This window comes from Lactuca serriola, chromosome 7, assembly GCF_051521515.1.
Source record: "Lactuca serriola cultivar US96UC23 chromosome 7, Lser_US96UC23_V15, whole genome shotgun sequence".
Lineage (NCBI taxonomy): Eukaryota > Viridiplantae > Streptophyta > Magnoliopsida > Asterales > Asteraceae > Lactuca > Lactuca serriola.
In genome coordinates this window covers 66,193,845-66,265,933 of record NC_136414.1, presented here as the reverse complement: position 1 = coordinate 66,265,933, position 72,089 = coordinate 66,193,845, and the positions used below count along the sequence as shown (strand labels likewise).

Below are 72,089 nucleotides of genomic sequence, written 5' to 3'. Positions count from 1 at the left end.
GTTTTTTTTTTTTTTTTTTTTAAACAAATCTAGTTTGTTTTGAAATTATTTGTAAATCTATGTTTCGCTTGAACTTTGACTTTAAAGAGAAAGGATAATACATGATAAGCTAGAAGCCCTTTGATAGATCTACACTTATTTGAATATGAAATATTAGTTATCAAGCGAAATATTAGGATAGAGTTGATTTATTTTTTGAAATTAAGCTTTTGATATAACATAATAGCAATGCCAATATTTTTTTTCCTAATATTTATTATCCTCCAGAGTTTTAAATTAAGAATTACAACTAATATATAAGAGTAGCAGGGCAAGTAGAGGTGCACAAACTATGGGGTCCTTTCTAGGACCAATGTTTATTTGGATCGGTTCTTTTTCTGACCGTTTTTTTCGAACCAGTCTCATCGGTCTTGTTATAGACCAATATGGTCTCTTGGTCTTTTCATTCCATTTATTCGCTTTGGTTTAGAGTAATTTCCGGTTAGGTTTCGGTTTGTTTGCTTTAAACTACTTATAAATTATATTAAAATAATTAAACATAACAAATTATAAACTAACGAGTTAAACTACAATGAAACATAACGAACTATTAAAGCAATAATAATAAAAACTTGGCCACGCCAATTACATTTAGGTGCTGTTTGTTTTTTCGAAACAAAAATCCATAAAGTTTGCAGACCACCTCTACAATCCTCTGCAGTAGAAGAGGTGGACCAAACGACTGCAGACTGTAATAAGAAGCGTGTTTGTTTTTTTAACATCTGCATGCTGCTGCAGATATTAAAAAATTAAAATAAACTGATTTTATAATCCGAAAATAGTTTTTTAATACCGAAAATTTAATAATGTATAACATTTCGGCAATATTTCAGCAAAAAATAATGATATTTTAATAAAAAATAAACATATTTAGCATAAAATAATGATATTTCATCAACAAATTATTATTATTCAATATAAAAAAAAAAGAATAAACAATCAACAAGAATAAACAAAAAAAATGAAAAAAAAAAATGTGAAATAAGATTTTAACAATATATAATCAATATTTTAGCAAGAAAAAAGAAGAAGAAGAAGAAGAGGTTGGAAGAGGTAGGAAGAGGTAGGAAGAGGCAAAACAAGTGTTGTGCCAAGAAGAACACACACAATGTTTTTTAATCCGGAGACTTCTGAAAAACAAACAACTGCGAGATGAAAGGTGATGCGCGTGTGCTGCGTCGCGCAACAATAAAAGGTCTGAAGAAGTTTTTTCCAAAAAACAAACAACACCCTTAGTGAACAATTTATTTAGTTGTAGTTGCATAAAGTATTCCAAATTCAACGCGCTACAATAATAAACTACAATAATGTAACACTACATCAATTGACTATTAACAAAATATCTTAAATATTAATAAATGCTTATTAATAGAATGTCTTAGAATAAATAAAATAATGTAATATTGCAAACTCAATCGTTAATGGTGACATTCAGAATGTACATAATTCTATATATAAATTTATTGGAAAAAAAAACTTATAGCTTTTATACGATATTTTTTGTCTATATAAAACCGTCCCGATGTGCACCCTTAGTACTATGAAAAGTGCCTAAGTATGTGTAGGGGTGTTCAAAAATATCTGCATCCGAAAATCCGATCCGAAATTATCTGAAATTTCGGATATCCGGATTTCCGATTTTTCGGTTTCGGATACGGATAGTGAATTTATAAAGTTTCGGATATCCGATATCCGAAAAAATAAATTTTCTTTATTTTTTAATATTTTAAAATGAGAAATTAGAAACATTGACATGCTTAATGGAATAATGTTCCCCACCATTTTCAACTTTTTCGTGACCATTCTTTCCAAACTTTTAATGCAAACATTTCCATTTACAATTGTTATATATTTGTTTGTTATAATCTTGGTTCGTTGGCTTATAATAAAAAACTATTAAGTAAATGCTACATATATTTATTTGTTGCTATCGATATCCATCTATGTCGCAAGATTTAACATAGTTGCTATTATTAATTTTAAGAGTTGCGGTGATTTTACGGATCAGATGTTCAGATGTGGATATTTATTTAAAATTAATAAAATTCGGATATCCGGTTTAATATCCGAATCCGTATCCAAAATTTCGGATACGGATTCAGATATCAAAAATCAACTATCCGAATTTTCGGATATCGGGTTTTGTACACCCCTAAGTATGTGTACTAGTATTATTGGAAAAAGCCAATAGTCCAATAGATACGAAACCAAGTGGGCCCTTTTAACAATAGTCCATGTGATAAAGAAATGGACTCTTTTTGAACCAAGATAAGGCGCCCATGCAAGCCGGTGGTCGATGAGATGTGGCACAGTCATGAATTCTTGTAATTTTATGTTGGTCTATTTTTTCAAAATTTGTTTTTATATGGAACTTGTTTCTTTTCGATTCTGACATCGTGTCATATTTTATATATTGTACAAAGAATTAATTTGCAACATAGGTTTCTTTTGATATGTTAGGTGCAGGTTGTTCTCCCGGTCAAGAGCAGATTGATGTTGCATAATTGTGTTAGGTCTTAGCCGAAAAAGATAAAGGTGTCGTGAGTCAAATGTGATATGGTCTTAGCCGAAAAAGACAAAGGTGGTTTGGATATTAGAAGTTTAGCAACTTTAAATTATTCATTATTGAAAAAATAGCATTTCCTTAATAGTAATTAAATGATCTCGGTGAAGGTCGTTAAAGATTTATATGAGGATCGAGGTGGTTTTGATTTGGCTGCTAACAAAGTTCGAGGAAATGGGTCATGGGTTCGAATTATCAACTCTATAAATCTTAAGAAAAATACATTATTAATAATCCGGTTTTAAAAAGAAGACTTGGTAATGGTTCTCAGATAAATTTTGTAAATAAATTTGGGTGGGTGACCGGGTTTTGTCAGAGAAATTTTCTCGTTTGTATCAGCTTGAAACAAACCGTGATTGTTTAATTATGTGTTACGTCCCAATTTTTACAATAAAATTTTGATTTTTAAAATCAAGATAAATTCTCAAATCTCATTAAAGGGATAATCAAAGCAAAACCATTGTTCCCAAACAAAATTTCAAGATCAGACTATTCATAGAAAACAAAGCAGATCTCAAAACATAGTATGCTGATGAATGTGTATAGTCATGCATTTGCCTTCCCACGATTCTAAGAAATACCTGAAATATTTTAATCCACAACTGTAAGCATAAGGCTTAGTGAGTTCCCCAAAATATCACATACATCACATATAACTAATCATAATAGTAACATGTCTGTTTCAACCCAATATGGATGATTCAACCGAACGAGTATGTTTTAACCCAACATGTATATTTCAACCGAACATATATGTTTCAACCCAACAAGTCTTTCAACTGAACGGGTCTGTTTCAACCCAACATGTCTTTTTTAACCGAACGAGTATGTTTCAACCCAACATGTTTATTTTAACCGAACGGGTATGTTTCAACTCAACATGTCTTTCGGGCCTGTTTCAACCCAACATGTCTATTTCAACCGAACACGTCTGTTGCAACCCGACATGTCTATTTCAACGGAACGAAGCATGTAAACATACAAGAAATAAGCAACAACCAAGACCATACTAGTCTAGCTAAGAATATATCATATCAACTATGTTAGAAGTATACAGGGAGAAAACTCACCTCGCAGAAATCCAAAGATCACAATTGCACGCGAATAATGTAAAGGTCAGTCTCATGAACCACCTAGACATTAAATAAAGGTCAAACCTGAGTATATGACCTAAAACCCTAAAGTTTGACCCAAGGTCAAACTTAGTCAAAAAGTCAACTTTTTGTCAAAAGGCACTCTTGATCAGTCGGTCCACGATGACCCAAATACCATTGAATCCCCTTACAGTTTGTGGTAGCTTAGTGATGAAATCCATGGTGATCTACTCCTATTTCCACAATAAGATATCCAACGACTGGAACTTACCGTGAGGCCTCCGATATTTGGCCTTGACCTTCCGGCAACAAGCACCTCTCGACATACCAAATTACGTCCCTCTTCATGCAAGGCCACTAATAATCATGTCTCAAATCCCTATATCTTCACGGCAACCAGACGGATCGAAAATTTAGATTTATGGGCCTCCTCCACCAAAGTATGTTGGGCCCCACTCGAATAAGGAACCCAAACTCTACCATGCAGAGTCGATAAACCCCGATTATCTATAACAAATGTTGAGACCTGATCCAGTATCCTCTCACTTTTCTAGTTCAATTCCTTAATTGCCTCAACCTACGCTCCCTTAATAATTTACAGTAATGGATTCATAACAGTCATCCTCAAACACAGATCCCATATAGGTGTGCCAGCCAACTTGCAACTTAGTGTATCAACCACTGCATTGGCCTTTTCCAGATGATACAAAATCTCACAATCATAATCTTTCACCACATCAAGCCATGTACGCTGCCTCATGTTCAAATTTGGCTGGTCCATTGAATATCTCAAACTCTTGTGATACGTGTATGTGGTACAAAAATTTGTAATGCCATGATTTTCACCCTTTTTTTAAAATATCATTTAACGTTAAAATGCAATGGAAGAATTTATTAAAATGTTTAACAATCACCAACGTTATGTAAAAACAACCATGTCCAAAACCATAAGAAATGGACTAGTTCAAAATCCAAAAAAAAAAAAAAAAAAAAACGAACTTGATATGTCCAAGTGGTATCAATACTAAGAGATAACAATTACCCAAAAAGTGCACCCCAAACTCACCATACCTTACTTCTTAGCTACATGTACCATCATAAGGCAAGCATGGAAAAACACAACAAGACCAAGTGTTGGAAACAACACAACGAGTCAATCTCAAATACAATAGGTATGGAAACATGCATATTTCATACAATGCAATCATTCACGCATAAAATCACACAACATCTTTCATACGAATTACATTACACCGTTTATTATTATCAATGTATAATGTATATATTAACCGTTGACATTTCACCATTGTAAATATTAATTGTTTATCTTCGTTATAATTACTTTTAATGTTAACCGTTATCTTGGGTCTAAAACATCACTAATCCCCCACAAAGACCCCGTTCGCTACTAGTGTAACCTGAAGACCCAGTGCACCAAGTGAGGTGCGACTCTCACCCGTAACACTATCTCTGGTTCTCTGCATTCACTAATAGTGTAACCTGAAGACCCAGTGCACCATGTGAGGTGCGACTCTCACCCGTAACACTATCTCTGGTTCTCTGCATTCACTACTCTAACGTGTCCCAATAGGTTGCCGTTCGAGAGTGATACAAATTAGTATTTTCACCATATATACCTTACACTTAAACATGATGCTTAATCTGACATCTCCATATAGCCAACATCATTCCATCCCCCTCACGTTGTAACGTCCCAAAAAACCAGGCACAATTTTTCATTTTTAAAATTATATAACAACCATTTTTAATAAAACCATATCCACGATAAACCATTTTTTCACAAACCATTATTGAAAAACCAAAGTTATAATGAAGACAATGCGGAATCTCGAATCATAAAACAATCGATGTGTGTGTACAGTCCCACCTTCGCAATCTGGTAAACACCTACAAAATGGTTAATCCACAAAGCACAAATCTTAGTGAGTTCCCCAAAATACCACATACAATACAACATAATAATTAACTAAGGGTTATTAGCAGTCATGGGGCTATCAGTAGTCCTGAATATCACATACAACATAACAATATAAACAATTGTGGGTTATCAGCAACCCTAGGGACTATCAGCAATGCCAGTGAGCTAACAATATGCCTCACGGGTTATCAGAAACTTTGGGGACTATCAGCAGTCCATGAATTAACATCAACTCAGTTCACATATAACAATAATCAACAAATAAGACCTAGCCGGTCAACATGTATATTCTTCCACACAAGCAAGTATAGCGAGAAGACTCACCTTGCAAGTAGTAGCTAAACACCACAACTCTCATCCATCAAAGACTGATCCTACCTGGCACCTAATAGAAATAAAGAGTATCCTTTCGGTCTACACTCCAAAACCCTTAGTTTGACCAGAAGTCAAGCCAGGTCAACAAGTCAATGGTCAAAGTCAAAGTCAACGACCAATAACTTCAACCATTCGGCCTCATGTCGTGACCAGCCCTTAGTCACGTCGTGAGAACTCACCCACTCTGATCCCAAACTCGTTTCGTTCCAACTTAGCCAACTCTTCACGAACAACTCATTGAGAAAACATCACAACATGAACGTTCCTCTGTCACATCGTGAGCATAAAAAGAAAAAATAGTCATGGACTCCTTTCTTGGTCACGTTGTGACTTCAGTCTGAACCATCCCTTAATGACTTGAGTCCTTAAACCATTAAGTCTCCAACCCTAACTTTTCCAAAAGCTTAAGGGGACTCCAAAGGTCCATAACAAGGTTTACTTTATGTACATGCATGCTCCGTGCATGTCCTCAATCCATTTAAGGACAAAAGTAAAGAGATAACACCAAAACTCTCATACATGACTCCAATATTTCACCAATTTCTAGATCTAGACTCTATAATACTTAAAGGACCCTTATAATCCATATATTTGCCAACTTTATGGATCTCTTCAATTCCAACTTGATCAAACATGAAGAAAATGGGACAAAAGCCTAGATCTAGCAACACAGGGTAATAAAGTTTGAGCCTTTGACACTTACAAAGGTCTAGAAAGAATATGAGAAGATGATGATGGTAATTCCTTGGAAGCTCCGTTAATAAAACCCCTTCTAATCCTTCTTCTATACTTTTTCAAGATAATAATTGCACCAAAAGGCCAAGAACCACCAAGGGAATTAGGGTTAGGGTTTTTCTGAGGTTTGAGGGTGATTGTAACACTCAATCCTACATGTATAATTTTTCCTTGAATTTTTTAAGCCCTTATTTCTATTTTGAGTCTTATGTGGGGCATAGGATGGCCTTCTACGCTTAACGTAGGAGAAAGATTCCTCGTGGGTAATTAATGACTTATGTTGGGCGTAAGTCCAGCTACACAACGTGTATTTCGTAGAAGCTCAAACCCTATTTTCGGGGTTGTAAGCCTAGTTAAAGGCTCTAAACCTCTTGAGAGCCTCTTCATACCAAGCCTCCATCCCCCCATCCTGTCCCTTCGAAACCTTAGCCATTTATGTGAGATCCTTGAGGTTTTAAATTGTTTTGCATGTGCTCTTTTGAAGAAGAAGACTTTATAGAAGCATCTAAGAGTTCCATAGCTTGTAGATCCAAATCATTCATCTTATTGTCAACCTTTTGGAGGTATAAAGTTTCCATCTTGGCAAGCTCTCATGCTAGATCTAGCTAGTGATGTATTATGTAAGCCTTTTGTCCCTTAGCTTTGATTCTTTTAAGTGTGTTCCACTCCAAACCATTTGATGACCATTTCCTTCTATTTTTGGGGTTTAGAGACCATAAAGTTGAGAGCTTGAGCACTCCCATCTACCCCATGCATGTGATCTTGAGCATTAATGCATTTCTTGGACATAGGCTTTGGTTTATTTCTCATTCAAGGCATGAAAATGGATAAAGTTAGAGACTTTATCCATTAAGTCGTCCCTTTGATTCAAACCTTGAAGTTTGAGGAGCTAACTTTCTGTATTAAGAGCTTAATGGGATTTTTGGCATTCCGATCAGTACGCAGGGCATAAATTATGTTACGTTGGGCGTAGCGTGGTTTCAGCCTGTAATATCTATATATCTCCACTTAAGAATGGTGGATATTATCATCTTAGAATTACTCATGACTATATCCAGGAAGTAATATCTTAGTGTGGGTTTATCCAATACTTAAAATCCCTATTTTGAAAGTACTCATGAATATTGTAGTAATTCCAATTGCAATGTCTTAACCTCAATCGACAATCTACAATAAATTCATGATAGTCTTAATTCACTACTTACATCAAAACGTAGGAACGACTGTGGAGTTTGAATAATTCAAAATTACTCAAGAAGTATAAACATGCAAAAAGAAACACAAGAATAAATAATCGAATAAGGCAGTACGATACTCATAAATAATTATCTATTATTCATTCACCAAAACAATTACATTTATTTTGTTATAAGTTTCAAAAATATCACCTAACTACTAAAACTAATATCGTCTCTTAAACATATGCTCCTATCATGTTGGTAATGTTTGACTCTTCTTAGAGCCTTTGTGAAAGGATCTGCAACATTATCTTCTAACTATACTCTCTTCACTAGAAGGTGTCCTTCTTCTACCCGATGTTGAATATAATGGTACTTTCTGTCAATACATTGCGATCTTACATGATCCTTTGGTTCTTTTGTCAAAGCAACCATGTCTTATATATCACATAATAGTTCCACGGGTTCCTAAATAGTTGGAATGAATCCAAGATCTCCAATAAAGTTCTTTAGCCAAACTGCTTCCCTCACAGGTGGAATCAGTTACTGTGTCTTGCTTGGAGCATTTCCATGTAACCGCTCCCCCATTTAATAAGAACACCAAGCTAGAAAGTAAGGGATTCTAGCCAATTGAAAGGATCTTCTGATCACTCTCAGCCCTTGTATTATGCCTTGTTCTTTTCGTCATTTTTTATAATTTTGGGGTAACTCGAAAAAAAGTTGTCTCCGTCTGTTTGAAGGTTGGCGTCACTGTAACCATTCAATGTTAATGTATCACTACCGCCAAGAACTAGGAACATGTCTTTTGTTTTTCGTAGATACTTATGAGTATTCTTCACCACAATCCAATTGCCTCTGCTAGGATTTCCCTAAAAACGACTAACCATGCTTAAAGCATAAGATACATCAGGTCAAGTACATGCCATTGCATACATGATCGATCCTACAGTCGAAGCATATGAGACTTGACTAATGTCAGCTATCTCTTCATTAGTATTGCGATTTTGAGTCATACTTAAGTTGATAGTACTATGAATAGGCAATTCTCCTTTCCTTGAATTCCCCATACTAAAATTCTTTAGTATTTTATCCAGATATGTACTCTGGCTAGGACCAATAAGACGATTCTTTCTATCCCGATGAATCCTTATTCCCAGAATATATGTTGATTGCCCTAGATTCTTCATAGCGAAACACTTTCCAAGACAAGACTTAACTTCTTGAAAAGTTCGAATGCTGTTTCCTATTAGGGGTATGTCATCAACATACAGCAGTAGAAAATTCACTATACTCATAATAGCTTTAACATATACACAAGACTCATCTTCGCTTATAGAGAAACCAAAAACTTTGACTTTCTCATGGAAGCAAAGATTCCAGCTGCGAGATGCTTGTTTCAATCCATAAATGGATGTCTCAAGCTTCTAAAATCTATCAGGAAACTTGGCATGTACAAAACCTTCTGGCTGACTCATGTATATGTCCTCAGATAACTTCCTATTAAGGAATGCAGTTTTGAAATCCATATGGCAAATTTAATAATCATGAAATGCAGCTATAGCAAGCATAATCCTAATAGATTTTATCACAACTACTAGTGAAAAGTTCTCATCATAGTCAATCCCTTGGGTTTAAGTAAAGCCCTTTTCAACCAACCTAGCTTTGAAAGTATGTACTTTCCCATCTATGTCGGTCTTTTTCTTGAAGATCCATTTGCACCCGACTGTCTTTCGACTAGGTACATGATCAACCAAGTTCCACACTTGATTATCATATATGGACTAAATCTCGCTCTCCATTGCCCCCTTCCATCTAGCAGCCTCAGGGCCTGCCATTTTGTCCTTTAAGTTAGCTGGTTCATCCAAATTTACCAGTGTTTGATCACTGATAAACGTATCGCCATCCGATGTAATATAAAAACCATAGAATCTGGGTGGCATGCTAACCCTACTGGATTGACGAAGAGGTAATAAGTTGTCAACTGGATCAACTGGAATTTATTCCTCAAGTTGAGTGCTAGTGTTGTCAGAGGTTACTTCATTGGTTGACTCTTGACTTTCTTCAAGATCAATAACACTCCTACTGTCCTATTTGAATATGAGCTCTCTCGCGCGAAAGACTCCTCTTCAATCTACAAAGACCACACTCTCACTAGGTATGTAGAACAAGTATCCAAAAGAATTTTTTGGGTAGGCAATGAAATAATACTTCTTGGCTCTGGGTTCAAGTTTGTCACGAGTCTCTCTTCTTACGAGTGCCTCACAACCCCAAACCTTGATCTATGCGAGCGATGGAGCTTTCCTTATCCACATCTTATGAGGTGTTTTGGCAACCTTCTATGTTGGAACAAGATTCAAGATATGGGCGACTGTCTCTAAGGAATATACCCAGAAATGAATAGGAAGAGAAGCTCGAGTCATCATGGAATAAACCATATCTAGTAAGGTTCAATTATGCCTCTCAACCACACCATTAAGTTGTGGTGTTCTAATAGGATTCAATTTTGAAAAAATTCCACATTCCTTGAGATGGTCGTGGAACTCAATACTAAGATACTTACCACCTTAGTTAGATCTGAGCATCTTTATCTTCCTGCATAATTGATTTTCAACTCCATGCTTAAACTCTTTGAACTTTTTAAAGGTTTCCCATTTATGTTTGATTAAGTAGATATAACCATATCTGTTATAATCATCCTTAAATGTCACGTAATATCGATTAGCATCTATTGTGGTTGATCTGAATGGGCCACATACATCTATATAGATGAGGTCCAATAACCCTTCGCATCTATTCACATGATCCAGTGAAAGGTGACTTTGTCATATTGCCCAAGGGACAAGATTCACATTCATCATTTGTCCTAAGATCAAATGATTCCAACAATCCATCTATTTGGAGTTGGGCGATGCTTTTCTTGTTTATGTGCCGAAGACGACAATGCCACAAACATGCTTTGTCCACACCATTGGATGAATCAATATGAAACACATTATTACCTAAGTTATCAACACAAGTCACGGTTTCATACACTACAGTACAAGTTAAAGATTTAAACATAAAAAACCATTTTTGAAAGAAGAAATTGAACCAATATCATTATCAAAAGAATAGTTAAAACCTTGTCTGAACAATGCATGAAATGAAATAATGTTTCATGTCATATCTAACGAGTAGCAAATATTTAATAAGTCAATCCTAACATCACTACTAAGCACAAGCCATAAGTACCAATCTTGGTAACAGGTGAATATCACCAATTCCCCATGATCAGATTGAGCTTCCCATGCTCCACATCCTCACTTTCGCTTAGTCCTAGCAAATAAGAACAAACGTGGAAACCATATCCTGTATTAAGAACCCATGAATGAGAAAATTGTGTATTATTGACTTGGATAGTGTAAATACTCGACGAGGACGCCTTGATCTTTCCATCATTGAAGTCCACCTAGTATTTAGGGTAGCTTTTTCTCCAATGACCCTTTTCACCACAATGGAAGCAAATGGCCTCTTTTGTATCACTGATCACAAGAAAATCAAAGTTAGGCTTCGTGTTAGTCCTACTGCCTGACTGTCCAGCATGGGCCTTCCCTTCTTGGTGGATTAGGAAAGAGACTTCATCTTTTCCCTTTTCCAGATCCAATGGATGGGACAGGAGCATTTGTTGCAGAAGTGGCATGATTCTTCTTCATCCCCGGCTTAGTAGTTTAAAACAAGTTATTGAGTTGGGTCAATGTCGTCTCTGTGTTGTTCAAATGATAAGTTAAGACAAACTGATCATAACTAGGAGGCAAAGAGTTTAGGACCATGTCAATGGCTAACTGATCATCGAACGACACATTGAGCCTATGGAGTTGCTCCACGTACCTTTGCATCTTCTTTTCGTGAGCGTAAACCGATTCTCCTTCCTTGAGCTTGCATGCCATAAGAGATTGACCACTTTATAGCGCTCTTGTTTAGCCTTATTGTGGAACTTTACAACAAGGTCAAGACTCATCTCATATGGCCAGTAGTACTCATAGAACTTGGCCAGGTTAGGTGCCATAGTGGCCACCATGATGCAAGCGACCTTCATGGTGTTATCAAAATGCTTGTTGTAGGAAGCAATTTCCTCAAGAGTAGTGGTGGAATGATCAATTTCAACAAGAGGATTATGAGGGCATATTCCTTTCCCTCGTATCGAAGAGTCATCTTCAAATTTCTCATCCATTCCATGTAGTTAGGATGAGTGAGCTTCTGTTTTGAAAAAAATTGAGAGTAAGGAGAAATTTGAGTTTCAGGAGCTGGTTTGAGTAGTTGCGAGATCATCGTTTCCAGACATCTTTATAAAGAGACATAGTTTTTAGTTATTGATATAAATCTTTAATATTTTTAACCCAAAATTAATATTCAAGGCTAGGATCCAAAAAATACAATTCACAACAAAGAATAGGGATGTCGTAATCTAATTGTGAATTAATTAAGGTAGGTATACAAATTTACCAATTTTAATCTATCATGAAATTAGATCTTTTGAGATTCATTGAATCTTAGCAATGACATGTTTAATATCAGATTATGCTCTTCAGTTCGTGACAGGGATGCCGAAGATCACAAATAAGATGTGAATAACCATCCAAACCCACTTCGCAACATCGATGTCATTTATCATCTCAAATTAATGTGTCAATTAACCACACACACTCCATTAATAATGATAATTTTCGATTTGTCCACACTCAACTTTATAGTCCCAAATTGGTGTGTCGTTTAACCACACACACTCCACTAACAACTTATAAAGAGTGATGTGCATTTTCATGGATTAGCATACATTTCACATTTTGTCCTAAAGTAACTAGAATTGGGATTTGTAAAAAGTTTAGTTTCTTTATAGTATCATACTTTTAGAGGTTATGTCCTATCAAATTTGTTTGGCTAATGACCCTCTACCATACAAGGGAGCGGTGGCTGAGAGTGGACACCCATTCAAAGGTTATTTTATAGGACGTTATCCTTATACCCCCTTAGAGTATGGCTTCGTGAATGAGTCCTACTATTGATTTGACTAACTTATCTTATACATATAGTATATTAACTTTTAATTGTATATATTATAAGGTGTATTCTAAATCTTTTCAAAATCCGAGGTTTAAGTACTGATTATCTAAATTATCATATAATTAATTAATCAATTTAAACATGCTATATATTTATAATTATCTTTTAATTACGTTACTATTAAATTAATTATTAAATTCATAAGAGATAAATCAATTTAATTTTATCTAAATAAAAATTATCCAATAATGATATCTCCTAATATTTAGGGTTTTATGGATGATCACACAAGGCATTGAAAATTCAGAATCTTACATAATTAATATTGGATAATTACCAAAATTAACACATAAATCTGATTAGGAAGATGAAAACCCGAAATTATGGAAAACTCTGAGCTCATGTCGTTGGATCGATCTCTCACGTCGTGAGATCAATATTTCAAAAAAAAAATTAGTTCGATTCAAATCATGTGCAATCAATGTTTTATAAACTAGGCTCTGATACCACTAATGGGTTTTATAGATAACAAATATTTACAATGCAGAAAACAATTAACAATTAATAGGGTGCATGCATCCTATATAAGATCTATGTCATACACCTTGATAACAACATACAATGAAAAACTAAACAAGCCTGAACCTACTGTAAACCAAAAATTACAAAGTTTAGGTTACATACCTTTTGATTTGTTATAGAAAATAAATCAAACCAATCCTTGTAGTTATAAAGCTTGGAAAGACTAGCATCAAAGAGATGACGCCTCTAATGGTTTGTACCCAAACCGTAGCAATAAGAACACAAGAGGAGAGAGGAGGAGGGTAAGGAATTTCGGCTCTAGAAGGGCTTGAGAGCATGGACAAAATAATGACCCTTAAGGCCCTATTTATAGGTGACCAAGAATCCTTGGATAACAATTGAATATAGTAGTAATATCTCAAAAATAGGCAGTTATCTAAATCCTTTACTTATCCTCAAAGGCTTACTATAAGCCTTAGGAAGCTCTACAAAACCGTCCCCATGAGGGGGGCTCTATAATCTCTTCATTGCTCAAATTTTGAACATTGTCACCATTAGTCCTTGCACTTCTAATTAATTTAATTAATTCCAATTAATTTATAATTAATTCAAAATAAATCATTACTGTTTCTAATTAATATATTAATCATATAATATATTAATAAATTATCCTCTCTCTCTCTCTCTCTCTCTCCAAATGCAATTCTTTTCAGTTGCTAGTTCTGAGGGCAACCCAAAAAGGACTTCACTTTTATTTCAAGAATATACCAATTTATGGCTTAGACACCTAAACCAACATTGACGTAACTGGGATTTTTCATGACTTGGTTTTTGTTACACTTGCGATTTTCCTATGATAAACATGAAAAAATTTGTGGTAAACACCGGTATGTTACAAGTTGGTATCAGAGCCCTGGTTTGAGAGAATTGGATGAACATTCATGGGATTCCAGACTCAAACTAAGTATCTAAAAGTTTTACAAACATTTTTACAAAATAATAAATATCACGGAAGGGAACGAAGGAAGAAGAGTGTACACTCAGTTGGAGCCCGGGGAAGTGATCTCCCAAAATATTCATATATGTGTTATATGTTGTATTGTAGTTGCTGTTATTGAGCTGATAAAAGTACTTGCTAGTTGGTAGGTTAAGGTTCCTCAGGAGTTTCAGGATAGGGTTACCTGACTTTGTGATGGATTATAGCTTATGAGATTATTTGTGGATGCCTTACTAGGGTTGAAGCTAAGATTGCTAATTATTTTATGTAAATTGCATGGTTGTACATAGTTAAGATCTTATAGCCTTAGAATGATTGGTTTGTCCTGACTTCTTGTTCCTTGTTTGGTTGTGGATTTGGGGTGGAATCTTTAATTCAAATATCTATTGAGTATGGATTATGTAAAATTGGATTACATGGAGCCATTGGTCAGGTTAGCGGAGACTTCTTGCGGATTGGAGCAGTAGCTGGGTAGGGACCTAAGATGTGTATCTAAAGGTTTAGATAAGGCTCTTCGAGCACCTAGGTGTATGTATACTGCTTCCTTGGAAGTAGGGTGTTTGTGTCTAGCGACCTCATGAGGGAATCTCAATCAACTATAGATAAGTGTGGAATGTAGTATGAGCTCGTACTACTTAAAGCACAAGATTTGTATGTGGTTTAGAAGGAGTCCGGAGGGTACCAAGGAGTTGAGTGGGTTATATGCTTGTCTTGCTTTTATTCTAGTTTTGACCTTTTTCCTTGTGTATTTCAGTACGGTATTTATCCGAGGTTCAATTTCCAGTAGCCCAAAGAGACAGGGTATCCATAATGATATGATTCGTAGGATCATTATTACGGAGGTGGAAATAACAGTTAGGGAGACTATCCTGGAGGTATTTGGGTCATTCAAAACTAAAATAATTGAGATATTTGATAAGCTCTATGCGGCTGTCACTAAGGTTGTTGCTGTTGCAGCCACCACAGTTGTCGTTACTGCAAGATCCCGTAGGGGTGATTCGATGCAGTACCGGGTGTTCAGTAATACAAATCCTGCAAAGTTTGATGGAGTCCATGATCTAATTGCTACTATGAGGTGGAACACCGATGTTGAAGGATGATTTTATTCCTGCTCCTGTCCAGATGATCTGAGGGTTCACTTTTCGCTGAACCTACTTCGCTTGGGACCGCAGGACTGGTGGAAGTTCGTGACTGCTGATTTATCACATGTGGAGAAGGATGTAGTGACCTGCGAATAGTTTGTTGAGATGTTTCGATAGGTATATGTTCCTTTGGTGGAGAGGGAACAATTGGCTTAGGAGTACATGTCGCTCCAACAAACGACAGAGATGGTGACTGAGATCACCAGGGTGTTCCATGAGAGAGGCTTGTTTTTTCCAGAGTATGCATCAACTGAAAAGGCACGATGACCGGATACTTGAGTATGCTCAAGAAAGACATTAGAGAGTTCGTGACGAACTACCAATACATGATATTGGCTGAGATGTAGTCCAATGCCACGAAGAGGGAAATTGAGTTGGTGTTGCAGGAGAGGGAGACAAGGCCAGATACTAAGAGGAGGGATTAAAGACCAGACTAGTCGCAACCCACGACTAAGCAAGAAAAGACCGCTGATTCGAGAGCAAGGAGTCAGATGAGCCGCACTTACAGTAAGTGCGGAAAAGGTTATGAGGATAACTTTTAATTAGGATGAATATCATACTTATGTTGCAAGGACGGACACTTTGTGAAGGAGCGCCTGAAAGGTTTGAGAGTTTGTTTCAGCTACAACCAGGCAGGCCAAGTGAAGGCAGAATTTCTGCTTCTTGTAGCGAAGTCGGTTCTAGCTCCTACTCCTGTGACACTGTGCACCATTGATGGGCATCGGGGGAAGGTTGAGGCCCTGAAGGCTAGGGGTCGAGCTTTCAAGTTGACTGTAAAGGAGGCCAAAACAATACTTGTTGTCGTCGCGGGCACTTTTCTTGTGAATTCTATACCTGGCTTGATGTTATTTTCCTCGGGTGCGAGTCGGTCTTTTATATCTACAATCAGTATTTCTCATGAGGCCTTGGATCGACCTTTGAAGGTCGCTATAGTTGATGATCATATGGTTTCAGCTTCCAAGGTTTACCGGGGCTATGTATTAGATATTTGTGGTGTTAGATTTTCTATTGATCTTATCCCTATTATGATGGAAGATGTCTGGGTGATAGCGGGTATGGATTGGCTGAGTCAGTTTAAGGCACTGATTGACAGGGCCGGCCCAAGCCCAGGGCATCAAATTTCAAGGGGCATCAATTTTTGTTGGTCTTTTATGGGTTTATGGTACTTGGGCTGCTACAAATCTTGATCCATTAATACTGTCAAGTCCGGTCCAAATGAAAAAGGGCAGCATCAAACGCTTGGATACCTACCTAATACACAATAGCGGCAATTTGAAATACATTTGGAACGCACGACTCTTCAATCTCCTAAGCAACATAGCATGCCAAGTAATTACAATTACAGTTGGAGAAGACAAAGCGTTCTTCTCAGTGGCGTTCTGGAGATGACGATTCCAACAAATATTAACATACGTGTTGATCTCAACAGATAATACACACGGTTCTCTTTCTTCTCTCGTTCTCAGCCTAAAAAAGATTTAAATCCTCATAGTTTCATAGTTAATATGCCCTGTTAGTCTCTTGTTCTCGTGAATATCTGGTACCATTTTCATATAGGCCATTAATCTCCAACTCCTCATCAATTCTCGCTTCAGTGGACTGCCTATCTGTATAGTTTTAAAGAGCTGTCAATTCTTCTCAAGTTTCAAAGGTTTGCTCAAGATTTCTTTTACATTCCCCTGTAAATTCTTAGTTATGACTTTTGAATTATATTTTTGAGTTTTCTAGTTATTTTATCGAAATCTGTATTTATAAAATTGTTTTATGCTTATCAACAAGTCAAATTGTCTAAGTATTTTGTACTTAGCCATGCTTTCTCAATTGTCCAAACTGGTATAAACTTATAAATTATAACTTTGAATTGCATTTTTCTTCAAAACATCATATAAATAGCGAGTCTAATGAAACTTAATTTTCTACTTATCTTGCAGATTAGTTTTTGGTCATTTATTGTTGTTACTACATCAAAAGGTACAAATCTTGTAAATTCGTTAACATCAAGTTATGTAATTGTGTCTTGGTTTTGCATTTTATTCTTTTTAAGTTGTTTTTTGTAATGTTTATCAATTAAACAGTATTTATTAAAATGTATGTTTTTTATTTCAAAATATTTCATATGTTGTTTTCTGAATAAACTGATGTTTATAAAAATCTAGTAGGTTATTTTAGTTTTTGAATATTTTGATGTAACAGATTTTTGGAAAATCTGGAAAATACGATTATTGAAAATCTAATGTATTATTTTTTTATTTTAGTTTCTGAAAATTTGATGTATTTGAAAATCTGATAAGTTATTTTAATTTCTAAAAATCTGATAAGTTATTTTAATTTCTGAAAATCTGATATGTTATTTTGGTTTATGAAAATCTGAAATGTTGGTTCTTGTACTGATTGATGTTTTTGTTTCTTTTGTGGTTACAGATAGCTAACTCAAGAAAGATTAAACGAGATACTAATTTTGAGTATGAAAGTCAATTTCAACAGATTCTTTGTTATCATAAATTAAAAGACATTTTTGATTAAAAAATACACGGGGACATAGTTTTAGATGAATTTATGTATGTTATTGTTTGTATAAACTTGAGTTAGTTTGGCTATAAAATGTATTTCACTTTTTCTATATACATTTTCTATATAAAAGGGCATTAATTTAGTATCTCGCCCTGGGCATTTCAAATCAATGGACCGGCCCTGCTGATTGACTGCGAGAATCAGTTAGTGACGATTCGCGACTGTAACACCCCGTTTATTAAATAAATAAATTAATAAACGGAAGGAAGCCCTAAAACCAATAATATTATAGCAAGGTGTTGGTCTCGAGGGTTAATTGTTACAATTTTAGATGTTGGGGGTTAAAAAGTGCAAGTTCTGGACTTAATTTGAAAAGGATTTCAGAAGCCAATGTCTGTTTGGTAATAAATGGATTTAAATTGAAAAGATTTGAAGGTTTAGGGGGCTTATTGGTAATATAGGGATCTATTATCAAAAGGAATTTATGGGATCAGGGTTTAAAAGGTAAATTTTGGATTGATGCTGAAAATAATATGGGGAGGAGGGACCAAAAGTGTATTTTTGGCAATATAGTTTGGTTTGGAGTTACAGGATTTATCCGATCCCTTCATCCTCTCGTCAAAGAGGGTGCAGCCAAAGAACCCTAATCCCTAATTCAAAGATCAGCCGCCACCGAGGAATGGAAGCCATCCAGCCGCAGTTACGTGTCGAGCCTGCTATCGCCGTTCCTTCGACATCGAAGAGCCACAACGTCGATAACAGAGATGCCAACGATTGAAGGTCCGACGAGCCCGTTGATGGATGTCTGGACAAAGTGGATAAAGAAAGAACCACGACGCCGCTGTCGTCGTTTCCAAGTCGAAGAATCGTGCGCATCCCTCGCCTCCATCCTTGCTGCCAATCAGCTGCCGTCGCCGCCACCCCGAGCGGTTGAAGAGTACCACAGCTGCTCCGACCGCCGATGCCACCTGGAGGGCAGCCATGGCGGGTGTGTTTTCTGTTTTTTTTCTTTGTGTTAGCACCGTGTATTGCTGCTGCTAGTTTATGGATTGTGTGTGTGTTTTATTTGGTCGAAAATCCACCGCTACCACCTCATGGTGGTGGCTGCCACCACATTCTGCCGCCCAATTCCGCCACCAGTCACCATAAGAGGTGGTTGTGTGCATGTACATTATGTATGAAATGAGATATGCTATTTTTTGTGTCAAGATTTCGAGCCACCACCATTGATAATGGTGGCCGCCGCCGGTCACCACTGCCCGAGGTGGCAATGGGTGGTGCCCAGCCTAGTAGGGCCCTAATGGACCTAAAAGCCTAATGTTGGACTTGGTTGGTTCGTTATTGGACTAAAAACCCTAGTTAGGGTTTAGAAAACCCTAATTGTGAATTTGTTGGATTAGGCTTATTGGGACCTACTTTTGGGCCATTGGGGTTGGATTGTGTATTAAGCCCAAATTACTCCATATCTTTTACTTAGTGGAATAATAGAGTTAATGGGTTAAGTCCTTAATGGGTTAAGTGAGAACACTTAACCCTAATCGTCATTTCATGTGAAAACACTAATTTGTTGGGCCTTTCTATTGGGCCTTAATGATTGGGTTATTAATGGGCCATCCAAGATAAAGCAAATGGACTAGAATAATTAATGGGCTTTGAGGTAAGGCCCATATGAGGGGTTGGGCCCAATTTGGAAAATTAGGCCATAGATGGGCCATAGTTTGGGCCTTTATGATTATGTGATATTGGGCCATTAGAATGTCGAATGTTTGGACTGGACTAAATGGTTGGGCCTTATGGTAAGACCTTGTAAAGGTTTGGGCCCAATTTGGAAAATTGGGCCATATGTTGGGCTTTGATTCCTAGTTTGACTTTTGGGCCTTTGGATTGGGCCTTGGGCTTGAATCAAGCCAAGATGGGGTAAAGTAGCGTTTTACTCCAAGGACTTATGGCTATGTGTTGGGACCCAATTATTAATTGGGTGTTATTTTGATGTTGATAGTTCAGGAATCTGTCGTCTAGCAGATGTAGAGTTATTCGCGGGACTTCAGCAGTACGAGGTGAGTCTGCTCACTGGTTGTATGCGTCTAAGGCACCAATGTCGGCCCATTTAGTTTATGTATGATAGGAAGACCCGGGGGTTAGCCCTAGGCATTATGCATGAAAGACCAGGAGATGACTCCTGGCACACAGTATGTTATTATGTATGGTAGGAAGACTCGGGGGTTAGCCCTAGGTAATATGTATGAAAGAACAGGAGGTGGCTCTTGGCACACTTTATACTATTATGTATGAAATACCAGGAGGTGGCTCCTGGCACACTATATGCTGATTAGCTAAGTAGAGTAGTATGTATGCTACTTGTCTTTGTGATGCTTGCATGGAAGACCAGGAGGCGGCTCTTTGAAACATCCCAAAAATACGACCCGAAAATTTCATTTTTAATATAACAAAAATCATAAAACTGAGTATCACATAATAAAACCATACGTTGCGTATCTCAAAACCATACTAAAATACTGTGAGAAAAAATGTGTCACAACTGTATCAAAACATATCTAAGAAACTGAATCAACTCCCAGGACAAAAACTGAAGCTCTGGTGTGTGCGATGCCATCATCCCGAGCTCTTCCCTTTACTTGCGGAAGTACCTGAAACCAAAACTGAAACTGTAAGCACGAAGCTTAGTGAGCTCCCCCAAACTACCACATACCACACAATAACAAATAAAGCACATACTGGGCCTTGCCCACTGCATCAGACCGAAGTCCGGAACTAGCTGCATCGGACCGAAGTCCGGAACTGACTGCATCGGACTCTAACACTCCTAAATGAACAGATCTAGGGATATCTCGACCCAACAAGGCATCCATACAACTATAAAGCTTGGAAAATACATTAAACTAGCCTTAGAGGTGTTCTAATGGAGGTTTTAAGCACAAAACATGATAATTCCGAGACATACCTCAATGAACTCTGACTTTGGCCTTGGATCTTTGCTCTACTCTTCCTCTTTTTGGTCCTTTCTTCTTTTTCTTCTTCAATCCTTCAAGAATCCACACAAAAACACTTAGATCATACAAGGAATGGTTTAGGGTTTCTCACAAGCTCTCTGAGGGTGAAGGAGGCGAGTTTGGGCACATAACATTGCTTAAATAGTGAGCAAACCCGGGGATTTAGGGTTTCTTCCTGGCAGGCAGACTCGCCGAGTCCCGAATATGGACTCGCCGAGTCCCGAATATGGACTCGCCGAGTCGCCGACGTACACGTGCTCGAAATCCCATCCCTACTCGACGAGTCGGGCTATAGACTCGCCGAGTCCCTCTTGAAAACTTTTAAATAAATACCATGGAAGCAACATACGATAGACGGGTCGTTACAATTCTCCCCCACTTGACTCAGACTTCGTCCTCGAAGTCTGCTACGGCTGAATCTGCAAATAACTCCGGGTAGTGCTCTCTCATCTCCTCCTCAGCCTCCCACGTCCACTCAGACCCCTTCTGGTGCTGCCACTGCACCTTCACTAACTGAATTACCTTGTTCCTCAAGGTCTTTGTCTTCCGGTCCAGAATCGCGACCGACCTCTCAATATAATTCAGGCTGCTATCAACCTAAATATCTTCTAAGGGAACAACTGCTGACTCATCCACCAAACACTTCCTCAACTGAGACACATGGAAAGTGTTGTGGATCTGGCTAAGCTCTGCTGGAAGATCCAACCGATAAGCAACCCGACCCACTCGGGCCAAAACCCTGAAAGGACCAATGAACCTGGGGCCCAACTTGCCCCTCTTCCGAAACCTGATGACACCCTTCCAAGGTGAGACCTTCAGAAGGACCATATCGCCCACCCGGAACTCCAAGTCCGAACGCCTCCTGTCGGCGTAGCTCTTCTGCCGACTCTGCGCAGTCTGTAGTCTACTATGAACCTGCTGAATCAACTCGGTCGTCTTGAGTACCACCTCTGTGCTCCCAATGACTCGCTGACCGACCTCGCCCCAACAAATCGGGGTCCTGCACTTCCTCCCATAAAGCATCTCAAAGGGAGGTCGATCAATGTTCGCATGATAACTGTTGTTATACGAAAATTCTGCTAACGGAAGATACGTATCCCAACTGCCACCGAAGTCTAGGACACATGCCCGGAGCATGTCCTCGAGAGTCTGAATCGTCCTCTCGCTCTGCCGGTCCGTCTGAGGGTGGAAGCGGTGCTGAAATGGAGACGAGTACCCATCTCTTCGTGAAACCGCTTCCAGAATCTGGATGTAAAACGGACGTCTCGGTCTGACACCACCGATACCAGCACTCCATGACGTGCCACTACCTCCCGCACATAGATACCGGCTAACTTTTCCGCCGATATGCTCTCCTGGATCGGTATGAAATGAGCACTCTTCGTCAACCGATTCACTATTACCCAAATCGAATCTACCCCACGTGCGGTCCTGGGAAGCTTGGTGATAAAATCCATGGTGATGTCCTCCCATTTCCACACGGGAATGTCTAACGGCTGCATCTTGCTGTGAGGCCTCTGGTGTTCTGCCTTGACCTTCCTGCAGGTCAGGCACCTCTCTACATACCAGGCGACATCCCGCTTCATGCAGGGCCACCAATAATCGGGTCGAAGATCTCTATACATCTTTGTCGCCCCTGGGTGGATAGAAAATCGAGACTTATGAGCCTCGTCCATCAACACCTGCCGTACTCCGCCCTAGTACGGTACCCACACTCTCCCATGAAGGGTCAACAACCCCCGACTATCATAATCAAATGAAGCTACTCGGCCCACTATCCTCTCACACTTCTGTCTCTCCTCCTTGAGGCCCTCAACCTGAGCCTCCCTGATCCGTTCCAACAACGGAGTAATCACTGTCATCCTCAGACATAAGTCTCTGATAGGGGCTGCTGTCACCTTGCGGCTTAGGGCATCGGCCACTACGTTGGCCTTTCCTGGATGGTAATGGATTCCACAATCATAATCCTTCAGCACATCCAACCACCTCCTCTGTCTCATGTTTAGATTCGGCTGATCCATAAGGTACCTCAAACTCTTATGACCCGTGTAGATGGTACAACGGACCCCATAAAGGTAATGTCTCCAAATCTTGAGGGAAAACACAACCGCCCCCAGCTCTCTAAATCATGGGTAGGATAGTTAGCCTCGTGAGGCTTCAACTGTTTCGAGGCGTAAGCTATCACATGGCCTCGTTGCATCAATACTGCTCCCATACCTGTGATCGAGGCATCAAAGTAGACTACAAAATCCTCTACTCCCTCTGGCAGGGTAAGGATCTGAGCTTCGCACAACCTCCGCCTGAGGGTCTCAAATGCTGCCTGCTGCTCAGGCCCCCAACAAAACACCACCGACTTCTTGGTCAGTCGGGTGAGCAACACTGCTATCTTGGAGAAATCCTGAATGAATCTCCGGTAATACCCTGCCAACCCTAGGAAGCTCCGAATCTCGGATGGAGACTTCGGGACCTCCCACCGCATCACGGCCTCTATCTTGGCCAGATCTACTAAAATACCCTTTTGGTTGATGAGGTGACCAAGGAACTGCACCTCGCGCAGCCAGAACTCACACTTGGAGAACTTTGCGAAAAGTCTCTCCCTCCTCAAAACTTCTAGCACCTCCCTCAGGTGCTCCTCGTGCTGCTCCTGCGTCTTGGAATACACCAAGATATCATCTATGGATACTATCACAGACCGGTCCAGCATCGGCCTGCACACACGATTCATGAGGTCCATGAACGCAGCTGGAGCGTTGGTGAGCCCAAATGGCATCACCACAAACTCATAATGACCATACCTGGTCCTAAAAGCAGTCTTCTGCACATCCTCATCTCTGACTCGCATCTGATGATACCCGGAACGTAAATCGATCTTCGAAAACCAAGACGCTCCCTGAAGCTGGTCAAACAAATCATCTATCCTCAGGAGTGGGTAATGGTTCTTAACCGTTACCTTATTCAACTCCAGGTAATCTATACACATACGGTGCGACCCGTCCTTTTTCTTCACAAACAAAATCGGAGCTCCCCAAGGCGAACTACTCGGTCTGATGAAACCTTTGTCTAGCAGCTCCTGCAACTGCGTAGACAACTCCTGCATCTCAGGGGGAGCTAACCGATACGGTGCCTTAGCTATCGGCGCCGCACCCGGAATCAGATCAATCCCGAACTCTACCTGTCTCTCTGGAGGTATTCTAGGCAAATCCTCTGGGAATACATCAGGGTAGTCTCGCACTACCGGAACATCATCTACTGCCACCTTACCCTTCTCCCGGGCATCCAAAACATAAGCTATATATCCGACGCAACCTTGCTGAAAATAGCGCCTCGCTCTTGCGGCTGAACAAAAAGCTGGTCCGCGCAGTGGCCTCTCGCCCTGAATCACTAACTCTCCCCCACTGGGAGGGCGAACCCTTACTAGCTGCAGCTCGCAATCAATCACCGCCCCATTGGGACTCAACCAATCCATGCCTACTATAACCTTATTCCCTCGCAGGGGAATAGGGACCAAGTCCACTGGAAACTGCTCGTCGAACAACTGAAGAGAACATCCTCTATGCACTCTGGTGACCCTCACGCTCCTGTCGTCTGCTATCTCGACCTCTAGTGGACAATCCAGCTCCCATGGAGCTCTACTAAATCTCTTGCTAAGCGCTAGCGATACAAATGATCGGGTAGCCCCCGAATCAAATAATACTGTAGCAGAAATTCCGTTCACAGAGAACGAACCTATACAAAACATATAACCATAAGCAATAATCAATAATAATATAGAGATGAAGGGAAGATACATACCCGTCACCACATCAGGAGTCGCTCGTGCCTCCTCTGCTGTCATCTGAAAAGCTCTACTCTTCGCCACTGGCGCCTCGGCTCGGCCCTGCCGGCCATCTGTAATCCTCAAAGTAGCAGGGGCAGGTGCAGCCACCTTCCCTGCTGCAGCTAAACTCGGACACTGGGACTTTTTATGTCCCCTCTGATTGCACTGAAAGCAAATTAGATTTGATGCTGCAATGACGGTAGCAGGGGCTGTACAATCCCTGCTCAAATGCCCAGTCCGACCGCACTTGTAGCAGCCAAAACTCCCTGCCTTGCACACCCCATCGTGCAATCTCCCACACTTGCCACATCGACCGTGGCTTTGCTGACTCCTGGATCTGTGATCTGAAACCTTGGGCTTTTTGCCCGAACTACCTGTACCCGAAACCGCCTCCGATTTCCTCTTCTTCTCCATCTCAAGGTCAATCTCCCTCTCCCGAGCCCTAGCAATCATGTCATCCAGTGTTTTACAGCTGGACCGGCTCACAAACTGGCGGATATCGCTCCGCAACATCTCATGATAACGGGCCTTCTTCATTTCCTCATCGGCTGCATACTGAGGAACGAGAAGAGCCCTCTCCCTGAACTTGGCGGTGATCTCCGCCACGGTCTCTGTAGTCTGGGTGAGGTCTTGAAACTCTCTGGCTAACTGCTGCACCTCAATAACCGGTGCAAACTCCGCCCTGAACCTGGTAGAGAAATCAGCCCAGGTCATGGCATCTAGCGTTGCATCATCTCTAATGGTATGCCCGACCTCTTCCCACCAATCCCATGCCCTGTCCTTCAGAAGACAGGACGCCAATCTAACCTTGTCCCCCTCGGGACACCTGCTCGTGCGAAAAGCGTTGGCCACATCCGCCAACCATCTAGTACTTGCTATGGGGTCCCGCGCCCCGTGGTAATCTGGAGCTCCACATGCCCTGAACTCCCTGAACGTAAGTGTGCGCGACCCCATCATGGCCGCCACCTCGGCACGGAAGGTGCCCAACCTCTCATCCATCAGCTCTTGGATACCCTCCTTGATCGAACCGAAGATCACAGGAGTCTGCTCCAGTATGATACGAGTAATCTCTGAAGAGAGAAACTCTCTGGTCTGCTCATCCATACGCTCGGCCCCCGAGCCTGATCCTGATCCCTCCCCGGCACCTGCATTGCCGTCTGCTAGCCTCGAACGCAAAACCACCACTCTGAAACACATCATGGCAACATCAAAAAACTGAAATATCTCAAGGGATCATTGATACTACTACTAGCCTCCTGGTCTTGTCTCAGCCTTCATTGATTCGAGTACGGATCCTCTGCTTTCAGTAGTACGGGCCCACACTACCTTCCACATCTATTCGTACTTTCCTCAAGAACTACCTTGACTCCACCAAGTCACTTCTACTACTACCGATCTCTGCTACTCTCATCCTAGGCTTGCCCTAGGGAAATCCCTGACTCCACTCAAAACAGTCCTTAGCTGCCGAAGGCCTCCTTGTAATGCTAATAGGGCCAAATCCAACACTCTGAGATTATTCAACCCTGATCACAAGAGCTGCGCAATAGGGCCAAATCCAACACTCTGAGATTATTCAACCCTGATCACATGTGACGTGACGTATTCACCTAACGACTAACTCCCATCACCAAGAGTCCTACAAAGCACAAAGCAAGCAGCATTCGGACATAGGAAACTACTCAAGCAAATCTATTCTCATAACGAGAAACTGCACTAGCATACAATGCTAAGCTCATACTATCATGCATAACCTAAACAGGCTATCCTAGTACTGTCTACTCAATACTAGCATGAAATTCTTATCAAGTTGAAACACATAAAGCAGGCACATAAGGCATCGTCCTAGATCCTTAGTCCTATACTAGCATGTTGTTCTACTGAAACTGAAACTGGAACTGGAACTAAAACTGAAACTGAAACTTGTATGGGTAATTTGGGAGTACTTACTTGAGCTCGGCTGATCGCATGCACCACACCCTTATCTCGTTTAAAAATTCTTTTCTTTCTAAGTGCTTTTCAAAATTTCTTTCGAAAACATTTTCCTTTTGAAAATCTTTTTATCTTTCCCTTAGTTTGAGTTCAGATACACCCAGAAGTGTATCCAAATCCCTCAAACCAAGGCTCTGATACCAACTTGAAACATCCCAAAAATACGACCCGAAAATTTCATTTTTAATATAACAAAAATCATAAAACTGAGTATCACATAATAAAACCATATGTTGCGTATCTCAAAACCATACTAAAATACTGTGAGAAAAACTGTGTCACAACTGTATCAAAACATATCTAAGAAACTGAATCAACTCCCAGGACAAAAACTGAAGCTGTGGTGTGTGTGATGCCATCATCCTGAGCTCTTCCCTTTACTTGCGGAAGTACCTAAAACCAAAACTGAAACCGTAAGCACGAAGCTTAGTGAGCTCCCCCAAACTACCACATACCACACAATAACAAATAAAGCACATACTGGGCCTTGCACACTGCATCAGACCGAAGTCCGGAACTAGCTGCATAGGACCGAAGTCCGGAACTGACTGCATCGGACCGAAGTCCGGAACTGACTGGGACCTTGTCCCCTGCATCGGACCGGAGTCCAAAACTAGCTGCATCGGACCGAAATCCGGAACTGTCTGAACATAGCATAACATAAACACGTATTTGCTAACATAACACATATACTGCATCGGACTGAAGTCCAGAACACATAACACAAAACATGCTTGAATCACAAAGACATCAAGCACTCTAACTACTGCATCGGACTGAAGTCCGGAACTACTGCTAACTAAACGGGCCGACATTGTGGCCGTAGACTCGTTCCTACTGGAAGGAAACTCACCTCATGAACTGGCTGTTGAGTGTATGGCTCTGGAAGCTATCTGCTGCTGCTCCGGTATCTCCCCGGCTACAATTCCATACACACACTCAATCAAATACTAATAACTGAATTGGGGAAAAATGACTCTTTTACCCCTGGTCAAAGTCAACTCTCCCGGTCAAAGTCAACCTACAGTTGACCCGACTCGCCGAGTTGGGCCGCCAACTCGCCGAGTCTCTATTCTCACTTCTCAACCCTACTCGCGGCTACTCGTCGAGTATGGCATCAGCTCGACGAGTTCCCTTTTGATTCTAGAACTCAGGCTATCTGCATCCGACTCGCCGAGTCGTATGAACAACTCGACGAGTTGTTCTTGAGCTAAGAAGATTGCCTTGGACTCGCCGAGTTGTATGAACAACTCGTTGAGTCCCTCCATTACTGATTCTGACCTCCAACTCACTGAGTCCACTCTACTACTCACTGGTCCCCACTCGACATCACTCAAAAGGGGAAAAATCGGGGACTCGCGACTCGACTCGCCGAGTCGTTCTTCTGACTCGCCGAGTCGCATGCATGCAGCTACTCTAAACCCGATTCTGCTTGAATCCAACGCATAAAACTTATAGATCTGGGCTCCCTAAGCTCGATTAACACGTAAAGGTTCTATCTTTACGTGCCCATATGCACCCATGAAGATTAAGAGGCTCAAAAAGCATAATAAAGGCTAGATTTAGGGTTCTCAAGCAAAGAAACTTCGAAAAGGCACTAGATCAGGGCTCTAACACTCGTAAATGAACAGATCTAGGGATATCTCGACCCAACAAGGCGTCCATACAACTATAAAGCTTGGAAAATACATTAAACTAGCCTTAGAGGTGTTCTAATGGAGGTTTTAAGCACAAAACAGGATAATTCTGAGACATACCTCAATGAACTCTGTCTTTGGCCTTGGATCTTTTCTCTACTCTTCCTCTTTTTGGTCCTTTCTTCTTTTTCTTCTTCAATCCTTCAAGAATCCACACAAAAACACTTAGATCATACAAGGAATGGTTTAGGGTTTCTCACAAGCTCTCTGAGGGTGAAGGAGGCGAGTTTGGGGCACATAACATTGCTTAAATAGTGAGCAAATCCAGGGATTTAGGGTTTCTTCCTGGCAGGTGGACTCGCCGAGTCCCGAATATGGACTCGCCGAGTCGCCGACTTACACGTGCTCGAAATCCCGTCCCTACTCGACGAGTCGGGCAATAGACTCGCCGAGTCCCTCTTGAAAACTTCTAAATAAATACCATGGAAGCAACATACCAGAGACGGGTCGTTACACTCTTGGCACTTGTCTGTGAGACAGAGGGGGTGGCCCTGACTTAGCAAGAAAGACCATGTGGCGACCCGTGGCATAATGGCAAGACTATGTTTGGCACATAGCATCTTTACTGATTATGATATATGTATGGCTCATGGTTATGTATGACAGTATGTTTATGCTATGTATTATGTGGTAGTTGTAGGGGGTGAAATAGTCCCCGTAACTGGTTGAAATAAACCAGAGGTAGGTCGGGCACCCAGATATTCCTAGCAGGGTAGGTCGAGCACCCAAATATGCTTGAAAGGGTAGGTCGGGCACCCATATATGTCTGGCAGGGTAGGTCGAGCACCCATATATGCTTGACAAGGTAGGTCGGGCACCTAGATATGCTTGACAGGGTAGGCCAGGCACCCAGATATGCCTGGCAGTATGTGATTGTGTGGTATGATGGGGGAACTCATTAAGATTCCTGCTTACTGTTTTTAGTTTGGTTTCAGGTATTTCGTTTTCAAAGGAAAGGAGTCGGCTTGATCGTGGCGCATCACACCATGTTTTCCGCACACGAGATCTTTGGGATTACACTCTGATATGGTTTTATGATACTATTTTTTGATTATTGACACTTGGGTTTTGATATGAGATATTATTATGAATGTTTTCATATTGATGGTTTTATGTAATAACTTAATTAAAACGAAAATTTTGGCCTGTATTTTTGGGATGTTACAGCGACCCTAGTGGGGGAGTGCTGACCATCTATAGTGAGGGTACTAGAATTGGATCCACCTTCTGCTCCTCCGCTAGGGGATACAATGTCTTCAAGATGGATGTATAGGGTATCTTGCTTATGTTGTCGATACGTGAGTTGAGAAGAAGAATTCAGTTTCCGACGTTCCGATTATGAGAGAATTTCCTGATGTTTTCCCTGAGGAGTTACCGGGAGTGCCTCCCGAGAGGTAAGTGGAGTTCAGGATCGATTTGATCATTGGTGTTGCCTCGATTACAAAGGCGCTATATTGCCTTGCACCACCGAAGATGCAAGAATTATCCTTATAGATGCAAGAGCTATTGGGGAAGGAGTTTATTCGGCCGAGTAGCTTACCGAGGGGAGCACCTATCCTTTTTGGTCAGTAAGAAGAATGGCACCGGTTCTTACCCTTCCTAAGGCCGAGTAGCTTACTGTGGGGAGCATCTATCCTTTTTGTGGGGAGCACCCTTCCTTTGGGTGCAATACTGATGTAGAGGGGCACGTGATCACTTACGCTTCGAGGCAGATGAAGCCTCATGAGGTGAAATATCTTACTCATGATCTGGAGTACGGGGGCGGTAGTTTTCGCTCTCAAGATGTGGCGTCACTATCTATATGGATTCCGGTGTACTATTTACACGTACCACAAGAGTCTGAGGTATCTGATGGATAAAACCAATTTGGATATGATGCAGCGAAGATGGCTTGACTTAGTGAAGGACTGTAATTGAGAAATTTTGTACCATACTGGTAAGGACAATGTTTTGGATGACCCACTGAGTCGTAGGGTGGTTTGTACTATGATTCGGGATGTATGCTTGAGGATGACAGTTGTGATTCTAGTTTTGGAGATGATTAGGTTTGCTTAGATAGAGGCCATCAAGGAGGAAAATCGGAAGAGTGAACGGGTGGTTGGCCAGATGTCGGCTTTTGATTATGATAGTCAAGGATTGTTAACATTGCCTGGAAAGATTTGGGTTCCTTATTCGAGTGAGACCCGACAAATTTTGATGGACGAGGCACACAAGTTGAGATTTTCTATTCATCCGGGAGCAACAAAGATGTATCATGATCTGAGACACAGTTATTGGTGGCCCTGTATGAAAAGGGATATAACTTGGTTTGTGGACGTTGTCTGACCAGTCGGAGGGTCAAAGCCGAGCATCAGCGCCATCACGACAAATTGCAGCCTCTGGAGGTCTTGTTATGGAAATAGGAACATATCACCATGGATTTCACCACAAAGTTAATAAGGACGGCAAATGGTTTAGACGCTATCTCGGTGATTATCGATCGATTGACTAAGAAGGTGTACGGCCAGACTTTGAAGGTGTACGGTTAAGCTCTTGAAGGTGTGCGGCTCAGCAGCCTCGGTGTGTGGCCTCGGTGTGTGCGGCTCAACAATGTGCGTTCAATGTCAAATTTTGAAGAAAAACCCAACCGCTCAAGATGAATTCATTTATTGAAGATTTATATGTTCATCTTGATGTTGTGAAGAAATTTGAAGATTAAAGCTGATGCCAAGCTCCCATTGAAGATTAACAAGAAAAAGCCAGCTACTTTTTTGGGGGAGTTTGTTTGGCCAATTAGAAAAGAAAGCTATAAACCAAGGGGGAGTTTGTTGGGCCAATTAGAAAAGAAAGCTATAAACCAAGGGGGGAGATTGTTGGGTCAAAAATATAGTTTATACTTTGCTTTTCTAGGAAAATATATTTTTATGTAATGTTGTATGTGTTTGGGGTTTGTGTGTACGGCCGCACACCCTGTGTACGGCCGTACACAGGGTGTGTGGTTGTACACATGTGTATGGATGGATGTCCATATAAATAGAGGAGTGCATGTGGGAGTGTACGGTTAGAAGAGGCTAGAGAAGAGAGAGAAAGTTAGAGAGAAGAAGTGTGTGTGAGAGAGAATCTATTGTAAGGAGCATAATTCATATCATCAATACATCATTAGATTCATCTTAATCCTTCTTCTCCTTCTCTTCTATATTGATCTGACATCATCCAATCGATTGGGATTCCGCACCACCAATTGGATCTGATTGATACACAAGCAATTTTGGGGACTTACAATTGGTATTAGAGCAAGGTTGTATCAGTCAATTTTGTCAAATTTGGAGCTTATTCGATCTTATTTTGAAAAGATAATTGCAATTTTGGATAGATCTCGGAAAAATAAGGGGGGTTTCTTCTTTGCATTTTTCATAAAAACAAGTTTTTGATCGAGTTTTGGAGCAAAAAAGGGGTGAAAACGTCGTTTTTTCGCGAACCTATTGAAGGTGGGAGTGTACGGTTAGAAGAGGCTATAGAAGAGAGAGAAAGTTAGAGAGAAGAAGTGTGTGTGAGAGAGAATCTATTGTAAGGAGCATAATCCATATCATCAATACATCATTAGATTCATCTTAATCCTTCTTCTCCTTCTCTTCTATATTGATCTGACATCATCCAATTGATTGAGATTCCGCACCATCAATTGGATCTGATTGATACACAAGCAATTTTGGGGACTTACAATTGGTATCAGAGCAAGGTTGTATCAGTTAATTTTGTCAGATCTGGAGCTTATTTGATCTTATTTTGAAAAGATAATTGCGTTTTTGGATAGATCTCGGAAAAATAAGGGGGGTTTCTTCTTTGCATTTTTCATAAAAACGAGTTTTTGATCGAGTTTTGGAGCAAAAAAGGGGTGAAAACGTCATTTTTTCGCGAACCTATTGAAGGTGTGCAGCCAGACTTTGAAGGTGTGCGGTTGAGCTCTTGAAGGTGTGCGGCTCAGCAGTGTGTGGCTCAGATGGTGCGGTCTCGGTGTACGCCTCGGAGTGTGCGGCTCGGTCTTGCCTCGGATTCTCGGCTCAACTGCCTCACTCTAGTATCAACAGCGTGTTCGGCTCGCATTTGGCTCACCTCGCAAGCAGCAACCTCGCACAACAGCCTTGAATTAAAAAGTAGAAACGAAAATTGAAGCTGCCAAGATTCGAACCCGGAACCTATGATAGGTCAACACAGTGCCTTAAGCAACTCGTCTAGGAGGCTCTTTGTTTCATTCATCCGAAATTTAGAATATAACTCATCCTTTTTGCATATAATTTCGCAAATTGACATTTACAACCCCAAAAATTCAAAATTTTATTTTTAAAATCCTTTTTCAACCCAAAAATTTTAGTTTTTAAATTTTAACTTTTATTTTTGACTTTTTACTTAAAATTTTGACTTTGACTTTTAAAAGTTGACCTTTGACTTAAAATTTTGACTTTCTTGTTTGACTTTTAATTTTTCAAATTTGGCTTTTCGGTTTGACTTTTAAGTTTGACTTTTCAAGTTTGACTTTTTAAATTTGACTTTTAAGGTTGAGTTTCTTGGTTTTTAAGTCAAAGGGCAATTAAAAATATAAAAATAAATAAATAAATAAATAAAAAGAAAATGAGTTTCATATCAATTCCGGTAAATGAAGTTTCATGTACTCCATCTTGTAAAGCTACGATTAATTTTCGCAAACAAATTGATTTATTAAAAAGAGAAAATGAGGACCTCAAATACGAAGGCTATACTCTTAGGAAATGACAAAAACCGTTAAAAGCTCAATTTGAAACCAAAATCAAGGATTTCCAGAAATTACAAGAAGATTATAGCAACAAGTGTGAAAATTATGATCACATTAAGAAAAAACTTGATGTTGTAACTGAAGAACTTGACGCTTTGAAAATAAAGTGTGGAAAAGCAGATGTTAGTTTCAAAAATTACACTGCGTCAAGTAAGACAGTCGAGTCCTTATATGAAACCCAATTAAAATTCAAAGAAAAAATCAAAACAAGGGTCTAGGGTATGATAGTGTTCCTCCACCTTTCAATCATAACTACACATCCATCCCTATGACACAGGTCGAAATTGACAGGGAGGCACATCTTCGATATGGTAAACCAGCTGGATTTGTGTCAGGAGGTATTCAAGTTGAAGATACTAATGCTTCTACTTTATGTGCAGGTAAAGTAGCAGAGGATGAGAACAAGGAGAACACCATTGAACAAACCAACATCTCCTTGAACTCTGAATCTGTTGCTTCGAACTCAACTGCTACTGATCAACCTGCCGTTGAGAAATACAGACCACCAATTCCAACGCAACAGAGTTCTTGTTGCAAGTGTGCATGTGGGAACAGCAAGAGACAAGGCATGGACACGCCACAACGGGCAGGAAGAAACAACTCCACAGTGAAGAAAAAGACATATTTTCACTGTGGAACACCTAGACACATTGCCAGAAATTGTCCAAATCGTGCATACGTTCCCTACTACGCACATGGCTGGCAGAAAACACCAAGAGGGAGATACCCCAAAAGAAACCCTTCGAGGCTACATTCAGAAAATAGCGACTGGAATGCCACGAAGGCAAAAAAATCAACCCCACAAGGCCAAGAAATCAACTCCCAAGGTCAAGAAGGGAATGTCGGCCAAGAAGCCAAATCCAAGAGATGCTCCCGTGAAGCCAAAATCAAAGTCATCTCAACGGCCGACATCAAGATCAAAAGCAAGTACTGAGCCACCCATCAGAACGAAAAAGGAATGGGTTAAACCCAACTACAAATGGGTTCCAAAGGCTCACTCTCCCAAATCTACTAACGATTCTAATATTTCTACATCTTCTGTTTGTGATAAGCGGGACATGTCATGGGAGAGAGTACCATGCAATGATGACAAAGGTCAACCCAGTTTCAAAATGGATTGGGTTCCAAAGACCAACTGATCCCGCTATGTGTCGGAGCAGCTATGGAGGCATATCATCAGACTTTGGTTTGTTGATAGTGGTTGTTCCAGACACTTGATAGGAGGCATCTCTCAACTATACAACACTCATAATTTAGTTTGAGAGTATGTGTCCTTTGCGGGAAGGGAAGAAAGGAAGGGATCACATGGGGTTTGTGCTTAATGACATGAAGAATTTTCGGATCTATTCTGAGATTACGCGTGCTGTTCTCAGACCCTCTGGATGCAAATTCAATCGGTGACTTACGGTTTGAGTTTTCTTCTCTATACTCCTGAGTTTTTCTTAAGCTTATTCGCTTTAAAGACAAATTTTTGTTTTAGGATAGTTTAAATTTGCGCATTTACTTTCATTTCTATCCTATGCACAAATTTAGGGGGAGAAATAAAAACAAAACAAAAATTAGAAAATTTAAAATAAAATAAAATAAAAAAGTTAGAAAATCAAAATAATAATATGTTGGTTATGGAATGTGCTTGAGGGAGATGTTTAGGGAAGTGATATGATTATGTGATAACAGGCAACCTGAGTCTACGTAACGTACCCAAAGTTGAAGGGTCTATGCTCTGGTTTGATGCGTCGGTAGGCACGAAAGATTCTAAATGGACATGACTAGGCAGAGTTGAACTTAAGAAATCAAATGACTTGACAAATCTTGACCTAGTTAGATCCGTTTAGCCTGACAATACGATGCTTGGATAGGTTGAGCATGGAGATATATATGAGAATCTACTCGTCACATTAAATGAACCCGTATCTAGAACCGTGGTTTAACTTTTCCTCCATGTGCGGATTCTGTCCTTAATTCCGGTATTGATGGGACAATTGGTAAATTCCGATAAATTAGGTCTGTAGAAAATCATTTTCTTTCTTTCCGTCTGTTAGTCATACGTTACCTCCTCTACATGATTGGAAGAGATCCGACCTGGACTGTAACATATGCAACTCTATTTCTCTGCATATTATACATATATATATATATATATATATATATATATATATATATATATATATATATATATATGAAATTCCTCTTATCTAATAGCCATATACTGTCTCCTTTGCGTGACTAACAATCCGACCTGGTACACAGCATATGCACTATAAGTGATAATACTCTGAATCTATCTTCTCCCCTAATGATGGTCTGCTCATCCGATGTAAGGAGTACTCTGGAAGTCCTTGATTACCGGAGCATATCTGGAAGCGGGAAACATGTTCCAGTACAATTAAAATTGAACACTCAAAGATTGTCTATAGATCTCGCTGCTCAATTTAGGTGGACAACAATATCCCTGGTCGTCGTCAGCTGAATGGTCCTTAAGATATAGTATCTAGAAACTTAGGATCAGATATAATATCTAGGAACTTAGGATCATATTGTCTTGTCACTTATAGTATGTCCTAATTTTGTCACAATTTTTCGTGTTTAAGTGGACAACAATATCGGCGATCGACCAGACAAAGACGTGAAGATGGAAGGTACCGACAAGCGGATAAAGGTTGTCTAAAAAATTTGATCCCAAATCATTCTTAAAGTTTGATATCATTTTATTTTTGTTAAATTTGTTCATAGTTTTCCTCTATGCACAAATTTTAGGGGGAGAATTAAAAATAATTCAAAAATCAAACAAAAATCAGAAAATTAAAAATCCAAAAATAGTGTAATTTCCTTTTCCAAAAAATATCAAAAATCCAAAAATATTTTTTTTTGTGTGCTAATTTTTCTTTTAGTTTTGTTTTGTCTTGAAAAGTGATTTCAGGCGTAGATGAGACTCGTGGAGACTGTATTGAAGATCTCCTGAGCCAAGGCTTCATCCGTGAGCATCGAAGAATTCGCATTCGAAGGAGCAAGAAATGAAGATTATTCTTTCGACATTCAATCTGTCAACCCCAGAAGCATGGTGAAGTTGTACTTGAAGATTATGTGACAGATTGCATTGAAGCCTCCTCATTCAATTTGCTGCTATCTATGAACCTGCTGAAGTGATCCAGAAGATTATTTCTCTCTGTTGTTCTCTCTAAAGATTCTCAAGCTGAAAGCGCTATCTTTCAAGAGTCAGTACATCAAGTCTCATCACCCAATGTGTGTTCAGAGTCAAATCTTTAAGAAAAGCCTAACCGCTCGAGATGAAGTCATTCATGAAGATTCATCAAGTTCATCTTGAAGCTGTGAAGAAATCAAAGATTAAGGCTGAAGCCAAAGCTCCCATTGAAGATTGACAAGAAAAGCCAGCTATTTTTTAGGGGGAGTTTGTTAGGCCAATTAGAAAAGAAAGCTATAAACTAATGGGGAGATTTTTGGGTCAAAAATATGGTTTATACTTTGCTTTTCTAGGAAAATATATTTTTATGTAATGTTGTATGTGTTTGCGGTTTGTGTGTACGGCCGCACACCCTGTGTACGACCGTACACAGCGTGTGCGGATGTATACATGTGTATGGCTAGAGGTCCATTTAAATAGAGGAGTGCATGTGGGAGTGTATGTTTAGAAGAGAGAAGGCTACAGAAGAGAGAGAAAGTTAGAGAGAAGAATTGTGTGTGAGAGAGAATCTATTGTAAGGAGCATCAATCATATCATTAATACATCAAATTCAAGTTATTCTTCTTCTCCTTCTCTTCTATATTGATCTGACATCATCCAATTGATTGGGATTCCGCACCATCAATTGGATCTGATTGATATACAAGCAATTTTGGGGACTTACAATCTAGGATTTCGGTGGGATTTGGGACTCTTACCTCCCTTTGGATGAGTTTTTGTATAACAACAACTATCACACCAACATTGGTATGCGTCCCTTTGAGCTCCTATATAGGGGGAAGTGTCGGGCCCCGATTTGCTGGGGAGAGGTTGGTCAGAATGTCATGGGGAGCATGGATATAGTGCTAAAGACGATGGAGTTTATACAACCGGTGAGGCAAAGACTTCAGACTACCCATAATCGCCAGAAGAGCTACGCTGACCGACACCGATCTGAGTTGGAATTTTAAGTAGGGGATATGGTACTTCTGAAGGTTTCTCCTTGGAAAGTCATCATCTGTTTTAGAAACCAGGGCAAGCTGGGCCCAAGTTTTATTGGTCCTTTTCGGATAGCAGTGAGGTTGGGCAATGTGGCCTACCGCATAGATTTACCGGATGAGATCAGTCATCCATAACACCTTCCATTTGTCCCAGTTGTGGAAGTGTGTGGTAGATGAGATAGTTGTAGTACTCCTGGGTGATATTTAGGTTGATGACCGCCTGAATTACGTCGAGCGACTGATAGCGATTATCGACAAAAAGACGAAGACTCTACGGAACAAGGTGGTGGACTTGGTGAAGGTGAAGTGGCAGCACCGGAAGAGCTTGGAATGGACTTAGGAGCCCGATCAGAAGATACGTACCAACTATTATGCTTTATTCAAGATCGAAGACATCAATGGCAAATTCTAATTCTGTTGGGGAAGATTTGTAACACTTGATCCTGCATGTATGATTTTTCTTTAAAATGTTTTAGCCCATATTTGTATTTTAAGTCTGAAGTAGGGCGTAGGATGGCCTCCTATGCTCAGTGTAGGAGAAAGGTTCCTTGCGGGCAATTAATGACTTACACTAGGCATAAGTCCAACTACACACTGCGTAATCCGCAAAGTCCTAAACCCTAATTTTGGGGTTGTTAACTTATTTAAAGGCTCTAAACCTCTTGAGAGCCTCTTCATACCCAACCTCCATCCTCCATCCAGTCACCTCGAAATCCTAGCTATTTGTGTGAGATCCTTGAGGTTTTAAATTGTTTTGTGTGTGATCATTTGAAGAAGAAGACTTTAGTGAAGCATCTAAGAGTTCCAGGCCTTATAGATCTAGATCATTCATCTTGTTTTCCATCTTATGGAGGTATAAAGTTTCCATCTTGGCAAGCTCTCATGCTAGATCTAGTTAGTCATGCATTTTGTATGCTTTTGTCCCTTAGCTTTGGTTCTTATGAGTATGGTTAACTCCAAACCATTTGGGTACCATTCCTATTGTTTTTGGGGTTGTGGACCATAAATTTGAGAGCTTGAGGACTCTTATCCACCCTATGCGAGCATTTGTGCATTTCTTGGACTTAGGGTTTGGTTTATCGCTCATTTATGGCATGCAAATGTATAAAGTCGAAGACTTTATCCCTTAAATCGTCCCTTTGATTCAAATCTGGAAGTTTGAGGAACTAACTTTCTGTACTAAGAGCTTAATGGGATTTTTGGAAGGATATAGGACACACATTTTTGCTTGCCCTAAAATTAGTGTCCCAACAAAATAAAAAAACCACGGAGTGAACCAAAAATATATGTGTTTCGTGTAGAGGTGTCACGTTATTTTTTTCTTTTTACAAAACGTGTGTTCTGCTTAGTAGCTAGCCAGAAAATGAAATCCAAAAAAAAAAAAAAAAAGAAACGCCTTGTTCTCATCCACCTTCATTTCCATCTTTCTCTTCCTCTTTCTACATAAAAAATTTAAGAACAAGATTAGTTTGTGACTATCAAATCGCAAACCCAACATCAATTTTGATGTACGGAGAACCATATATCTGTTGCTGGCTACTACGCTCCATCATCACCACACGGTGCTCAGTTTTGGATTTGTTAGGGCTCGTTTCATTCATTCACTGTCACCCTACCACAAGAGATCTTATAACTCTGCCCAATCCACCCCCTTCAATCATCTTTGCTATCAAGATCATATGCCTCCACTATTTTCTTAAAGGTGATTTCATTTTTGATATTTGATTATGTGAGACCTAATTTGTATTCAGTTTTTATTTTGCTATCAAGATCGCATGGTTTGATTTGTATAAGAGTTTTATCTTATTTGGGTGGTTTGTCGTTCCAAATTTTAGTTAACAGTCATTTTGTTGTTGAAATATAAAATCAGGTACTTTCCCCTAAGATTTTGAATATGCAAGTTCTTCCAATCGTTGCTTATCTCTTATAATTGGCCTCTCCTGCATTATTTATTGTTTATTCTATATTTTGTACTTATTCAATAAAGGATAGAGACTCCAACCTAATAAAAAAGGGGTAGGGGAATACATCCCATGTTCACTGACCATCAATTGTTCAATGAAATGTCCCACTAAACTATCATATTATCTATAGTGAAATTTGTTACTTTTTGTGTAGGTTGAAAAGTGCTGTGAACTTTTTGTTGAGTATGGAGGAAATCCTGACCTAAGAATTTGGAAGAGCTTGGAAGTGTATTAACAAGTCAAGATGGAATCTTCAAGTGTTTACTTTTCAGAAATGCAATTCAATTTATCTAATCTTCCATTGAAGTTTTAGTTATTTATGCCAAAAAAAAACCGTTAGAACATAAAAATCCTACTTATACCTCAAACTAGTTTTCAATAATTAAATTTTAGTACTTTTTCTATAAACTGTCCATGATTATGTTGGATTGTTTTGTAGGCACAGACATGCCGATTATGGAGTTGGTGACCCGAGTTAGAGTTGGTCCTGTGATTTGGCTTACTTGCATGAAGTTTGTAAGTTCATTTTCTCAATAACTCATTTTTTTGTTTTTGTATAAGATGTTATGGTTTTGTTGTATATGTATCAGGTTATCCAAAGATCATTCATAGAGGATATCATACGGTCTTAATTATATGTTAGTATCTACAGATCGTTAAAAGGTAAAAATATCAAAAATGCTATTAAAAAAATTCCTTTAGCTGCTAGTGTGTATTATGATTGGAGAGAAAGAAATAAAATATTCTGAAAAAAAAAACGAATTCTATGCAGAAGGTAGTTGGGTTTATCGTTGATGATATTAAATGAAAATTGTTGGGTTTTAAAAAAGCTTATTTGGGTCCTATTGAAGAAGTATAAGATAATTATGACATTTTTTTATGATAAAGATCGTTTTTATCAATAGAAAAAGTGAAAATGATTGAGGTTAAGAGGATTATATGTAATCAAAACTTGGTTATTTGGAGAAGAAAAACTAGTGAAGCGTATTCTAGGTAGAATCTTCATTTTCTTATTAAGAACAAGTTGAAATTTAAAATCTTTTAGAGTTTGACTCGTATTATTAAGGAATGGTATTTATGGAAGCTTTCTTATAACAATCTTATGATTTGCTCCAAATTTGGTAACACCAGGATATTGTTTTGGGTTAGAATAAAAGGATAATTTGGTCATTTTCTTTAAATATTATTTGCAAAAGAGGTTTAATCTCGATTTTCATTAGGATTTTACATTTTAAAACTGCTATCTTTTCTTTGAAAATGGGTAAAATCCCCATATTATGTGGATTTTTTACTAAAATATTAGTTGTTTGGTTTATTTCTTCTTTACATGAAGAAACAAATTACCAAATAGTTGTTTCATGCATCCCCCAGGTGCTATTCTTGCTCCTGGCGAGACTATAGTCGCAACTGGTAACAATTTTGCAATCTTAACATTTTTGTGGTAGATTTAGTTTTTGTAAAAACATTGATTTTATTTCTTTAATTGTTATTTATATGATTCTACTACTCGCTTTAATGATGTCTATAGTTTTCAAGTTTGTGGAGCCTCAGAGAACATGAAAAGAAAAAATGAACCAACAAAAAAAGATGAAATTCAAAATCATGAGTTGAATGTTAAAGGAGTGATGGATTATGTACCTTAGATGGTAAGTTAAACACCATCCTTTGAAATATGTTTTTTCATTTTTTTATATGATTAATGTTGATCCTTTTTTGTTATCATTTGTTATAAGATATACAAAGATGTTTTTAGTTGTACATTTTTTTGTAATTACTTATAAAAAAAGGTTTCAAAATATTATGTGTTTTTGTACATTTTCCTCTTAGATTTTTGTTAGTTGGTTTATATCTTCTTCCCATAGTGAGATAAATTACATCAGTTCAAACCCGACAATTTAGTAAGTTATGCAACATATATGATAAGAGTTTTCTTAGTTACAAGAAATCGAAGTACAAGTCTACATTCTTTTTGTAGAGATGCATGTGATATTTAACTTGTCGCATAAATTGGTAAAAAAAAGTAGTGAGACAATGTTTGCATAATTTGGGGGAAAAAGGTGAAATGTGGTTGTATCGATATATATTTCGATGGAATAATTATTTTGTTGTATGCATCAGACTGGGAATGGCGAACCTTGGAGTGCTAGGAAATTTGCTAATAGCCTTCAACTTGCTCTCTACATGGTCTGAACATCTAGGTCTTCATAGAGTCAATAATGAAGAAAATGGAGATCTTCTTGATGTTGTAGCAAGTTATGAAATCTGGAATGTTGGTAAATCTTTCATGGAAAAAGTTAGTTTTAGATTACTTTTTTATTTAATAATTCCTATATCTTGTTATTGAAGTTGTGATAAATTTCTTCATTGCATTGATGCAATATCTTTCCACTTTTTAGGCATTATCGATGTACTAAGTGGCATTTTTTTTTCTTTTTTATGGAATCCAAATGTAAAGTCAAAGAGGAAATTTATCCATACTGGGAGTGGAAAAGAACTTGTTGATTTTATTGAGAGTGGAAAAGAGCTTAAGGGATACCTTTGTCTAATTGGTGTTGATGATAAATCAGGTTTTATGTTGATGGCTCACAATTTTTTGATACATAAGCATCTAATTAAAAAACTATTAATTTTGACATAAAATTTTCTTTCTTTATTTATTTCTATTTTGGAACTAATTCACACGTAATATTCCTACATGCAGTGGAAAAAGTCTTTGTTAGAGATATAACGAGAGAAATGACATTAGAAGAGCTCTGCACTAGACAAAATACTAAAATTATGCAACTTAATTGTATGACAATGTACTACCAGATTATATAGTTAGGGAAAGACCCCTAATATCAATGTATTACATTTATTTAACATTAGAATGATTATTTACATTTGAAATATTATATATTGTGAAAAGGAATGTTTTTTGAATGATATGTTATTTTATATTATGATACCTTAATTGTTATATTATTTGAAAATTAGTAAATCTATAAAAAATATTTTTTTAAAAAAACCTTAAATTATGAGACGCAAAAATGTATGTCGTCTTCTTTTATGACAGGGGCTTCCTTGACACAAAATGTGTGTCATGAGTGTGTGTCCTAAATGCATGTTGTAAGGTTACGACGAACAAATGCGTGTCGTCTTCCTTTATGACAGGGTCTTCCTTGACACGCATTTGTGTGTCATCAGTACCTTTTATGACACACAATACGTGTCATTAAAGGGTATTTTTCTAGTAGTGTTTTGGTCAATATTAGGTTTTTAGCATAGTTTGAAAATGGTACTTTATTTAATGATGGTTAGGTGCTTATTTGTACCTGCCTACCCTGTGTGAGCTGTTGTATTTAATTGCAACTTGTGAGGTGAGTATTCTCCTAATATTACATGTGTATTAGTGTATGCATGCTGACCAGCTGGGCCTTATTTTTTGATTGATGTTATTTGTGAAATTGTGTTGCAGACATCTCTTGGATAGCTGTGAGTCCATGGGACTGCTGATAGTCCTTAGGGTTGCTGATAACCCCTAAAATGTGTTAATCCTTAGGGTAACTGATAACCCATAGTTAGTTATTTTGTTGAGATGTATGTAATATTTTGGGAATTCACTAAGCATTGTGGTTACAATAGTGGGTTAAATATGTTTCAGGTACTTCAAATGATCATGGAAAGGCGATAGCTTGACTTTACACTCTGGGTCGTAGATTTTATGATATTTCACATTTTGATACTCTGATTTGGATTACTGTATTGATGTACTTGGTATTTTTCATGACTTGGTTTTTATGACACTTGTGGTTTTCCTACGATAAAAATGAAAAATTTTGTGGTAAAAATCAGTAGGTCACAATGATGGACGCTAATAAAGAACCCTAAAATCGACTTAAAGGGGTTTAAATATGAACAAAACCCTAAAAGTTCATGGGCTTGGGTTTCAGCAGGCTTCAAGTTGTGACCACATGCGTGTCACGTTGTGAGAACAAATCAGATATGTGTTTCTTATTGTTGGCTTGTTACATCGTGACCACTCTCTGGTCACATCGTGACACTCAATTTTCCCAAAAAAATCAATCTTTTGACTCTTTAAAACCCTAAACCGATCCATCTAGAATACAGGTGTTACAATTCTCCTCCACTTAAATTAGATTTTGCCCTCGAAATCTGCCCTTATCAATCATTCTAAAATTGCCCCTCCTAAATCCCTTGAGGGATCTCCCCAGACCAAATACTTCTTACTCGAGCTATCACCACCCCATATACTAGTATCAGCGACTGAAATACCAAAACAACTTCCAAAATAGGAGCATACGCCAAACTTGAGCAGAGACTTCCCAAAGTCAAAATCACGTCCCCTGACAAAGAATGAAGATCAATATCTTACAACCAACTGAAACAAGAAAATTGGCTCCCTCGCCCTTATCTTAAAACTCTGTAAACATGTCTGTCTCCTCGATAGACAAGGCCTCCATCAGTATCGACCATGCTGACCAAAACTCAAAGGTCTGAGCTTAAACAAAACCTCCCTGATCTTACGCCATCCCACTGACAATAGAAGACAGGAAACACTATCAACTGTAAAAACTGACACCCTCGTTTACTGACATCTGAGTAAAACTAATTAAGTGAGAGCTAAACTAGCCCACATATCCCCCTTGGTTCAAAAACCCGGCATCCAGACATAAATAAAGCCAACCAAACAACAACAGTTTTGATCATCTCGTCCCAAAAATCAGATAACATGATGTAGGTCCTCGAATACACACCCAACTTCATGACAAATCATAACCAACCCACTGATCCATTGAGCGCAACCATGGGCGATATTAAAACCTATGTGATTCCTAGGCTCCCACGTCAGCATAGGCGCACCATCATCTACCAAAACTCCCAAGAGACCTATCACCATCTGCATCTCCGGGCTGCTAGAACTCCATCCAGCATGCCACTACCCCTGTGTTAATCTATTAGCTGTAGGTTATCAACAACCTTGGGACTATTAGCAGTCCCCATGACTATCAATAGTCCTAGAGTTTTCAGAAACTTCGAAAATACTCATAACAACCTTCAGCTACTAATTCTTGGCTATTCTAGTAGGTAGCCTATTATGAAATAGGTAATATTGGGAGAGAATTCTCATGATGCCTCATCATAAAACGAATGAGAGTCCGATAGGAAGACTCATAACAACGAGTTGCCAAAATACCACCATGCCTTTCCCATAAAGTCAACACTCTGTCTCAGTCTAACTCAACATGCCAGTCGTTTAAACACCAGCGAGAACACTATATTGCTTTAATCATCCATCACTGCCACATGTTTAACTAATCAACACACATGCCTCCACTACACAACCACTGATCACATTCAGAAATGTGAAACCCACGATAGCTCAGAGCATGTCGTGACACCATCCAACCATTGGGATGAGAATCTCATGGATCCTCCCCATTTTGCCATCCTCCTACCACAACATGAAGACTACCGACCCACCCCCAACGGGCTAAGGACATACTGTCATCATCTCACTGACCGGTAGGAACTCTGTCAACATCCCACTCTGCACTCACCTGGCTACAGGAGCCATACCATCCTGGAACACACACACATCCACAATCCAACTGTCAATGATACATCATGAGACAAAACATCACTGCACACAATCACGGAAAAAATAGCCCGCCAAGCTCTTGCATCAACTTGTAAACCTGACATGACATAATCCCTAGGAGAGAACACCATGCTCCTCAAACCAACTGTGTTTCTCCTTAATCGTGACCTTACCTAGAAGGTGACGTACCTGCAAATCGAACGAAATAATGAACCTCTGCCGCTATCAGACACATTCTTCTAACAATCACAACAAGACCCCAGACCCTGATGAAGCCGAACAGATCCCACTAATGCAGAAGTAGCAAATAAACTTCCAATATTAAAGGAGAACTACACAATTATCCAAAAATGCAGCCAAAAAATTCTGGTTGAAACAATCTGAATACCAACCCAGCTAACACGACCCTCCAAAACCGTACTTTACGTAACCATGATGATACCTAAAAACTATACATCGTTGCTCCGATATCCGATCTTCCAAAATTATAAAGACAAGTACCATATCAAACCATAAGAAACAAAAATTTCACAACAAAGGAATCGAGAGGACACCTTCACAGGGACCAAGATACATACTTTACTAAATTTGACTGAGGGTTGACTCAGCGGTTTCACCCTTAGATGATACTATTGGATTAGGTGTCTAAGCCAATAAATAAATTGGTATATACTTGAATTATTAACAAAGTCCTTTTGGGTTACCCTTAAACCTAGTAATTGAATATGATGACTCTGTGAGAAAGAGAGAGAGAGAGAGAGAGAGAGAGAGAGAGAGACTGATTTATTATATGATTAATAAATAGCAATAAATGATTTGTTAATATATTATGAGAATAATATATTAATTAGAAATGGTATTATTTAATTAAGAATTAATCATAATTTAATTAGAACTAATTTTAGGATTAATTGGATTAATTACAAGGGCATAAGCTGTAATTGTTCAATAGTTGAACAAGGTGTTCCAAAACCTTCCACCCTTGGACAGTTTTATAAGGGGTTTAGGAGCTTCTGGAATGTGCCTTGAAGATAATTAGGAAAACAGATAATTAACTGATTTGAGATATTATTATTTTAATCAAGTAGGAGTTATCTAGGTTTTTCTTATCAACTATAAATATAGCCTTCCTCCCTATAGTTTTTGTCCAATCATTATTACTAAGAGAGTAGCCACAATTTCCCCTCTCTTCTTCTCTTCAAGTTTCCTAGTTACTAGGGTTTAGGTGTGAACCATCAGAGACACGAGATTTCTGGTGCTAGCTTCCAAGAGTTTGAAGAAGGATTTGATTAGTTATTTACTACAATAACCAAAAGGTATGTAATCTCCTTTATGAATTTCAATTTCACTAGGGTTATAGGGTTCTTCTTGTTCAATAGAATGTTACTTCAGTAGTGTTATAACTAGATATGTAACATCCCAAAATTTTAGAGTAAAATTTTCATTTGTAAAATATTAATACAAATAACATGCTGATCTCAGAATTATTAAATGTTAAAACTAATATTTAAACGGCAGAGTAAAAACCAAGAAAAATCAAATGTGGAATGAACTTTGGGGGATGTTGTGCATCAACACCGGGCCCTTCCCTTTCGATGTGGAAGTACCAAAAACCATAACATGAAACTGTAAGCACAAAACTTAGTGAGTTACCCAAAATAGAACATACAATACACATATACATATAACAACACATGGTTGTGTTGGATCCATATCAACCCCATATGAAAGTAAGTAGCTGTGTCAGGTCTGTATCAAACCCTGGGTCTGTATCAACCCATATGACAACAAGTAGTTGTGTTAGGTCCGCATCAACCCCTGAGTCCATAATGACTCTGAGCCCTGATTGGCTCTCTCTCTCTCTATATATATATATATATATATATATATATATATATATATATATATATATATGTATATATATATATATATATATATATATATATCATATCAGTCATAGTCGATTAATCATATATATCCAATACATACAAATCAGTGGGCCGACATCAATTCCTTCGACCCACTAGTATGGTAAGATCGAAGACTCACCTCGATCCGAAGACAAACCAATATCTCCCTTAAGCTGCCGAAACGAGAAACTCCCACACTAATCATAAATAAACAAACCTTAATCATTAAATAATCATAATCCATAACCAAAAGTCCTTTTCCATAATTACAGCTCCTTAGGTAAAAGACCATTTTACCCCTCCAAGTCTAGACCCAACCAAGCATGGTCCAAACCCTAAAATGGCCCAAAAGTGACTTAATTCCTCCTCTCGGAGTACGCCTTGCGTATCATGCATCAATAGAAAAAATAGGACCAAGGCTCCGTACGGACACGTAAAGAAAGGTACACCCAACATAGTCAGCCAATTTCCATTTTTAGGTCTTATTCCTTTAAGACCAAATGTCCAAATCCTCGGGTTCAAGCCTAATTGTAACATATCATAAATCACAACAATTTTAAACTTTTCAAAACAACCCAAAATCATGAAATGTTTACAAAATTATTGTTTCCAAAGTATTTATCAGTATCAGAGTATCCCAAAATCATAAATCCATAAACCAGGAGGATGTGTACTATCACGCCTTCGCCTTCCCGCGATCATTAGAAGTACTTGAAGCAATAAACTAAAACTGTAAGCCAAAGTGTAGTGAGTTCCCCCAAAGTACCACCACATAAACACAACAAGTGCAACATGCATATATGAGCCTTCAGCCTAACTGGACCGCCTCGCAGGGCCTACAGCCTATCTGGACCGCTCCCGAGCCTTCAGCATGACTGGACCACCTTGCATGGCTTACAACCTATTTGTAACGCTTGTCGATCCTTCGATCAGCCTGATTGGACCACCTCGTAAGGCCTACAGCTTATTCAGACCGCCCCAAGTATCTTGGCCTTCAGCACGAAGCACGACCACCTCAAGCCAACCAACCATAACATGTCGACATATACATAATAGATAAACATATAACCACTCAACAGACAACAGGCAGATCTACATATCACTACCGCATGCTAACCTCCTATATATTAGGATACCATTCTAACAAATCTCTACAACATGGCAACATACTATCATATAACATGATATCAAATCCAATGGGCCTGCCTTGGTGCATTCAGCCCATAAGTACAGTGAGGAAGACTCACCTCACAGTCTGACGAAAAGCTAAACGGTAAGTTGCTCTAGAGATGGCTCTACAGGTCCCCTATCTAACAGATAGAGACCAAGACTCAACTGTTGCTCAAAATACGCAAAATATCCTTTCGTCAATCTTGGTCAAATTCAATGTCAAAGTCAACGAGTCAACATAGTCGAGTCAACTCAGACGAGTTGACTCAGGACTCGTACGCAAGGCATACTTCGAAGGTACACGGGGCATGCAAGCATCCGAGGCATCAGGGCCATATCTGCGTACACGCAGCTTACCCTCCGGTACGCCCAACGTACGCAACTGCCCTCTTCATAATCCATTCAGCCCTTATTTCTTTGACTTAATGCTTCTAACTACATATCCAAGGCCAAAATATCCTCAAGAGTCATAAACTTTCCAACTTTATGACTTTTCATGTCCATTAAGTGCTTAAAACACAAAATCTCAATATCTTAGGTGGTGTTTGTTTTTTGTCTGCAGATCTTCCTGGTCTCTTCTATCTGCGCGACACAGACCAGACGCATACATTAGCCTTCGCAGACTGTTTGTTTTTTTTTTAACTGCAGACCTAAAAATGTATGCGCACCCTCTTCTTGGTGCAGATGTGGACCAGAATCTTCTAACATCTTCTAGCCTAAAAAAACACATATATTTTTTTTTATAGTTTTTTTGAATTTATATTTATTCCAATTTTATTAATGATAAACAATTTGAAAAAAAAAGTTCGACGATACAAGCATTATATTTTTGACAAATTTATAAATAAAAGTTTATTACAATAATGGTCGTTGAAATTGTTTATATATATATATATATATATATATATATATATATATATATATATATATGTATATATATATATATATTCTTATATTTTTTGTGCCAAATTTTATAAAGCATCGTCATATTCTTAGAAAAAATATTTATGGCACGTTTTTAATTGATTTAATTGAAAAAATCGAAGTTTATTTCCATTCATTTATATATCAAATTCTTTGATTTTTAATTATAATGTTTAGACATAACTTTGCGACCAAAATTGTTGGTTTTTATCAAATATATACATCAATTTGTATCATTTTTATTTTCACTTTTTATACAATAATACATAAAAGTTGATTTAGATTTGTTAATTATTTATAACAAAATCATAAATATAATAAAAAAATCACTTTGTAGTTTAAAAAAATCAGTTTATTTTTATTTTAGTTTATTTTAGTAGTCTGCAGATGTTAAAAAAACAAACAGTCTTCTTTTTTCTGACTGCAGACGTTTGTTCACCTCTTCTGCTGCAGAGGTCTACAGATATGGTCTGAAGACTGCAAACATTTTACCCGAGAAAAAACAAACAACACCTTAATGCATTAAGACCCTCTATAGCATGCATGGAGCAAAACTGACCACCAAGACCACATTTTTATGACTTCAGACCCCTCCTAAGGTCTGAAAGGACAACTTATTGGGTCAAGAGCATGACATGCTCAAGAATCTCCATTTTGGGACCAAAAAGCGTCTTAAAGGAGAAAATGACTAGATCTACAAGATGAAGTGGTCAAGATGCAAACTTTATACTCCTGGAGGTTGCTAACAAGAAGGAAATCCCAGATCCAAGGTGCTTCTAAGCTCCAAGCTCTTATCGCCACCTTCTTCTTCTTCAAGAACTCATCCAAAGCACTCCAATGGACTCAAAAAGCACTCTTCTCATTTAGGGTTTGCTTGGGGTCGATTTTCACAACGGGAGGCTGATGAAGAAATAACACATGAAGCTATAATGGGGTTTAAATATGAGCCAAACCCTAAACATTAGGGTTTACATAATCCTTACGTCCTTCCCGCGTACGAGGTGTACACCCAGTGTACTAGGACGCACCCTAGTATGCCTAGCGTGCACAACATAAGCTTAACATACTGCACTTGGGTGAAATTACCATATTGCCACTATGGGCCATTTTGCAATCCTTTTTCAATCCCAAGGGCCAAGATGCAATATTATTCAAACATAGGGTCAAAATTAGAAGTACCTCATCATTGGTATGTTACACTAATAAACGTATAGAGTCATAAGGTTCTTGAATTTATGACCTAACATGACTTAATAGAGCCCAACACCAAACTTAAGCTTCCTAACATAACAAAATGACCAAGAACTCACTTAAAAGTGCTTAATCTATTAAGACTTTACATCCAAGGATCATATCTATTTCTAATAAGTGTCTTGATCAATAAATTCATCAACTTGATGTCTTTGCATGGCTCCAAGAAGCCCAAAACTTAAATCTAGGCTACTAGCTTCACTAAGAGGTCTACAACTCACTCATGGTTGGTCCACAACCATCAAAATGAAAACTTTATGAATAAGGGACCTCAAAAACAACCAACTCATGGGACCAAAAAGCACTAAAAACCCACTCACAATAAAGATCTAACAAATGAACCATCAAGTTTGAGACTTTTTACCTTCAAGATCCAGCAAGGAAAACCAAGCTAGGATTTACAAGCTCTAAGCAATCCAATTCTTCTCCAAAGATTTATCCCTTCTATAAAGTGCACCAAAACACCCAAAAAGGTCAATAAATCTCTCAAAGGGGCTAGGATTTTGAAATCACAGGTTGATGGGATATAAGCTGAATAAGGAGAGGGTTTTATTGAGTTAAGATGCTTAAATATGGCCTAAACCTTTTTTTTCAGTTTGAACCTGGCGGTCGTACACCCAACGTACCGGGTTAAGCACCCGCGATCACTCAAGCCCAATACGCCTAATGTACACTTTGTATGCCAACATACTAGATTAACCCATATTCCTCCTAACTTCCGAAGGCTATAACTTCTTCGTCCCGACTCAATTTTCAGCATTCTTTAGATGCTCAGAAAGGTAATTAGAAGCCCTACACACCTATAAACTCTCATTTTCCTTAAAACCATCCACACTTAAATCCTAAGTTCATGAAAGGTCCGAACCACTACCTTTACCATTATACCCCTGGTCTCCAAAGCGCAAACCTAACTCTTGGATTACATAACCTACCTTTCCCACATCCAAATGGGTCTAAACCTCTCTTCCCACAAAGCCCAAAGACTTATGATAATTCATCTTCGGGTCATGGCCCCAAATTTAGAAACGAATCAAAACAGGGCGTTACAACTCTCCCCACTTAAATTAGATTTCGTCCTCGAAATCACCCCTTGCTACCTTCTAAACACCTAGACAATCCGACCAAATCTTCTTGCATCTTTCCTTGGCTAAAAGCCGACTCATACACTCAACAATCTTCCAATGCTACAATCGAAATCCAATCTTAGGAAGACCCACACGTCCGGATGGAGAAGGAATCATCGCTCGGCTAATTCAATTAAGGAAGAATAACCATCATTTTCCTACCAGAACCTAAAAATCCAAAATCTTACTTGACCTCCAGATAGCCAGAACCATTCTTAAAACAGTCATCAAGACCTCACTCTGTAACTTTATCTGAAAGAAATCATTTCACACCTACATTATCTTGATGATACCCCTAGGAATCCACCCATGGTAATCTCACACACTACCATACCATGGACTCCACCTAAAAATGTAACTGCTACAAGCTACCTGAGCCTAAACAACACACAGATGCCATCCGTTGACCATAGAGTCAAACCACTCTAATGGTGGTTCAAAACTTCAGTCAAGCCACTTTCTACCGGTCTCACCTACTCGAGTGCCATACAGGCCCAACATCGCCTCAATTCCAACAATCCTCATTCTAAACAAGGAGTGTTCCATCAACAATATTTTCCATATCCACCCAGACATGCGTTGATCGTCCTTCATCCTAACAAGCACTCCTACAATGGCTTATCTTATCTTAGTGAATGCTACGACTACATCGTAGACTTACAACACTTCCCTGATAGCTATCATCCTTGTGTATGCTATGACTACCACGTAGTCTTATAGCACTCCTATATCAGTCATGAGCCGAACTCATGGTCTTGATCTCCTTCTAATATACCAACCCATAATCGAACACGTGTCCACACCACATCTACTGCATCCCAATCAAGTGTTTGGGTCATGCTTCGAACCCTAAGCCTTCATCAAAAAAGAATAGGAAAAGAGGCTCTAACACAACCCTTAACCTAGATCCAGACACATATCTGCCATGAATCACTATGAATGTGCCACCTTGTCGATAAAATTATCTGAATCCCCAACCTTGAGTAAGCTCTATCCAAATTACCACTTGAACTGGCTTCCTTTGGACTAGGATGTAGAACTCCTAGCTTGCTCGCACCAAAGGCCCATATAAAAGTTGACAACCTAAATTTATCTCAACTAGAAGTGTTGCACCCATGACTCTCGACATGCAAAAAAAGGCATAAGACGACCCTTAGCAATACTAATCAGGCAAACACAGAGAAAATTAACTGGAAAAAATATATAAAAAAAAATGCAAGACCCAAAAGCATAAATAGATAAGTGATATAGCATGAAGAAAAAAATGGAATATACCCGCAATAACATCTTATGAAACTCTGGCCTCCCCTGCCTGCAACTGCAATGCTTGGCTCCTCACTGCAAGAGCATCTTCCCTGCTCTTGTGGCCATCGGTAATCCTTAGAATAACTGGAGCAGGTGCCCTCACTACTCCACTCATCAGCCTCAGAAAGTCGACCTTCTTGTGGCCCAACTGATTGAAGTGAAAACACATCGGTACCGATCCTCGAAGGCAATCCCTAATGACATGACCCATCTACCCGCAACTGAAACACCCCCTTCATGTCTGCCGAAAGCTCCCTTCATGTGTCCTCCCACACTTGGCACAATGACACTGGACCTGATGGCCTCCTACTTTGGAATCCTGAGTCATGCGCCTCTTCGCCTAGCCCACTGCTATCAGAATCTGCTCTAACTTCCTCTTCCCGAGGTGCTTCAAATCAATCTCCCGCTCTCGGGCTCCAGCTATCAGGTCCTCTAAAGTCCGACAAGCTGAAAAGCTAACAAACTCCCCGATATCGTCTTGTAGCATGTGATGGTTCATTTTCTTCTTTATTTCCTCATTTGCAGCGTACTGTGGAACCAATAAGGCTCTCTCCCTGAATTTAGCGATGATCCCTGCCACATTCTCATTCGTCTAGAGAAGATCCTGAAACTCCCTCGCCAACTACTACACCAAGATAGCTAGTGCAAACTCTGCCCTAAACTGGGTCATAAACTCATCCCAAGTCATCGTCTCAATGGCCTCGCCTCCTAAAGCGGAATCCACCTCCTCCTACGAGCCACAAGCTATGTCTTTTAGAAGACATGATGAGAATCTAAGCTTCGACCCCTCGGGGCATAATCTCGTCCGGAAAGCATTCACCATGTCCGCTAACCAGCTCCTACTAGTAATGGGGTCCTTCTTCCCAAAGAAATTGGGAGCTCCATAAGCACAAAACTCGTGGAAGGGAAGAGTGCGAGCTCCCACAATAGCCAAAATCTCAGTGTGAAACATGCCCATACGCTCATCCAAATTCTCCATGATCCCCTCCTTAACTAAACTGAAGATCACAAGAGTCTGCGCCAAAATACCATGAGTGATCTCCAAAGAGATGAACTCCCACATCCGCTCATCAATCGGATCAACACCAGTACTTGAGCCCAAACCTCCTCTATGTGTGCTCATCACCATTCTGAAAAGCAATCATATAAACGATCAACACATACCCAAAAAATTCCTCTTGCTACATGCTTCCTAGTTTCTTCGTGAGTCTCCTCGATTCGAGTATGGATCCTGTTAGACCTGTCAATGGGGCGGGTTTTTACCCTGATTCGTTCCAAACCTATAAGAATTTTTCGGGTTTGGGCTTTATTTTTTGATTCGTTTACCCGTTTACAATCCGTACCCATTTACCCTTTTATTATATGGGTAGGGTATGGATCATTGTGAATTCGCTCCACTTATAACCCGCCTCATTTAATATAAAGGTGTGTATATATATATATATATATATATATATATATATATATATATATATATATATATATATATATATATATATATATATGACATCAATATGTAACTGGATGTCTAGGTAAAAACTAATTCCTATTGTATTCGATTTTTATTAGAAGATATATGTTACTTAATACTCAGAATCCAATACAATAGGAATTACTTTTTACCTAGACATCCAGTTGCATATTGATGTCATATATATATATATATATATATATATATATATATATATATATATATATATATATATATCAATCATATCAGTCATAGTCGCATAATCATATACATCCAACACATACAAATTAGTGAGCTTGAATTGGTGCCTTCGACCTACTAGTGTGGTAAGAAGACTCACCTTGATTCGAAGACAAACCAATCTCTCCCTCGAGCTGTTAAAACAAGAAACCCCCACACTAATTATAAATAAATAAACCCAAATCATCAAATAAATCATAACCCATAAAAAAATAGTAAAAATCGATATATCAGATTTGCTTTGGATGTAGTTGTTTTTAAGAGCTAAGTGAGATCTAACTATCAAAGTTCAATAAACCGGTTCCAATGGTTTTTATTGGTTCTATAACACATGTTCAACCCAAGTTTTGAAGAGACCGTCTGGTTTGATCCGGTCTAAAAATTTGCATAAACCTATGATAATTTAACCACTCATTTATTCAGGTTTTGGTTCAACTGACCGGTTCGAATTTGTTTTGAGAACATCTTTCTTATTGCCCATTCGATTTCATTTTCGTGTGGTACAAATAATGGAAAGTAGACACTTCCGGTAAATAAATAATGTATTATATTGAGATCTTTGTAAATCATTTAATGAAAATTGGGGTTTAGTTCAGTGATCACTTCCATGGGTTTTGTGTGTTTTTATTTATGATCGGCGTTTGTTATCATGCAGTTGTAATAGGTCATGTATAAAACTTTGAACATATTAACCATCGTTGAAACTTTAAAGCACGGTTTGTTATGTTTGACATATCAGAATATGTTGTATGCATTTGATGTGTACCGGAACTAGGACTGGCTAGCTGACCAGGACTAGGACTTATCCCAATAGAAAAAATGCAGTTTTTACTACAAGGATGACACCTAATATTGACAACATAAGTCATCGCTACAAATTGAGATATTCCATTTACATGTCGTCTGTATAGGGTTGACTAGAATTCTTTGACCTCAAAGTTACACCGACGACATGACGTCGCAATAGAAAAGACAAGAAACAAGAGTTTTGCACTTTTTTTTTGAAAATATATGTCGACAACTTATCGTCTGTGTTACACTTTAATTTGAATGTGTTGAATATTAGTAATCTTTGTTGAATGTTTGTTTATTATGAATATATGTTGCAAACTGTCTGGATTGTTAAAATACAGGAATGATAAAACATATATAATCTATAAAAACTAAAAGGAAATTGCCCAGAGGTTGTCCCGACAACATTTATCGCTATAGCTTATCCTGAAAAAAAAAATTCATTTTTGACTTATATCGACGACACATCGTCGCTATTGCTTATAGTGGAAAAAACATATTTGCCCTACCCTGACGAAATGTTGTCACTATAAGTCACCCATGTCCAGATGACATGTCTTCTGTACATGTGTCACCTATAGCAACGACATTTTGTCGGTATAGGTATTTAATACTCCATCCGTCCCACATTTATTGTTCACTTTTGACTTTTGAATTCTTTATTCTTTAACTTTGACCTTAAATATTTTTGTTTTTCATATATAATATTTGATGCAAAATATATAAATAGATTGTGTTTTAAATATTTTTTCATTGTTATAAGCTAGTTTTATCAAGTAATTTATAACATAAATAAAAATATTTAACGTGAAGACTAAAAACTTAAAAAGTAAAAAATAAACAATAAATATGGAACGAAGGTAGTATATCTTTTTTTTTCGAAAATCAGTCCCGACGGAGCCTTTGGAGACCACATGTCGTCGGTACAAGTGGCATCTATCTAGACGACTTTTTCTAGTTATAGCGACGAAGCAACACCAACAACTTTATACATGCAAAAAGGTGGAACAATCTTGCTACCAATCTCTCGTATATGGAAAAGACACAAATGCCCTTATTTTTTAAAACAACCGTAGAAAGGTTGCCAAATCTGTTCCAACCATTCTCGGACAAAAAGATGTAGTTTTTTGCCCATTGACATCTGGTTATAATCTGTGTTTATGTCTATGTCTACCCAACACGTCATAACATTTTATTTCATGTTGTTTCTTGTGTAACAGATATGTTGATGTATATATTCTCGAAAAACTTACATGAACGATGAATAAGAAATTTCCTTAAACATTTGATAAAATATTAAAAAGAAAACATAGCAGGAGCAAGAACAAGAGCAACCATGGTCAAGTAGGTTTCATATCTTGAAACATCATAGACCAAATAGAAGACATCTCATCGTCTTCACCACCTGAATTCATCATATTACACGGAATCCCAATCCTTGGACTGTTCCCCACATCCATCGGCCCGGAAACACTAAAAACCCTTTTCGGAGTCATACAACTCTCATCTAATCTTCCATCCAAGGGTCCAGATTTCATCATTTTCTTCCCTTTTTCTTCCTTAACCTCCCCAAATCCCATGTTCTTTCTTAAATTACTACTCGGCCACTGTGGTCGAAAAGGATTCATGGGCCTATTAACCGACCGTTTACTTGAAACAAATCTTCCAAGTTTCTTGGAGAGAAGCAATCTTGTCTTCACAATAGCAGACACAATCTTGGAGAAACCGTTCTTGCGACACCCTCCTATGTTGTTCCTTGCAAGATTTATTATTTCTAACCTGTGTTTGGCAACCAAGACTCCCATGCTTTGAAGAAACTCGTGGTTGAAATACAACGTGTCTCCTCTTTGAAGCTCATTATGCGTGAATGTTCTTCCATATTCATAAACTAAATACGGGTCTAGATTTGTTTTCGATAACCATGAGTACCAATCCATGGCTACCGTAAATTTGATGCAAAGAGGGTGTCACCTAAATATATAGATATTCCGATAAGAAGAAAAAGTAACTTCACCAGTTGTTTCAAGTCTACTGTTAAATCATCAGAAAGTGCAAATAGTGAGTGAAGAGAGTGTCACCTATATGTATAGGTACTCAGATGAGAAACAAAAATAACTTTACTAGTAGTTTCAAGTCTATTATTAAATTAGTAGAAAGCTCAAATAGTGGGTGAGATGGGGTGGTCCTGCATGCTTTCATTAGTATCTTAATGGAGTTTCTGAATGGTGGTTGAGAAGAGCATAAAAAGTTAGGGGATCACATTGTGTTGTAAAAAGTGTATCGTGTGATAGTGAGGTCTTTAGTTACACACACCCAAAAGTAAGTCATGTCATAGTTGTAGTTGTGAAAATTTCTAGTTACAAGAACTACAACGAACATCTAATTTAAATTTTCAGTAAAAATTGCTTAAAAAAGCAGTATAAATCGTTTTATCGTATGTATAAGCATACTTTACGAAGTGTATATCTTTTGGTGCAAAATTATAGATTAAACATGTAACTTACAAGGTTCTGTCAATATCATCACAAGACGTGCGACACCAACATTATTGGATCAAGGCATTTTCACTATGATGAAACACCTTAAGTCAGCTAGTTGGATGTTTTTGGGTCCTTGGAAAAGAAAGGTCAATAGAAATTAACGACATGATCTCTCTCTCTCTATAGAGACTAGAGTTATTTGATTTTAAAGACTTAACTTCCATTGAATTAAGTACGCCTATTAAGGGTACCAACTGGGTTCATTGATGCTCACATGGTCTCTTGAAGTCAAGAACATGCATATCTACTTTTTAAGATATTAAAGACCTAGTGGTATTATGGAAAAAATATATTAAAAAATATTGATGAAAAGGACAACAAACTTAACAAATGAAATGAACGAAAAAAAAAGTGTAAACTTATATATATAAGAGAAATTAAATATTTTTTTATATTTTCTTCCTATTTATCCTTATATCTATGTTAAATAGTGACAGGTGTATTAGAATATTAGTTTATAACCCGTAGGAACCACGATTATAAAATTAATCGAACTTTTATAGTAAAAACTCAAAATTATTAATAACTTATTTTAAATAAATTATTAATTTAAGAGATATTTTTTTATTAGTTATGTGAAATTATAATTATTGATTCAAATAAATATATAAAATTAATTTTTAATATAAAATAGATATTTTTTATTCGTGAATTAATGAAAACAATAATTTAAAATTTAAAATTTAAAATTTAAAATAGAATCACATTAATGAGAAGGTTTAATAAATTTAAAATGAAAAACTAATAGATTGACAAGTGGCAACACTAATATGGTGACACATGACAAAAAAGTTACTCTTTTATTAGTATAGATTATTAATTTTATTTAATGTGACACATGTCAACATTTAACTTTAATAGAAAATAAATAACATTAGTTGTAGGAGAATATTTGTGTATATAAACGAAGACTTTTTTTTGAATAGCTTAATTATATTAAAAAGCATATAGAAACCAACAAAGTTAAGAAAATTACAAGGAATTTAGAGCTAACATTAGGTTTCGTAACCAAGCAATCCCGTTAACTTTGAGTTTAGAGTTCCGAATGAACCAAAAATAAAATTGAGAAACTATTCTATAAAAAAATATAGATATTATACATAATAGGAATGTCAACGGAACTAAATGGGAGCGGAAATAGCTGCCCCTGCCCCTTGTCCCGCCCCCAGATCTCCCGTTTACATAGCCCCCGGTTCCCCCGGTTTATAGGCTTAAAATTCAATTATTTTTGCTAAAAACTTGTTTTGCTTTAGGCTAAAAAACACTATTTTTAATAACTTTAAAAGCTTAAAACCTAATATTTTAGAAACTAAAAAATTAAAAATCCAACGTTACAAAACGACAATTTCAACAATCTTAGAAATATAAAATACGACAAATCTAACATTACAAATATAAAATACGTATATGTCCAAAAATATATGATCAATTCGCTACATCTTCAACATCCATTAATTGGAAACGAAAAAATGAAACCTACATTAAACCTAAAATTATAAAATCTATTTTGTATATGTATTTTATATTAAATATATATTTTTTACATAAATTTACAACCGGGGCCCCTGTGGGAGTACGGGGCGGAAATACTGACTCCCGACCCCGGTCCTGAAAATAAACGGGGTTTAATTCTGCCCCCGCCCCCGCTCTCACTCCCGTTTCCGGTTTTTTTTTTAAATTTAGTCTCGTACGGTATCGGAGTCCCGCGGGGGTTTTTGACTTCCCTAGTACTTAATGAGTATAAATAATTTGTTTTCTTAGCATATCCACTAAGATGTTCTTTCGGAATTAAGAAAAAAACGCTTATAGGTAGTTTACATATCAAATAGTGTCTCCATTAAAGTCGTTCACAACACCAAATTTTAGACTTTTGAGTCTGGGGTTTGAGACTAACATGGTGTTTATATTTTGATGGACAGTCTAGAACATTAATAATAATAATAATAATAATAATAATATGCTAACGAACAAACCAATGGATTCCCAATTTCAAAGATGTAGAAATCGAGCATTTGACTTTTCAATGTCTAAAACAATATATTTTTATGGTACCTTGAAAGATGGTTGATCAATTAGGTGTCGCACGCGTCGTTTTGTGTACGTTTTGTCTTCTTCGTGGTAATGTCAATTTTGTACAATTCATTGTGTTGTTATTAAATGGTAGGGGTCGGTCCCGACGTGGTCTTGTTTTAGGCAAACAATGCTCTTTTAGGTATTTATTTATGACAAATGGCACAAAAGACACTAACTTTTCACCTATTTTCAATTTTGACACCATGTTTGATTGGTTATAATAAAGTCACTGTATTTTTAATTTGTTGCACTTATGACTAATTAACCAGATGGCCTCAGGTCAGAGGGTTTCTTAGTTGGTGACTAGGCAAAATGTTTATGTGTCTTCCACTTGTAATCCATGTTGGTTTTTCAATTGTCTATAAGTGAACCTTAACATGAATATTGCCTCACAGTCGTCTTCTTCTTCTTACCCGCTTGAATGAGTTCCCAAATGGACAAATGGTTCATCGTCCCAAAGTGTTGTAAGCAAAGAAAGGACGGTTCCGTTCAGGCAGTGTTACTATAGACTAGGAGCTCCGTTCCAGGTCGCATGGAGTGACAAAAATTCGGGCATAAGGTATTTTGGGTGCGGATACTTTCCTCATGAGGATGAATATTGTGGTTACTTTGAATGGTATGATGATGAAACTACTTCCTGATACAAGCAAATTCTAGAGGAGAGATAAATTAGAAAAAGAAAACTAGCGTTGATCCTACTGTTTATGGTGATAATGGAAACCCCAGTCTATTTGTTGAATATGAGTACTCTAATCTGTTGTTTCTTGTTAGTTTTATAATTGGGTTGCTTGTTGCTTCATTATCATTTTAGGGATTATGTTATGTTTGTTTTTGAAGGGTTAAGTACGCAAAAGAGTGGTTAGTTGTTCTTGTTGACGGGGTAAGTATGTAAGGTGTAAGGATGAAGATTGTGGTTACTATTGTCTATATGAAGTAATATAGAATTGTGTATATGGAGTAATGTGGTATGTAAAAGGTCTAATGTTGACCAATTTTCAAATATAAGACAAGTGTATATTATATGGGTATATTTGGTTGGATTGTGTGGTTTCTAAGGTACAAAATTATACAAATAGTACCAAATGTGCAGGATTTTGATTTAGCAACTAATGACCAATTGATATACTTATGGCCATAATGACCAAAGGGACCAATTGTTAGCTGTTAAATACATATTGCCAAATTGTAACCAATTGTATCATTTATGTCCAAGATAAGTGGAAATGAATTCAAATGGACAATAACATACCAAATGTACATTATATGTACTTAAACGTGATTGGACAAAGTATGATGTTATTATATGTACATAAACATCATTCAACAAAGTTTATTGTTGTAATATGTACCTAAACTTATGTCTTAGATAAGTGGAAATGAGTTCAAATGGAACATAACATACCATATGTACATTATATGTACTTAAACACGATTCAACAAAGTATAATGCTATAATATGTACTTGAACATTATTCAATAAAGTTTGTTGTTGTAATACTTACCTAAACTTATGTCCAAGATAACTAGAAATGAGTTTAAATGTAGCATAACATACCAAATGTACATTATATATACTTAAACATGATTTGACAAAGTATGATGCTATTATATGTACATAAACATGATTCAAAAGAGTATGATGCTATTATATGTATTTAAACATGATCAAATATGTTTGTATAAAATAAATAAACATGACCAAATATATCCAAATTAAAGCATTTTTTCATATATAACCAACTCTATTCATAGATCTCATAAACCAGGTGTGTAGGTCGATGTTGGATCGATTTGTGGTCATTTTTATTGATGATATCTTGGTCTACTCTAAGACCAAGGAGCAGCATGAGGAGCACCTTCGTGAGATTCTTGGGGTTCTGAAGGCAGAGAGGTTGTATTCTAAGTTCTCCAAGTGTGAGTTTTAGTTACGCGAGGTTCAGTTTCTGGGGCATCTCGTTAACTATGACGGTATTTTGGTTGACCATTCCAAAATCAAGGCAGTGAAACAGTGGCAAGTTCTGGGATCTTCATCTGAGATATGAAGTTTCCATAGGTTGGCAGGTTATTATAGGAAGATTTCTAAAAAATTGCAATTCATCTCGCCAGTTTAACTAGGAAGGATGTCACATTCCGTTAGGGGCCTGAGCAGCAGGTGGCATTCGATACCTCACGACAGAAGTTATATGATACACTGGTACTGGCACTCCTTGAGGGATTTGATGACTTTTTGGTGTATTGGGACATGTCAATTCTTGGCATGGGTGTTGTTTTGATACAAAGAGGGCATGTGATAGCTTATGCTTCGAGTCAGCTGAAGCATCATGAGGCGAATTACCCTACTTAATATCTTGAGTTGGGGGCAGTGGTTTTCGCACTCAAGATTTGGCGCCATTATTTATATAGGTTCTGGTGCACTATCTACACAGATCACAATAGTTTGAGGTGCTTCATGGATCCGCCGAATCTAAATATGAAATAGCGTACGTGGCTTGATGTAGTGAAGGATTTCAACTGTGAGATATTATATTACCTGGGGAAGGCCAATGTGGTGGCCGATGTTTTTAGCCACATGAAAGTTGGTGCTTCTATACGAGACCTGTGTTAGAGGATGATTATCATTTCACTACTTCAGGATATGATCAGAGAGGCACAGCCTGAGGGAATCAAGAAGGAGAACTGGAAAAAAAGAGAAGATCAGGGGTCAGGTTACTACTTTTGTTATCGTTAGACGTTGTTTGTTTACTCAGTGTGGTAGGGTTTAGGTTTCAGTTTCCAGTGGGGTTCATCAGAAAATGTTAGAGGGAGCACACAAGTCTAAGTTCTCGACTCACCCTAACACAGCAAAGATGTATCGGGTCTTGAGGCTTAGTTATTGGTTTCCATGTATGAAAATAGATATAGCTTGGTATATTGAAAGGCGTCTGACCTACTGGAAGGTCAAGGTCGAGCATCAGATACCGCACGATAAGTTACAGCCTCTGGAGTTCCCTATGTGGAAATGGGAGCAGATCACCATGGATTTTATTACTAAGTTATCGAGGATGGCCAAGGGGCTTGATGCTATTTGGGTTATTGTGGACTGTTATACCAAGACTGCTTATTTCCTTGCTATTCAGGAGAGCTCATCGGCCGAGAAATTGGCCTAAATCTATATTCAAGAGGTTGTGGCTCGTCACAGGGTGCCTATGTCTACAGTATTAAATCAATACGTTCAATTTACTTTTAGGTTTTTGAAGAGGCTCCATGAGGATTTAGGTACCATGTTACATTTTATTACTACATATCATCCACATACAGACAGCCATAGTGAATGGCCTATTTAGAATCTTGAGGATATGTTGAGGGCTTGTACCATTGATTTCAGTGTGAGTTAGGACTCCTACCTTCCCTTGGTTGAATTTTCCTACAGCAACAGCCAACATGCTATCATTTGTATTCCTCCCTTTTGTTGGATTAGTGTCTAAGTCCATAACTATTTTGGTATGTACTTGACCCGATGGTGCATGGTCCTTTTGGGTTGCCTTCACCAAAGCAACTTGATAGGATGAATTATGGAGAGAAAGGATTAAATATGATTTATTAATATATTATGGGAATAATATATTAAAGGATAAATCATATTGTTTAATTAATATTAGTCAATAATTAATTGGTAATTAGTTTTGTGACTAAAAGAGATTAATTAAACTTAAGGGACTGGAATTGTAATTATAAGATAATTGCAATTGGGCCATGGATTGCCTTATATTAAGGAGTGGACGAATTCTAAGGGAAACCCATGGGGAAATCGTCCAAGGCCTTAAGGAAAGGGGTCCATGGGTTGCTTAGGGCTTAAGCATCCAAATTAGGGTTTCCTTGTTAGATAACCCTAATAGCCTAACTATATATACATCCCTTATGACCCAAAAACGTGGCTAAGCATCCTTCTAGGGTTTCACACGTTTTAGGGCAGCCTCCATCCTCTCTCCTTCTCATCCTCTTGCTCTTGGTGTTTGTGAACCATTAGAGGAGTGACATTTGTGACTCTAAACTTTCTAAAGTCAATACAAGGAGGAATTGGATTGTTATTGCTACATAACAATCAAGGTAATATCTTAAACCCATTCTTATGTTAATATGATTACTTGTATGCTAGAATTAAGGTTTATAGTATTGGATAACTTGCATGTACAATAGAGAAACCTAGATCCAAGCATTAGGGTTTGTATGAGCACATAGGATGTTCTTATGACCAAAACCCATCAGTGGTATCAGAGCCTAGATTGGTTTCTATTGTATTGATGCTTTGTATGTTGAAAAATTCGATTTTTGTGTTTCTGGGGGCTGAACTCGCCGTGTTTTTTAGATGAACTCGCCGAGTTCATGCTAACTCGACGAGTCCATGCCTGACTCGACGATTCGGCTGGTCAGAATGAGGGAAAACCGGGATTTCTTGTTGTTTTTGCTTGAGGATACTTGCCTTATCATATTAGATCAATATAAATCCAATTTTTTGATATATATGACTATATTCTTGATCTAATTGAAGATATTTATCAATTAATAAAATATTTGTTTCCTTATGTGATAATTGATTAATTATTTTGATTAAATTGGTAAATTGTTTTGCAAGAAATCATTAAATAAATCAAATATGGATAATTATGTGATTAATTGTTAATTTAGATTATTTGTTATTTGATGCTTGTGTTATGAAAAGTTTCACATTTTCCCCTTTAGGTTTTATAGTTTAAATTTGACCTCAAAAGTTTTGTTGTTTTGGAATTTAAATAGTTGAAACCCTAATGTTTTGAAAAAGGTTTCAAAACTTGCCCTCAAGTTTTGGAATTTAAATTTTGATTAATTGTTTAATTTTGATGTATATTTAAAATTCTAAACCCTAATGTTTTGAAATGTTTCAAAACTTGCCCTCAAGTTTTGGAATTTAAAAGTTGATTAAAAGTTTAATTAGGAATGTTGAATTCTAAAACCCTAGTATTGTTTTGAAAAAGGTTCAAATCACACCCTTATGGTTTTATTAATTAATTAAGGTGTATAATTAAAAGAGGTTTAATAAATCCATAAAAAGTTTTGGTTTACAATTTAATTGAATTAAAGGTATAATTATTAAATTTGACCACCTAATATTTTAAAAGTGTAAAATACACCCTATACTATATATAACATTAAAAGTCTAACATTATATATATATATATATATATATATATATATATATATATATATATATATATATATATGTATGAGTAAAAGTCAGTCTTACCGTTAGTAGGCCTCATTCACGAAGCTGGTCTATAAGGGGTGTTAAGGAAATTGCCTATAAAATGGCGATTGAATGGGTATCCACTCTTACCCACCGCACTCTTGACTAGTGGAGGGTCGTTAGCCGAACGGGTAGGATGGGACAAAACCTTCCATTATAAGTATAATGAAGAATAAAAGTAACTAAATGTTTTCATAAAATTCCCAATCTTAGTTACTTAGGCAAAAGTGAATTGATGCAATTCCATGAAATTACACTTTGTGCCCTTGCAAAGACGTTAGTGGAGCGTGTGTGGTTTACCGGCACACTAAATGGTTCTAAGCAAAGGTAGCAAAGGGTGACTCAATGTTTGTCATAATTCGGTGGAGCGTGTGTGGTTGACCGGCACATCGAATAGGTGACTGTAACATGTGGGGGCACCATGTAAGTTTGCATGGTTATTCACACCCGCTTTGTGATCCTCGGCATCCCAGTCACAAACAAGAGGGGCATATCGAGATTTAAACATGCCATTGAAATGTTCAATGAATCTCAAAGAATCTAGGAGTTTTCATAGAATTAAAACCTAAATTTATTTTTCGTTTTTCATGGTGGAAATTAGTGAATTGTCATTCACTTACCTTCAAATGTTCTGCAATTTGGGTTACGGCATCCCTCTCCCGAGTTGTAGAATATTGTGTTGGGTCCTAGCCTTAGTATCTCATTTGGGTGATTTACTAAGGACTCAATCAATCAACTAACTTGAATTCGTTTTCTCCCGTTTTGTAGATGTCAAAGTTCGACAACTATGGTCTTCCCAAATCCCGTAGAACAAGCTTTCCACATAAAGATGATATTCCACGATTCGATCGAGGAACAAGAAATCATGCTTCACTTCCTCCACCTCCTCCAATTATTCTCCCTAACCCACAAGTTCAAAGGCTTGAAAAGTTCAAGATCACTCAAGCCCTTTTGGTAAGTAAACATAAAGAAGGAAAGTCGGTGTGTGCACACGTCCTAGGGATGAAGTCACACATTGATAGGTTAAGAATGTTGGGATCCGTTGTCTGTGAGGAAATGGCTGTTGATTGGGTTCTTCAGTCACTTCCTAACTCATATAGTGAGTTCGTAAGAGAGTACTATATGATGAACTGCGACGTGACCCTTATAGATCTCACCTATATGCTTATTGCTGCTGAATCAGCAATGGTTTGGCGCAATAGAAAAGCAAAGTTGATTGGTGAATCTGCCTTCAAGACCTCTATGGATATAGACAATGGCAACGAAAGACATGCTATGATCGAAAAGTTTGATCATAAGAGAAAGGCAATGTCTGAAGAAGTTCCATGTCATGTTCCAAAAGAGTCAATTTTCTTTTATTGCCAATAGAAAGGGCATTGGGGACGAAGCTGCCCCATTTACCTAAGAGATCTAAGAGATGGGAGAGTCGAAACGTATGGCTCTAATATAGGTAAAATCCATTAACTAACTCTTTTAAGCTTCTATTCTAAATTCTTAATACATAATGTGATAAGATTACAATTGATGTTTTGTAGGATCGAAGAAAAGAAAGGAAGCTTAAGGGAAGAAGTGAGCAGAATCTAACCGTGAAGGAATGGATTTCGATCGCATTTCTCGAAGATTAGATTCTTGAGCTACTACTTAGAGTTAGAATTAGATTGCTAAGAAAGATGTATTAGCATAGTTTTTCAATGAATTGCATTGTAAGGACAAATTTTTTCCACAATAAAATAAATTTTGATTTTATATTATTTATTTATCCTTGCAATGGCGTATATGAAAAATTGATGTTTGAATGTTTCTATTATTAGCAATAATGGATTTGGTTCTTATTATGTTATTTATGGAAAGGTCGAGAATTTACCAAATAGGGAGAGTTTCTCATCGCCCAAGTTTCAATTGGACAGAAACTTGGAATCATGCAACTAGGTTGCACGATGAATGAGAAATTTCATATTTGGAAATTAGACTAATTCATTAACAAAGTGTCAAGTGAAGGACTAGGAGATCGAGTACACAAAGTTGTGTGTTGATCAAGTCCACCATAAGAGTAACAAAGATATTCGTCATGATTTACTAAAGGTTTAGTAAATATGATTATACTTACAAGATTAAGTGTAATTATGAATTGATTGAAAAAGTTTAAATCAATAGCAGAACGAATAAGAAGAATCAAGTAGGCAGAAAGATAAAAGTTTCTCCATTCTAAGAAGAAGGGAGAGTACCTTTTATGCTTTATGATAGGTCTTAATGATTAAGAACCATATCTCAATTGATCTTCTAAGTGAGTCTTAGTACAATTGTATGTTTAATAAGAGGAATCAAGGATTGAAGAAATGGTTAAATCAAGAAGTCAATCATACTTCGTTCCAAAACAAGTCTTAAAGTTAAGATTGCGACATTGAGTGATAAGTATTAAGAAGGTTTATAACATTCATCAAATATGGAAAAGTTGTGATGTCTTGGATAAGACAAAGACCAACTAGGACCAATTTATGAAGTGTTTTGATAAAAGCTACATTAACTCTTGAATATTTGTTTGTCAAGAAATGGTTATTGACAAGAGAATCTTATATGTCAAGGAGTCAGTGGGAGTCTTAATGGTTTTGAAAGGTTTCAAGAACAAATGAGATAAACCTTATCGATCATCACTAGCACACGAGTTGAGGTTTACAACCTATCGTGTTGACATTATTTTGTTTCTGTGTTGTTCCAATTGAGTTAATTATGCATGTGAGTCCTATGAGTTCTCATTTGAATGCATAAAAGGCAAGGACCTTGATCAATGAAAAGTACATTGATAAGAAAAAGGTGAGTTGCTTGACTACTTGGAAGATATGGTGGGCAGCTGTGCTACCATAAGGCAAGAAATCGAGATTAAGAAAGTTCGATCCATATGAGTTTTTAATTTGTCGTAAACTTTAGTTTTGACAAATTCACATGGATAGGAACTAATACACCGTTTAAATCTAAGTGTCATAAGATTTCCTCCTTCATGAAAATGATTGTGAGGAAATACTTTCACTAAGAAATATTTTAAGAAGATAGTGATTGTAAAATTGCATTCTCGAATTCGATTATGGTTACGGTATCTCTTTCCATAATTTGAATTGTGAGGTTTGGCAATTGTTTAGACACACATATGAACTATCTAAGGCAAAGGTGTATATATTCAAGAAGCCTTGATAAAAGATTATCAAAGCACTAAATATTAGAAACATGGACTTAAGAAATTCAATAAGCATTGTTTTTCTGAAAGTTAAGCTGTTTCTGAATACATGTCGAAGCTAGTGGGAGCATAAGTGTTATGTTTATAATAATCATCATGATAGTGGGAGCATAAATGTTATGATTGTATAATTATTAAGGCACGTATTGCAAGTTGGCAATATTAATTATAGAAAACAAGAGTTATACCTTGCAAAGTCGTAAGGGTTGTAAAGTTGTTTTGCTATAATTAAGGGAGAGAATATTATGCTTCATTTCAAATCTAAAGGCTTAGGTTGTGGAATGTTCATAACTTAGTCAAAGAAACATAGTGTGTTCTTAAAATTTCGATTATGATTACGGCATTCCTCTTCATAATTCGAATTTTGAGGACATAGCAAATAAAACATTATGGCAGAAGATTGATGAAGTATCAAATCTTTATGTAAGACATTTTAAATCGTGTCCCATACGCTTCGGGTATTGGATCGATTGCAAATGCTATAATATTTGACCATTCTAAAATTTTCCAAATGTCTAGCGCATGTAGAGGGAAAAAGGACAAGAATTGGTTTTGACTAAAATAATTAAACAACTATCAAAAGACAATCCAAAGTTCGCCGAGGATTGGTCGCTTGTGAGTAGTTGAAAATATAGTATTGGAAAATATGGAAATGTTTCCATATTGGATGGACCATATCGACATTATTATGAATAGATAAGATTCTATTAAGAATGAGTTGTCATATGGAAAATATGGAAATGTGTCCATATTGGGAATTGAATATTGAAAATCTATGTCTAGATTAGAAACTTTTATGCAAGGGATGTTCAAAGGAATGTACTTTGAGTGAGAGACATCATATCTAAGGAATTGTATTGTAACAATCTCCAATAGAGGACTTTGTAATTTCATTGGCAATAGTCTTTGTGACTTTGGTTCAGTGATGTTACAAATGGATCGTTGCATAAAATGTTAGAATCTAGCATATTCTATAAGTGGCAAGAATTTGATATTCTTACACTTATGAAAAGGATTAGGAGTTGTGAAATGAGTATGATTGGAAATGTGTTCATTGGATCTATTTCACAAAGTAAGAACCATAGGTAAACATTGTGTGCATGCTAAGAGCATGGGACAAGTGTAATAATTCAAGTAAGAAGTTGATTACCCGAAACGACAAATAATGAGTAATCGATATGGTGATAAATAAAAGGTGTTTTATTTATGCTCAAAGGGTTGAGGCCATATGGGATTAGTATTATTCTTGTGTTTCACTTTGCATGTTTTGACTTCCTGAATAATTTAATTGGTTAAGAACAGTCAAATTATTCGAACGGGCCACAGTCGTTCATATGTTGGAAGTAGGTATGAATGAAGACTGTCGTGAATTTGTGTGTGGATTGTCTAAAAGAGTATTAGAAATAAGCAAATGTTTGCTGCAACGTTCATGAGTGCTTATGAATATGAATTTAAGCATTGGATCAAACCCATGCTCACTTGGATCACTCCATGAATTGTATCACGAGTGATTAGTGAGACGATAACATCTTATATTCTTGAAACCGAGATGTGTGAGTTGTATCTTGCAAATCGGTTACACATTGATAATATGTAAACGCACTAGTAACTTGGTGTTATAAAACATATTATTGTGTGTAATTCGGTGGGTGAGTGCAAGCAAGCATTGTATCAAAGTTTATCCGTTCCTTTTATCCAAAGTAGGATAAAAGCGATATCTTTGTTTCCCTCGATGATTTAGTGATGACAAACGTAAATGCTCGGCCGGGCTAGGGCTAATTTGATTTGTTCAATTAGTCAGTCGTCATAAATCAGAAGTCAAGAAATAGTACAGAGAGAATGATTAGAAATCATGTCTCATACGATATCTAGAATGGAGGAATATATGATCCCTTATCTAAGGACACGCATATCTGATAAGATCAGAGTTGACAGCGGCTTTGGAAAGCTACGATTGCAGATCAGGATCTGAAGTCATACGCATAATAGTTATTAGACTTATCCAAGTGGGAGACTGTTGGATTAGTGTCTAAGTCCATAACTATTTTGGTATGTACTTGACCCGATGGTGCATGGTCCTTTTGGGTTGCCTTCACCAAAGCAACTTGATAGGATGAATTATGGAGAGAAAGGATTAAATATGATTTATTAATATATTATGGGAATAATATATTAAAGGATAAATCATATTGTTTAATTAATATTAGTCAATAATTAATTGGTAATTAGTTTTGTGACTAAAAGAGATTAATTAAACTTAAGGGACTGGAATTGTAATTATAAGATAATTGCAATTGGGCCATGGATTGCCTTATATTAAGGAGTGGACGAATTCTAAGGGAAACCCATGGGGAAATCGTACAAGGCCTTAAGGAAAGGGGTCCATGGGTTGCTTAGGGCTTAAGCATCCAAATTAGGTTTTCCTTGTTAGATAACCCTAATAGCCTAACTATATATACATCCCTTATGACCCAAAAAACGTGGCTAAGCATCCTTCTAGGGTTTCACACGTTTTAGGGCAGCCTCCATCCTCTCTCCTTCTCATCCTCTTGCTCTTGGTGTTTGTGAACCACTAGAGGAGTGACATTTGTGACTCTAAGCTTTCTAAAGTCAATACAAGGAGGAATTGGATTGTTATTGCTACATAAAAATCAAGGTAATTTCTTAAAAACCCATTCTTATGTTAATATGATTACTTTTATGCTAGAATTAGGGTTTATAGTCTTGGATAACTTTCATGTACAATAGAGAAACCTAGATCCAAGCATTAGGGTTTGTATAAGCACATAGGATGTTCTTATGACCAAAACCCATCACCTTTAACTTTCTCTATTGGAGAAGTTTCAGACTCCGGTTTTTTGGGGAGAGGTTGGATAGCGGGTCATGGGGAGCACGGAGTTGGACCTGGTGCATAAGAAAACAGAGATTTTTCAACAGGTCAGGTAGAGATTGTTAATGGCTAAGAGCCGACAAAAGAGTAATGCGGACTAACATCATTCAGAGTTGGAGTTTCAGGTTGGGGATATGGTAATTCTAAAAGCATCCTCTAGAAGGGTGTTATTCATTTCAGGAAGCGGGGTAAGTTGGGACCCATATTTACCGGTCAATTCCGAGTCATGGATAAGGTAGGCAAGGTAGCCTACCGATTGGAGTTACCAGAGGAGCTCAGTCAGATTCATAGCACTTTCCATGTTTCCGAATTTGCAGATGTGTGTGATCAACGAGACAACTATAGTTCCATTGGATAATATTCAGTTCGATGAACCCCTGAATTATGTTGAGCGACCGGTGATGATTCTTGATACGAAAATGAAGGCATTGCATAACTAGGCGGTGGCCTTGGTTATGATGCAATGGCAACATCAAAAGGGTTCCGAATGGACTTGGGAGCCCGAGGAGGAGATGTACACCTACTATCCGGATTTGTATGATGTCGTGGATTTTGAGGACGAAATCTGATTCAGGTGGGGGAGAATTATAACATTTGTTTTCTGGGCATGCTTCTCCTAAGTTTAATTTAATAAAAAGTCTAACTAATTGAGGATTTTGGCTTGGCCACGACTTGGTGATTTAGGGAACATGACATGGCATCTTCATTTAAGGAACTCGTATTC

At 37.8% G+C, this 72,089-nt stretch overlaps 2 protein-coding genes and 1 long non-coding RNA gene across 9 annotated transcripts; 2 read left to right on the top strand and 1 right to left on the bottom strand.

Annotated features, from left to right (window-relative positions):
- Positions 1 to 16,744: 16,744 nt before the first annotated feature.
- On the top strand, positions 16,745 to 18,244 carry LOC145062441 (uncharacterized). Of its 2 annotated transcripts, none has more exons than XR_013687563.1 (2): positions 16,745 to 17,275; positions 18,046 to 18,244. It is a non-coding gene; the product is annotated as an uncharacterized LOC145062441 (long non-coding RNA). The 2 variants fall into 2 exon arrangements; XR_013687564.1 differs by having other exon boundaries at positions 16,745 to 17,595.
- A 21,430-nt stretch (positions 18,245 to 39,674) lies between these two features.
- Positions 39,675 to 42,506, top strand: LOC145062674 (uncharacterized). Of its 6 annotated transcripts, XM_079010258.1 has the most exons (8): positions 39,675 to 39,919; positions 40,024 to 40,100; positions 40,175 to 40,247; positions 40,956 to 40,994; positions 41,113 to 41,230; positions 41,703 to 41,877; positions 42,040 to 42,151; positions 42,286 to 42,506. In XM_079010258.1, exons 6-8 carry the CDS (start codon positions 41,710 to 41,712, stop codon positions 42,402 to 42,404), a joined length of 399 nt encoding a protein of 132 aa, XP_078866384.1. In that variant the 5' UTR covers positions 39,675 to 39,919; positions 40,024 to 40,100; positions 40,175 to 40,247; positions 40,956 to 40,994; positions 41,113 to 41,230; positions 41,703 to 41,709; the 3' UTR covers positions 42,405 to 42,506. The 6 variants fall into 6 exon arrangements, 5 of the variants coding, with proteins under 5 accessions (XP_078866384.1, XP_078866382.1, XP_078866383.1 ...); XM_079010256.1 differs by having other exon boundaries at positions 40,024 to 40,247; XM_079010257.1 differs by having other exon boundaries at positions 39,675 to 40,100.
- Positions 42,507 to 56,713: 14,207 nt separating this feature from the next.
- LOC145064057 (uncharacterized) lies at positions 56,714 to 57,310 on the bottom strand. Its single transcript, XM_079011580.1, has one exon. The coding sequence runs from the start codon at positions 57,308 to 57,310 to the stop codon at positions 56,714 to 56,716; it is 597 nt and encodes a 198-aa protein (XP_078867706.1).
- Positions 57,311 to 72,089: the final 14,779 nt, after the last annotated feature.

Bases quoted from the DNA above. Each gene is read 5' to 3' on its own strand.
- LOC145062674 (XM_079010258.1), top strand. From the start codon at position 41,710: ATGGCGAACCTTGGAGTGCTAGGAAATTTGCTAATAGCCTTCAACTTG. The intron at 41,878-42,039 runs GTTAGTTTTAGA...CCAAATGTAAAG, and splicing joins GTAAATCTTTCATGGAAAAA to TCAAAGAGGAAATTTATCCA. The intron at 42,152-42,285 runs GTTTTATGTTGA...TCCTACATGCAG, and splicing joins TGGTGTTGATGATAAATCAG to TGGAAAAAGTCTTTGTTAGA.
- LOC145064057 (XM_079011580.1), bottom strand. From the start codon at position 57,310: ATGGATTGGTACTCATGGTTATCGAAAACAAATCTAGACCCGTATTTA.